This window comes from Schistocerca gregaria, chromosome 5 (genome assembly GCF_023897955.1).
Source record: "Schistocerca gregaria isolate iqSchGreg1 chromosome 5, iqSchGreg1.2, whole genome shotgun sequence".
Classification (NCBI taxonomy): domain Eukaryota; kingdom Metazoa; phylum Arthropoda; class Insecta; order Orthoptera; family Acrididae; genus Schistocerca; species Schistocerca gregaria.
In genome coordinates this window covers 349391937-349464025 of record NC_064924.1, presented here as the reverse complement: position 1 = coordinate 349464025, position 72089 = coordinate 349391937, and the positions used below count along the sequence as shown (strand labels likewise).

The window sequence follows — 72089 nt, the reverse complement described above, 5'->3', positions numbered from 1 at the left end:
GTGGACCTTGCCATTTGTGGGGAGGTTTGTGCGCCTCAGCGATACAGATAGCTGTACCATAGGTGCAACAGAGGCCAGACAAAGGTGTGGTTCCTGAAGAGGGCAACAGTCTGGATGATTGACTGATCTGACTTTGTAACATCAATCAAAACAGCCTTGCTGTGCTGGTACTGTGAGCGGCTGTAAGCAAGGGGAAACTACAGCCGTAATTTTTTCCGAGGGCATGCAGCTTTACTGTATGGTTAAATGATGATGGTGTCCTCTTCGGTAAAATATTCCAGAGGTAAAATAGTCCCCCATTCGGATCTATGGGCGGGGACTACACAGGACGACGTTGTTATCAGGAGAAAGAAAACTGGCATTCTACAATGTGGAGCATGGAATGGCAGATCTCTTAATCGGGTAGGTAGGTTAGAAAATTTAAAAAGGGAAATGGATAGGTTAAAGTTAGATATAGCGGGAATTATTCTTTCTATGTATTCCCAGCACATTACACTTGTCTACATTGAGATTCAATTGCCATTCCCTGCACCATGTGTCAATTCGTTGCAGATACTCCTGCATTTCAGTACAATTTTCCATTGTTACAACCTCTTGATGTACTACAGCATCATCTGCAAAAAGCCTCAGTGAACTTCTGATGTTATCCACTTGGTCATTTATGTATATTGTGAATAGAAGTGGTCCTACGACATTCCCCTGCGGCACACCTGAAATCACTCTTACTTCGGAAGACTTCTCTCCATTGAGAATGACATGCTGCATTCTGTTATCTAGGAACTCTTCAATCCAATCACACAATTGGTCTCATAGTCCATATGCTCTTACTTTGTTCATTAAACGACTGTGGGGAACTGTATCGAACGACTTGCGGAAGTCAAGAAACACTGCATCTACCTGTGAACCCGTGTCTATGGCCCTCTGAGTCTCGTGGACGAATAGCACGAGCTGGGTTTCACACGACCATCTTTTTCAAAACCCATGCTGATTCCTAAAGAGTAGATTTCTAGTCTCCCCAAAAGTCATTATACTCGAACATAATACGTGTTCCAAAATTCTACAACTGATCGACGTTAGAGATATAGGTCTATAGTTCTGCACAAATGTTTCACATCCCTTCTCGAAAACGGGGATGACTTGTGCCCTTTTCCAATCCTTGGGAACACTACGCTATGCTCTTCTGGAGACCTACGGTACATTGCTGCAAGAATGGGGGCAAGTTCCTTCATGTACTCTGTGTAAAATCGAACTGGTATCCCATCAGGACCAGCAGCCTTTCCTCTTTAGAGCAATTTTAATTGTTTTTCTATCCCTCTGTCATCTGTTTCGATATCTACCATTTTGTCATCTGTGCGACAATCTAGAGAAAGAACTACAGTGCAGTCTTCCTCTGTGAAACAGCTTTGGAAAAAGACATTTAGTATTTTGGCCTTTAGTCTGTCATCCTGTGTTTCAGTATCATTTTGGTCACGGAGTGTTTGGACATTTTGTTTTGATCCACCTACCGCTTTGACATAGGACCAAAATTTCTTAGGATTTTCTGCCAAGTCAGTACATAGAACTTTACTTTTGAATCCGTTGAACGCCTCTCACATAGCCCTCCACACACTACATTTTGCTTCATATAATTTGTGTTTGTCTGCAAGGCTTTGGCTATTTTTATGTTTTCTGTGAAGTTCCCTTTGCTTCCGTAGCAGTTTTCTAACATGCTTCCTGTACCACGGTGGCTCTTTTCCATCTAGTACGATCTAGCATGACACATATCTAATGCATATTGTACGATGGTTCTGAACTTTGCCCACTGTGTTGAGGCGTCAAGTACTCTGAAATCTGCTTTTGTCACTTTTGCCAAACAGAAAAAATTTCCTACCTTTTTTTTAATATTTCTATTTAAGGCTGAAATCATCGACGCAGTAACCGCTTTATGATCGGTGATTCCCTGCTCTGCGTTGACTGTCTCAAATAGTTCGGGTCTGTTTGTCACCAGAAGGTCTAATATATTATCGGCACGAGTCGGTTCTCTGTTTCACTGCTCAAGGTAGTTTTCAGATAATGCACTTAAAAATATTTCACTGGATTCTTTGTCCCTGCCACCCGTTATAAATGTTTGAGTCTCCAAGTCTACATCCGGCACATTAAAGTCTCCACCCAAACCTATAAAATGGCTGGGAAATCTATTCAAAATATTTTCCAAATTTTCCTTTAGGTGCTCTTCAGAACAGCTGCTGAGCCAGGGGGCCTATAGAGACATCCAATTACTATGTTTGAGCCTGCTTTAACCGTGAACTTCACCCAAATTATTTCACATTTAGGATCTCCGTCAATTTCCTTCGATACTATAGCACTCCTTATCGCTATAAACACGCCTCCCCCGTCACTGACCAGCCTGTCTCTGCGGTATACATTCCAACCCGAGTTTAGAATTTCATTACTGTTTACATATGGTTTCAGCCAACTTTCTGACCCTAGTGGGCATTGTGACCGTTTATTAATGAGTGCAGTTCTGGGACCTTTCTGTAGACGCTCCTGCAGTTTACTATTAGCACATTAATATTGTTACTCCCCGTTGCATTTTGCCTACTACTACTTCGTTGCGTCTCAGGAGGGAATTCTCTAACCTAAACAACCCACATATGCACTCCACACGTACTCCGCTACCCTTGTAGCCACTTCCTTTATGAAGTGCACGCCTGATCTATTCAGGGGGACCCTACATTTCTCCACTCGATAGCGGAGGTCAAGAAATTTGCACCTCAGATCTCCGCAGAATCGTCTGAGCCTTCCACTCAACTCCAAACCAGAGGACTGTTATTGGTTCTGGGAACGATACTAAAAATAGTTAGCTCAGATTCCACCCCGCAAGTAAGACTTTCCACTTTCATGATCTCTGCCAACAGCCTGTATGAACTGAGGATGACCTTTGAACCCAAACGGCAGGAGTCATTGGTGCCAACATGAGCAACAATTTACAGTCGGGTGCACCCAGTGCTCTCTATCGCCGCCGGCAGAGCTCCTCCATATCTCAGATGAGACCCCTCGGCAAGCAGACAGAGTGAACACGGGCCTTCTTCCCTGATCTTTCCGCTATTTCCCTAAGAGGCTCCATCACCCACCTAACGTTGGAGCTCCCAATCACTAATAAATCCGTCCCCACGTGTGCCTGCTCGGACCTTGCTGAAGGAGCAGCCACATGTCGACTCACAGCAGAGTGGGCAATGCCACAAGGCCAGCCTCCACATTGACCCTCTGCCTCGTGCGTTGTGAACACCGCTGAACCCGCCACTCCCTTTGGGGAGAGGGTGGCACAACCGCACCTGGTACCTGTGAAGATATCTCGACAGCAGGGACCATAGGCGAAGCATGTAACACCTGGGGTGTACTTGCGACGCAGCAGACTCCACACTGCCACTACACTCCAAGGCAGCAGCCTGAAGACGGCTGACCGTGGCCATTAAAATGTTCACCTGTTCACAAACAGTGGCCAGTTCCTCCTGCGTCTGTACACAGCAGTCACACATCCTATCCATCCTAAGAAATCAACAATTTACTGTAGAGAGTTAATCAACTTTTAACTAGACTGCTAATTCACTAAAGGCAACTGACAGCTGACTAAACTGTGGTTACTGGACTGTATTCAAAACAAACACTAGCACTACTGACACTACAGCTGACTAAAGGGACTCTCTCTGATTGTATTCAAGACAAACATGAAATCTACGGAACATTATTACTAGTACTCGAAAATTAAATCTTCCTAAAAGCAAAAACACATGGAAGAAGAAGTGACAAGTAAGAAAAATACAGTTAATACTTGAATTAATGTAGCTTGCTGCACAGCAGATGTGAAGCAGATGGCAGTTACGACAACCTTAAGTCGAAACAAGGCCCCAGGAGTAGACAACATTCCATTAGAACTACTGATAGTCTTGGGCGACCCAGCCCTGACAAAGCTTTACCATCTGGTGAGGAAGATGTATGAGACAGGCGAAATACCCTCAGAGTTCAAGAAGAATATAATAATTCCAATCCCAAAGAAAGCAGATGTTGACAGATGTGAAAATTACCGAACTATCAGTTTAATAAGTCACTGCTGCAAAATACTAATGTGAATTCTTTAGAGACGAATGGAAAAACTAGTAGAAGCCAACCTCGGGGAAGATCAGTTTGGATTCCGTAGAGATGTTGGAACACGTGAGGCAATACTGACCTTACGATTATCTAGAAGAAAGAAGGGCAAAACCTACATTTCTAGCATTTGTAGACTTAGAGAAAGCTTTTGACAATGTTGCCTGGAATACTCCCTTTCAAATTCTGAAGGTGGAAGGGGTAAAATACAGGGAGTGAAAGGCTATATACAATTTGTACAGAAACCAGATGGCAGTTATAAGAGTCGAGGTGCATGAAAGGGAAGCAGTGGTTGCAAAGGGAGTGAGGCAGGGTTGTAGCTTATCCCCGATGTTATTCAATCTGTATATTGAGGAAGCAGTAAAGGAAACAAAAGAAAAATTCGGAGTAGGAATTAAAATCCACGGAGAAGAAATAATAACTTTGAGGTTCGCCGATGACATTGTAATTCTGTCACAGACAGCAAAGGACCTGGTAGAGCAGCTGAACAGAATGGCCAGTGTCTTGAAAGGAGGATATAAGATGAACATCAACAAAAACTAAACGACTATAATTAAATGTAGTGGAATTAAATCGGGTGATGCTGAGGGAATTAGATTAGGAAATGAGATGCTTAAAGTAGTAAATGAGTTTTGCTAATTTGGGAGCAAAATAGCTGATGTTGGTCAAAGTAGAGGGGACATAAAATGTAGACGCAATAGCAAGGAAAGTGTTTCTGAAGAAGAGAAATTTGTTAACATTGAGTATAGATTTAAGTGTCAGGAAGTCGTTTCTGAAAGTATTTGTATGGAGTGTAGCCATGTATGGAAGTGAAACATGGACTATAAATAGTTTGGACAAGAAGATAATAGAAGCTTTCCAAATGTGGTGCTACAGAAGAATGCTGAAGATTAGATGGGAGGATCATGTTACTAATGAGGAAGTATTGAAGAGGATTGGGGAGAAGTTTGTGGCACAACTTGACTAGAAGAAGGGATCGGTTGGTAGGACATGTATTGAGGCATCAAGGGATCACCAATTTAGTATTGGAGGGCAGTGTGGAGGGTAAAAATCGTAGAGGGAGACCAAGATACGAATATACCAAGCAGTTTCAGAAGGATGTAGGTTGCAGTAGGTACTGGGAGATGAAGAAGCTTGCACAGGATAGAGTAGCATGGAGAGCTGCATCAAACCAGTCTCAGGACTGAAGACCACAACAACAACAACATGCAGCATGCCAAAGTGAGCATTTGGACATCTGCAAAAACGTTTGGATCACTATGGTAATGAAGGGGACAACTTCTTAGACAGGATCATTACTGGTGATGAAACATGAATTCATTATCACCAGCCGGAGAGTAAACGGCAGAGTATGGAATGGAAACATCCAAATTCATCTGCAAGAAAAAGTTCAAGACCCAACCATCCGCAGGAAAACTGATGCTTATGGTTTTTTTGGGACGCCCAAGTTCCAGTACTGGAAAATTATGGGGACAGAGACAACAATAAACGGTGTGCATTACAGTGAGATGCTTACTGCCAGGCTAAAGCCTGCAATTCGAAGCAAATGCCAAGGATTGCTGTCAAAAGGTATTGTGTTGTTGCATGACAATGCCCGTCCGCATACTGCAGCCCACACTGCTGTAACACTCCAGAACCCTAAATTTGAAGTACTGGATCATCGTCCATATAGTCCCGATGTTGCCCCTTCTGACTATCACTTGTTTGCTCCACTCAAACAGGCATTAAGGGTCCGTCGATTATCCTTGTATGAAGCAATGAAAGAAGTGGTGCATTCCTGGCTCACAGCTCAACCAAGAACCTTCTTTTATGAAGGCATCAGTAGCTTGTACAACCATGGACCAAGTGCATTGAAACGCAAAGAGACTATGTCGAAAAATGATGTTCTTTTAAGTTTCCTATTCGATTACAGTACAATTTTATAACTACTTTATGGATAATAATTGACTTACCCTCATACATCCTCTTCCTTCCTAGTTGCCTGTAGGTATTGTATTTTGAATTCTATGGCTGCTTTCTCCATTTTTCGAGCCGGAGATACATCTTATCCTCACCACTTATTATCTTCCTCTTAGGTAAATTTTTCATGCTGGGATAAGAATCTTCGTTTGTCTATATGGAAGTTGTATGTTCATCAGAAACTTTTGATCAAACTTGCCCATCTCTCATATCAGACACTTTCAGGTTAAGTGATATAAATTCAACTTCTGATTTGAAGCAATACTGTCAATCTTTTCTTCTGACAGAGAGTAAAACATTGAAGACAGATCTGCAACAAAATATTTTTTGTTGCACTTCTTTAAATGTGGCAATAATAGACCAAATTTATTTTTCTTAAAGGCAAAAACTATACAAATCTCTAATGTTCCTCTATCTATTCTTGCATATTTGCCTCAAAATTCTATTAAGTATAGCTTCTTTTTTTTTTTTTTTTTTTTTTTTAAAAAAAAAAAAGTACATCAATTTAGTTATATTTGTTTCTGGTCCTCTGCTACAAGAGATTGTTACCAATCTGTACTATCTTCCTTCCAAATCTGTATAGGATGTTTCAGTTGAATTGTAGTCATATTGTGCACATTTTTCTACAGACATTTTACTATTTATTTGCCACTTCTTAAAAAGAAAAACACCTTGCAGAACAAGCAAAGAAATTTTCAACTAAATGGCAGATTCCCAACTTTGATGGTGCTGGAACAAAGTGTTCTTGTACATATGATGCTTTAAATCACAAAAGCAGTGATGTTGTGAGACTAACTCACAGAGCATAAGTTCCTGTTGATGACTCACTGATGGTCCTTCCAGTTTCCTTTGGCTAGACATCTTGCAACAATAGTACGTAGATGACGTCATCACACTATTTATGTTGCAGCACTGGTCACTGATGCAGTACTGTGGTCACAGCTGCACAGGCTACTCATTACAAGCCCAAACGCAAACTGCCCATGTGTGTCCATGCAATCATTGTTGCATTGCTGTGTCCTGTTGCAGCCCCAAGGAATGGTTGCAAACTGGACAAGGCACATTAGAGCAGTTGAGAAATGAGACACTGTTGGTTGAAATATCACATTCCCAACAGGCAAAAAAAATTTCAGGCAGCTATGTGCCTAGGGCATGAGTTATAAAAACATAGCTGCTAAACATATAGAACTATAGCTAAGATGTTGTAATTCATTTATTCATCTTCTTTGAGGTGTATTAACGCTTTGAGGGTCAAGAACATTTTTAAAGGAAAATACATGATTTTGTCAAAGTTATAAAACTTATTAACAAACAAAACAGCTTATTTTAGTCCAATTTTACAGTACTTTACTTACTTTTTAATTACAGCCAATTAATTGTGGTTACTTCTGTTAACCACTGCCTGTAATACTCACTAGTTATTTTTTTGTTGACGAATTATGAGAGGTAAAATGAAACATATTTCTTATGGAATTATTTACACAATCAGCTCACAAGTACATTATTATTGAGAATGAAATGTCTGAAAGCAAGTTTTGTCGTTTCTTAGACAAAGAGGCACATTACATGCCGAGCACATCCTCTAGATGTGGCCTGTTTTGTCTGATATGCACTACCTTCGAATCTGAATTGTTTGTCCACATGTCACTTTATTCACCATAGTCTCTGGTGAGCAGTACTTCTGTACACTTTCCTTCAGGAACCTGTATTCGTGAACTGCTCCATTTCAGTTTCTTTGTGTAGGATAAAAGCGTTCACTTCACGTACATCAATAAAGTGTATGACATCATTTTTTAGTTTTTATCACAGCCGTAGTCAAAACTGCCAACAAAATTCATGCTCCTCTTTAATAACTCAGTACACAGGGACGTGCCACTATAGTAGTTGATCTGATTCCTTCCTATTTTCATTTGTGATTTCACTTAGATCATGCACAGACCAGATCAGGTCCACAGCTCATTTGTCAATCTACTTGTAAAATGCTACACCACGTTTGCAGAATCTGCTGTCAAAGTCCCCTAATTTCATCCTTTTATCTTCCCTTAGTTTTGGGAGGAATTCACATGTGGGGTTCAGTGTTTTTTATGGGGTTTTAGTAGGACAAAGAGATTTCTGATAGGACCGATAGCATGCTGCAATCCTTATACCATAAAGTTCATCACATAAATATGTCATTACCTACGCAGTTTCTGGCTTCTTATTAGCTAATTTTCCAGTATAAATTAGGAACTTTAAACCATATGCAAATTCACCACACAGCATCCATATTTTATAGCCTCTTTTCACAGGCTTGTCCCTTGGGAACTGCTTTGTTGAGCTTCTACATTTAAATCTCACCACTGAATCATCAATTGCAGCTTTTTGATAGGGCTGATAGCATACTGAAATCCTTTTATTCAACTTGTCAACAAGTGGCCTTATTCTATAAAGCTTGTCAAAATCGGCTTGTCCTCTTGTAGGCATCTTCGAGTTATCATTTGAATGGTTATGACTCAGGAAGAAACTTAATTCTTTTACAGTCATCAACTCACATACATGATTCATTTAAATCTGGAGATGATGAACAATAATTTTGATAACTTGGAAATACACTTGTAGATAAATTGATAGATAAGAAAACTCTGATCTCACCTTCAGTAGTTGGTATCGAAGATTTTCCTTCTCTGTGATGTATAGTTGGTGTGAAATGTTACAAGTTTTTCCATTTCATCACTAAAAAATTCACAAAATACTTTGTGGTGATGGATTTGACATCTGTAAAAATAGGTGCAGAGCCGCTTCTTTCCAAAACATTAGGCAGTGCTTCAACTCTGTATTTATGGCTCCATTGTGGAGGTTCATTCTGAACAAAAGGTACACTTGCAGTTCCAACAGAGATACCAGAATGATTTGATATGTTTGGTTGTAGTCTGAAGAACTAATTCCCATAGAAAGCTGTTGCTGTAGCCAGTGGTGGTACTGAACTTACAGGCAAGGGCAGAGTAATTGATTCAGAGGCTAAAGAAATATCAGTTGATGGAGTTAGCCATGGAATGTTGTTTATTACTGCACAAGTGATGACTATGCTTCACTAAATTATCACTGGAATCATTTGCTATTTTCTTCTGAACATGGTAATATCATAATATCACAGTCGGGTTTGAATGTAGCGTCACTATCAGAGTCCTGAAACCAATTTATTTCACTATCTGACTCTGATGGAAGGTACTCGAAAAGAAAACACCTCCTAGCCATAGTGGATGAAAGCTGTATCCCAGATATGTGATAATTGGCAGTGCTAACCTATATTAAAGTAACAAAAATATGAAATAAATAAACTTGTTTCACACAAGTACTGCACTGAAGTTCATTAGCAGAAACTAAATTTACTTCAAAATAAAACTAGCTTATATGTGTCAAATTTGATCTTCAAATGTAAACGAACTAAATCATGCAAGACTGCTGCGAGCCAACAAACTAACTGTAATGCACCAACAATAGGAAAGTGAAATGTTTGATATCAAGTGCTCTGCCATCTAGTGAAAACTCTCCTCAACTAACTGTGTGACTCAACAAGAACTGCTGCCCGATTCAGCTACCAGGCATCTTAAAATAAGTGGTTAATATCGATAACCAGTGCCCCTGAAAGAATTGTGCGCTGGGGCCCACCATGACTGGAGCAGAGGCTGCACTGAATATCCAGAAGAAACAAATATACAGGTGGTGAAACCTACAAAGCAGATTACATATGGTGAAGCAATAAGGGTCTACAAAGCTATGGAGTCTCCTACTTAGCTACTTCCTTTTGCTCTAGCTCTTGAAAAACTAATGTGAAAAGCTGCCTCTATATCTCTTCAAACAAACACACACACACACACACACACACACACACACACACAGTGCTAAACACAAACACATGCAATTGCAAAAGTGTTATCAGCTCAAAAGCTGCAGTTCCCTACAGACAATCAGAATTGCCAGCATTCTATGGCTTCCAGCATGGTGACAGGCAGAGTCAATTAAACAGACAATAATATGGTCCATTATAGCAAGTAATGGTAAGGACAATACGTGGCTGTATAGTTATACAAAAGTTTCCCTCACTAGATGTGTGGGAACGACCTTGGAGCACATAGTCAACTGGTACGTTATTTAGATTTTAGAATCCAGGCAGTTTGTAATCACCAGCTCTACAGCAGGCTCCCTTGCCAAGGCACCACCTAATAGATATTTATTTAGCTTTAAGAAGACATATGATATTATATACTTAAATGCATGATATCCTGGACAACTCCACAAATGGCCCAACTGGGGATTTTTACCTATATTCCTAGGTTCCTACCTCCCCCCCCCCCCTTTCTTATTTTAACTACAGTCAGCTATTATGCCCCAGTGTTTCAAATAAGAGAACAATGTCACTCAAGGTAGTACCTTTAGTGTGACAATGTCTGCAATTGCCATTATCAATATTATGTCCATGATAAGAATGGATGACTTCTCTATTTTTATCTCATCTTCCAGCATTGCAGGTAGTATGTGCCAGCTACTGGCTGAATGGGCAGATAAAACCAGTTTTAGATTTTCAACTGAGAAATCTATTATGTACTTACTAACCATTCATGCTCTCTTGTAACATGCACTGGTTGAGTATGAGGAACACCATTTTAAATGATCTGTATTGGTTGTAGGCCTCACTTATGGTGAAAATTTAATTTGGCTGCCACACTTGGATGATTAAATGAATTACGAGACACAATTTATTGTGTGTCTGGATGCAAAGTGTGCTGGCAGGCAAGTTTGCATCATTTACATGGTCTACAGCAGTACTATAGATTTTACATCTTGAAGAGCACAACTGGTTAGAAATACTGTATCATAATTCATTAGTCTTGTCAATTAAATTTTTCTCTGATATGATTAAACACCTGAAGGAGTTGAAGACATGCTTACAAAGCACTATATATTTTTAATGTGTTAGCTGCAGGGTTTGGGGAGCAAACAGAACTTGTCTGCTCCAGTTTTATCAAATCTTTGTATGATCCCTCCTCAAATAAGGATGTATAGTTGTATGGGTCGATGTGGAATGCTTTTCACCGATGCTACTGGGACATTTAAAACCTGTGCTGTGCCATTCCCAGACTATGCAGGGGATGGTCATATGCAACTTGACATTAGGTGGGTTTCTTCCTGGTGCAACAGGCATACAAAATGTGTTCCTATGCCCTCTCTCTCTCTCTCTCTCTCTCTCTCTCTCTCTCTCTCTCTCTCTCTCTCTGTCTCTCTCTCTCTCTCTCTCTCTCTCTCTCTCACACACACACACACACACACACACACACACACACACACACACACACACACCACCATGTTACTTGCCTTCCTTTCGAATTACTCTTTAACACCCACTGTGATAAGTGATAAGACCTTTTTCGATACATACAGAAATTTCCTTTTAAATTTGGGGGGGGGGGGGGGGGACCCTTGGCTTCTGAAGAGTTGACCACACTCAGGGGTGAATGATGAATGCACTCCAGTTTTAATTTTTAAGTCTGATTTTGCAATATTTTAGACAAGCAACACAATTTTTACTGAATTATATACAGATTACTTAGAACAAGGTAATACCCCTGGCTGCTCTGTTTTCAGTAGTATTCCCATCTGTCTTCAGGTACTGATTTCCTAATTAGTCTAATTTTTAGTACTGAGTTACATGCATTTTTTTTGGGCTCTGAAGCAGGTGAGGTGTCTTTAAAGCAATAAGTTTCTCATCTGCTCAGATGCCTTTAGTGTCGTGCAAAAATATCAACGAATGTACCCAGCAGAGAAATTGTCCAAATTAATATAGGAAAACTCTGCAAGCTGTCAGCAAGGGAAGTAGGTATCATTGCGCAAGGTACTACAGCATGTAAGAATTAAGAAAAACGAGCTAGCAGATATAGCAGCCAAGGACTACAGGAAACTTGTTGTGGCTACTGCACCATTCCTCTGCAAGCTGTCAGCTCTCTGTTGAGTCAAAACGTTGTGCAACTATGGGAGGAGGAGTGCCAGGCAATGAGGAACAGTAAACTGCAGTGGGGATCTGCCCTCTGTGTTAGTGAATGAGGCAAGTCTAGCTGAGTTTATAAAAAAAATTGTGTAATGTCTTCACTCCAGCCCAAGCTTTTCGGGTGGAGATTGTAGTGGGCCAATTAATTCCTTTTATTCCAGTATACAGCCAGTCACAGCTGTCTGCTGTACTCAGTCGCTTAACATGTTGACTGACATGTGGCAGTGCCCACAGCAGAGCTGTCTGCTGTGACCCCTGCTGGCATCATGACAGTCAATGTGTTAACTGTGTTAGCTGTATTTATGCTTTTTATCATAGGTTAAAACTGATTAAATATGATTTTTAACAGTATAATGAAAAGATAGATTGCTACTTATCGTAAAGATGGCACATTAAGTTGCAGACAGACACAATGAAAATTAACCTACACATTAGCTTTCGGCCAGAGCCTTCATCAGAAAAGGAAGCGCACACACACACATTCAGTCCGAGATGGCAGTCATGTGTGCTTGCTTGTGTGAAGAAATGTTTTTGTGTTTCCTTTTTTGACGGAGGCTTTGGCTGAAAGCTAATGTGTAAGTGTCTTTTCGTGTGTGTGTGTGTGTGTGTGTGTGTGTGTGTGTGTGTGTGTGTGTGTGTGCGTGTGCGCGTGCACACACACACACACACACACACACACACACACACACACACACACACACACACACACTTTTTAATTTTTGTTAGAGTTTCACTGCTTTGCAACTTTTATCCACAGATGTCTCGAAATTTTTTTAGTACTGGCACTAAAGACCTTGCTGCCATGTGTCCGAACCAACAGATCACCAGCTGACTCAGATTTCATGGGGGAATTTTGGGAAAGTGTGGTGCATCTGTAGAGGAATCCATCTATGACTGCAGTTTGACATTTTACAGAACAGATCCAGTCTTCATAAAGTACAGTGACAGCAAAAATAAAGGAATGCAGACAATTGCTACTATACTTCACTATAACCCATATGAAAGTGTAATAGAAATTATGAGGGAACTGAAATACAGATCTTTGGAAGAAAGACAATGTTGTTCATGTGAAACCCTGCTATGTAAATTTAGGGAATAAGTATTTGAAGTGGAATGTTAAACTATATTATTGCCTCACTTGTACATCTCACTTAGGGATTGATATTAAGGCATACACACTGGTATAAAATCATTCATTTCTCCGTTGCTCCATTTGCACCCTGAATAGGATAAGGAACTGCTTATGTGGGTACAAAATACCCTTTTCCATGTATGTGAGATGTTGCGTTTTTGGAGTAATTCATAGAATATGCCCCAATCTTTTAATTAAGCCTAAAATAATTTAAGAATAAATGTTCTCCCTGTAAATAAATCTGCAAAGTAAGGTGAAAAGGTCACGATTTACTGTATGGAATGTATTTTTTTGCTGTTCTGGTACAGAAAGATCGAGAGAAATGTTTATGTATCAAAAGTAAGTTGAAGGCAGTCGCTATAATTTGTTTTTGAATTATATAAAAGCAGGAACTGTGAGTGCTCTAGCAAATAATCACACTAATTTAAATTCAAAAACTGTGTTTTAATTAAGACTGTACTTTCCCTTTTTCATTAACTCCACATATCAAATTATTATACTACATTTTAGAAATTTTTCAGCCTGCAGCGGAGGAGAGTTGCTAACGAACTGTTTGGTGGCCACAGCCAAACGCCAGTAGTGTTCAATCGACTATTACTTTATAAAACTTTTATTTCAGCATCTCTGAGATTTCTTTTACCGGTCTTCTCTATCAGTATCCGGGCAATGTAATTATTCAAACTGCGTAATTTTTTGATCGGTCACTGGCCTCTAAACATTACCGTCGGTCAACGTTCTTGATGGTCTGATGGGAACCTGATGCTGGTTGGCAGAATATATAATTTCATCAGCCACAAGTAAAAATTTTCTATGCAGCGTTATATCATTTTATAAGCTTGCCACTAGTAAAAGCAATAAATATAATATTACATTATATTTCTTAAAAAATAAAAGTAACATTAAATATGGTACAGTGGTTGTAAAGTATACCTATCAGCCAAGACATGCCACCTCAAATAGATCTGGAAAGGACCGCAGTTTTCACTTACAGTGAATGTAGGGAATTTTCTGACATATGCAAGAAATTTATAATTTTTATAGCTGCCGAAATACGAAACAAACATCTTGTTCCTTGTTGTGTAACTGTACACTTCTTCCTACAGAAATGGAAGGGGTCTTTACAGGGAATTTTGACATAACATGTAAAACTTGATAAAATAGTGACAGTGGTTGAGGAACTTAGCTTTAAGTAACTACAATGACACTGTCAATGTTAAATACTTTCTTGGTGCTTTCTTGGTGATCAGTTTGTGAATAAGAAGTTTTTATATAGTGGAACAGAGATCAATAAAGGTGTCAATGAATCTACTTTAAACACATGAGTGACAATTTGTCTCAATACAAGCTACTGATGACATGGAACTTCACTCATGTAACACTGAGTGACCGACTTCATGAACATTTCTCAAAGAAGCTTTGGCAAGAATGGTATTGTTAATGGGGCCTACTTAAAAATTTGCATAGGAAGGTTTTTATTAAATGTTAAAACACAGAGCAAGTACACCTTCAATAACAATATAAAAGAAAGGAATTGCAAGCACTACTTTTGCAAATTAGATGACAAAGTTATTTTGACTCACCAATTGCGGTATATTCTTTAATCCTTAACTCACAAAGTGTGATCTCTCAGAAAATGCGAAAATTTTTGAACTCAGTTCCCAACTGAGATTAGATCTGGCAGAATACCCCCCCCCCCCCCCCCCCCCCCCATCCCCCAAGTCCTCCCTCTATCACCATCTCTACTATGTTTTGTCATCTGTTGCATTATCACCTTCTATGTTTGTTATTAACATGGGTTACTGACCCATCTTGGGGCTCCTCACACCACGCCTCATGAACTGTGTACCTGTTTTCGTCAAGATGTGTTTGCAGGAAAGTGTCAGTTTCAGTGATCCTAAGTTTCATGAAATAGTTAGCCAGTGGAGGCAGAAAGATGTCTGATATGAGGGGAGGGGGGGGGGGGCAACAACAGTTTTACAATAGCAGTGATCGCAGTTCTGCTAGCAGAGAATCATTCAGAGGAAGAAGCATAGGACAACTGTGATTCGGACTTTTCTGTTTCTCCAATTAAATAATTAAAGTGTTAGTTAAAATAAAATGTGGTCTGAATAGCCATAAAGAAAAATGTAGATCCTACCAATGAATGAAATTTTGCATACTTTTGTATCTACCAAGGGCAATTTTTATGTGGAACTTTAAGCCTGGAATTTAGTTTTATGTGAAAATTTACTTGCTAAGAAGATACTATGATTTTTCAGAATGTTCAACTCAGTTCTTCAACAGCTCACAAAAAAGTACGTGATTTTGTGTGATAAAAGTAAAATACTGCACGCTTTATTTAATGCAATAAAATCAACAAGCAGTATTTCAACAACTGAAAGTAAGTGTTACATAATTTAAATAAAAAGTTTCAAGAGATACGCACCTGAAGACCCCGACTTCTTGTTTACATTACAGAAAAAAACTAACAGATTTTTTAAAATCTAAAGCATACACATTTGGGTAGAGAGATAAAAAACAGTAACATTGGATTTTTGAATAGTTTCCATTCTAAAATTTGAATGATTGTGCAACATTTTTGAGAAAATATAAAATTCATTCTTTTCAGTCTTAGAAACAGGGGTTTCAAATGAAGTTGTCAATCTCAAAACAATTATTACTAGATTCAGATTTTTAACTGCCTTTTGGTAGGGTTGTAGATTCATAGATACAAGACAAACAAATTGCAGAACAGCTTTATTCAGTATATTTTTTATTTCAAGGCTAAACAAGCCTTTTAAATAATTACTTGGTACAAGAAAATCATAAAAGAAACACATGAAACCGCTTGGTGGGAACAGTTTAAATCTTAATTTCCCCATTCGGTTTTTACAGCTGTGGGACAAATGAAGAACCAAGTCTTCAGTTCTAAGATTTTACACTTAAAATAAGTATTACATGAAACAACTGATGAATGTTGTAACTATCTTACATATTTATTACATTATATGTAAATTTACTATAGCATCTTATTTAAAATAGTTCATAAAAGAAGTATTAATTTGGTGTTGAAATCATTTCCCTTATTAGTGAGTTAGGGAGCTTGTTAATCACATATAACCATTTTTACAAGAGCTTTGATATGTTATTTTATAATGTTGTTCTTTCTTAAAAGTAGTTACTTTTTTTTGGGTGATATGTTCTTGTACATCACTGCACGTACATGCTTCCTTTCATTAAATCACAAAACACTTTAAATAGCTACAAAACTATATTGACAAGTATTTAAGCTGCACAAACATTTAATGACAAGATACTCCACAGTCTATGCCATGTACATGCCATTTGCTCTATTCTGTGACAGCAATATTCGGTTTACATATATGTCTGCAGCACAGCACCAAAATTAAATTCCATAGTTGTTAGTTTAAAAAAGTTTAATTTTTGTTATTTAACTTTATGGCAAAACCTGGGGTAAGATTCATCAATGAATGTTACATAAGCGAAAGAGTCATGGAGACAATGGTAGGTTTCATGTCGATTATATAATGGTAAGAGAGAGATTTAGGAACAAAGTATTAGACTGCAAAACTTTTCAGGAGCAGGCATAGAATCTGCTCATAATTACCAATTATCACTTGCAGAGTGAAGATGAGGAAATTGCAAACAGATAGGCTATTAAGGAGTTGTGATCTGCATAAGTGGGAACAACAAGAGATTGATGAGTGTTTAAGAGAGAGCACAGAAAGGTAGAACAACTGCTGATGAATGGGAAGTTTTGAGAAATGAAATATTGTAAGTGTGAGAGGCAAAACTATGAAACACGATAAGAAAGGACACATCCTAGTATAAAACAAGTGATATTAAATTTCATTGATTACTGCAGTCATTAACATGTGTCAGTTACGTGAACAAGAGTATACAGTGTCATTTATAGTACACGTAACAAGATGATGACTGTGCTGTGCACAAGTATGCATAGCACTGATTTTTTGAGGAAATGAGGATGATGAATCCACTTCAGTTACTACACATGCAGTCCAGAATGGTCAGTGCCCAATACTAGTATAGCAAATGAAATAATTTAAAACATAGCCTGGTGGAAGAATGTCCTCCTTCAAATTTACTGAGGTTGTGGGGCTCGACCCAGAAGAAATTACCTGACATTGAGATTGACAGAATGATCAAAGCAATGAAGGAGGAATGGCTAGAGCAGAGATGTAAAGTTTTAGAAGCATGTGTGACTGAATGAAAGATAGTTGCTGCATACAGGAAAATTAAAGAAACCTCTGGAGAATAAAGCAGCTGTATGCGTATCAAGCCAGAATTAAGCAAAGGAGAGAAAGCTGCAAGATAAGAGTGATAAATAGAAGAGTTATATAAAAAAATAAACTAGAAGACAATATCATGGAAAGGGAAGAGGACGTAACTGAAGATACATTACTGCATTAAATATCTTAGAAGAGTACTGACACACTTAAGGCTAAACAAGGCTCCAAAGTAAACTACATTCCTTCAGAATTATTAAAAGACTTGGGAGAACCAAAACTTCTCACCCTGGAGAGAAGGACATATAAGATTGGACATAAAGAACATAATAATTTCAATGTCAAAGAAGGTAGGCAATGACACTTGTGAGTGTTACTGAGCTATGAATGTGGTATGTCATAGTTAATTCAAGAACATCAGTTTTGGTTCTGGAGAAATGCAGGAATACGAAAGAGTTATCTTAGAAGACAGGGTGAAGAAAGACAAAATCTATTTCTATATACTGTAATTTTAGATCTAGAAAAATCTTTGACAATGTTAAGCAAATTCTGTAAAAATTGGCAGTTATAGGGATATAATACAGGTAGTGACTGGTTATCTACAACTTGTATAAAAATCAGACTACAGTTACAACAGCAGATTGGTATTTTACGGCAGCAGTAGTTGAGAAGAGAAGGAAACAGTGTTATAGCTTATCCCTCATTTAGTTCAATCTGTGCATACAGCAACCAGTAAAGGAAACCAAAATGAAAACTGATAAAGGAATTAAATTTCATAGAGAAGAAATCAAAGCTTTATGATTTGCTTTGACTAGGATTTCTATCAGAGATGGCAAACATCTTGAAAGATCAGTTGATGGAAATGGAGGGAGTCTCACAACCAGTTTATAAGATGAACATAAAAAAGTAAAACAATGGTAAGGGAATGTGGCTCAGGTGAAGAAATTAGCTTTTTTAAAAAGAAAAAAAAGGAGAGAGAGAGAGAGAGAGAGAGAGAGAGAGAGAGAGAGAGAGAGAGAGAGAGAGAGAGACATCTATGAAGAAGAAAAATATTTTTCTGAAAGTATTTTTATACATCACAGTTTATATGAAAGTGAAACATTCACAATAAACTATACAGACAAGAAGAGAATGCAAGTTTTTGAAACATCACATTACAGAAGAATGTTGAAGATTATAGACAGATTACTAATTATCAAATCAAAAAGGAAAGAGCATTATGGCACAAATAGGCTGAAAGTCTTGTTGAAGTTATCCTGGCAGTCTGAAATAGTTCAAACATGCACCTTCCAGTGAACAGAAATCCACTCAGTTTATGTTTTCTGAAGGCACAACACCCACTGACGATACTATATTCACTGATGATATGCGATTTGAAGAAAATAGCTGCACAGTTTTGTTCTCGCTTTTTTATTCACTAGCCACACTTATTTGAAAAAAATCTTTGCTATTTAGAAAGACCCTGTTTCAATAAATATTCTTGATCTCTGACCCATAGCCTCTCACAGATTATGTTCAATATGGGTGCAACCTCATGAACCTCACCTCGATCACCTGCCCATCTGTTATCAATTCGAAGTACAGGTACTTGCCACTTCTGTTCAAAGTCTTTTATTTCAGTACTTAACGTTTCACCTCTTTCTTGTACACTGTACCTACAACACAACCCACAAATGCTGTTACTGTACAACTTTTCATACAATTCTTGGGCTATAAACGATACAGCAAAAAGTGCAATTTGCTTATGTGTACAATAAAATTAGTTCACTAACCTTGTACCAATTGCAATACATGCAGGATTTTCCCCCTGCGAAGCAGTTCTGGCCATCTGCTGTGGAAGCTCAGCCAAACTGTTTGGATCCGTAAAGGAAAAAATGTATATAATGGCATCTGCTTTATCCCTACATGCCTGAAATTTCAAGTGCCAAATCTGGTGTAACAGTTCACCAACTAGACAGAGCATACTAGCATCAATGTTACACTTTTGCACAGTGACACAACATGGTTACTTCATGTTAAAAGGCAGACTTGCCATTTAATTATTTCATCTTACAAACTTTTCCCTGAACAACAATCCCATTTAGGATGAATGTGAACACTTGCCTTTTGCAAGCAGTGAGCTTCAACTATGCATGCTTGGGTTTCACAGACATACCTGAAGATATATTTTCTGGCAGCTAAGAGAAATGAAGAGCTAAATAAGAAGAGAAACTGAAACTGCAACTGAAATGGCCGATTGAAAGGGAATAGGAAGTAACCTGAATAGTGAGAGAATTTTTGTATCACAATTAACTACTCTGACATATTTTCACCTCCAGTAGTGGGTGTGTTATCAACAATGAATTAAGAAAAGATGATTGTGAGAGACTGCGTATGGCTGTGGAATCCCAAGTAATAATTGTACAAATATGAGCAGTGTACTAAAAAGATAGAAACTATATTTCTATTTATATCATTTGTGTGAAACACCACAATAGTGTTTAGAATTGCATAGCATAAGCAAACATATCATCATCACAATAGAATGAGATTTTCACTCTGCAGCAGAGTGTGCACTGATATGAAACTTCCTGGCAGATTAAAACTGTGTGCCGGACCGAGACTCGAACTTGGAACCTTTGCCTTTCGCGGGCAAGTGCTCTACCAGCTGAGCAACTCAACACGACTCACGCCCCGTCCTCACAGCTTTACTTCTGCCAGTACCTCGTCTCCTACTTTCCAAACTTTACAGGAGCTCTCCTGTGAACCTGCAGAACTAGCACACCTCTTCCTAACTATCCATTTGTAGTTCGTCATTACATGGGTCACTCTATATACACAGCAGTTAACGCTGTTACGAGGGAGTAAAGCACATCCTCAGACAACTGCTTTGTATCAGGCTTCTTCTGTAGTTTGAAATTAGAACAACATACAGAAGCAGTGTGTAAAAATTTTTTCTCTCTTTAGTAGTGTATTCCTTGGCTCATTACATACCACCCGTTTCTTGTTCCTGTTGGGGCCAGTGACACCTAAGTAAAAAAAAAGTTAAAAGTCTAAAATCTTATAAAATTTTAGATAATTATAATTATAACTACAGTGACGCTTTCAAATTGATGATAACCAGGAAAGAAATTGGCCATGGCCTGTTTGGGGAAAACACCCATGAATTTACATGAAGTGATTTAGGGAAACAGCAGAAAACTTAATCAAAATGGCCAGGTATGCAAGTGATTGCTTGGTATGTTATGTTTTGCAATTATGGAGTTTAATAGTGATTAAAACATCTAATTATACATCCATCTCTCCACTTCTCCTGGTGTCAACATTTTTTGAGGTGGTAGCATAGAACAGAATATTGAATCACCTTTTTGAGAAGCCAATAAAGCCTTCTCTATTGAGAAAGCATAATATGATTTCACAAACTCGGTTCTAATAGAACTAAACAAAAAATGACCATTTTGCCATTTTCTGTGATCTCACCAAGGCTTCCAAATGTGTAAACCATACAATTATAACAGGGAACCTATGGAATAATATGGTGTTAAATGGGTCTGGTTTTGCATGTATGGAATCATACGCTAACACTAGAAGAAAAGCAGAATATATATAAAAAAAGGTTACACAGGAATAACACTGTTAAAAATACATGGCGTACATAAATGATATACCTGTGATGTTTGTCAGTTATAACTAGTATGCCGATAAAGGACCCAAATGCATTAATATCAGACAGACAGGATAATAGCGAAACAGCTAACACCAGAACAAAGCAAACAACTCTGTCTTTAATCTTAAAAACAAATATAACTCGCATACAGACATACAGGTACAGGAACTAGAGATCAACTGGTACACACATGATGAGGCTCCCTATACATCCAGATGGATAACAAACTGAGGTAGCATTAGCAAATTCACCGGTTAGCCAAAAAGCTTAGTTCTGCCCACTTTGCATTTAGAAAACTATTATTGTGTTACCTGTAGGTGGATTGGTAGCATACTTTCACTCAGTACTGCCCTATGAAGTAATCTTCTATGGTAAGATAACTAAAATAAAATAAAAAACAAACAATAATATGAAAAGGATAGTTGCTACTCACCACATAGCAGAGAAGCCGAGTCGCAGACGGCACAAAAAATGAGATTTAGGCCCACAAAATGAGACAAAACACACACACACACAGACACGGGGAGGAGAGAGAGAGAGAGAGAGAGAGAGAGAGAGAGAGAGAGAGAGAGAGAGAGAGAGAGAGAGTCATGTGCGCACACCACCAAGACTGTGGCCATGCAAGTGCAAGTTGTGTGTGTGTGTGTGTGTGTGTGTGTGTGTGTGTGTGTGTGTGTGTGTGTGTGATAAAGGCGCTTTGTTGGCCATAAGCTCACTTTCTGGCAGTCTTTTTGTTGTGCCCACCTGTGACTCAGCATCTCCACTATATGGTGGGTTGCAACTATCCTTTTCATAATAATGTTACATTCCATCATGGATTTTCCATTGTTTAAGCTAAAAAAAATCATTTAATTCTGTGAAAGCAATTATTTCGGATACTGCATAAAATTGATTACCAAAGATCTTGTAGAATCTTCTTCACACACACAGTGACTCTTACACATGCCAATACATATTCTCCATGAAGGTATATGTGATTCCCTCTCTCCTATGGTTACTTTATTAAACTCACTGATTAGCATACAATACTTAAAACTGGCAGCACTGAAACAATAGTGAAATATATTACTAAGATAAAAAAATGAAACTCCTGAACAACTGGCCACTAACCAAAAAGAATGAGTCAGCCACCTTGAAAAGATATGAGAATTTAGACACAAGGCAAAATTTTAAACTTGTACTGCCTTTATCACGATATTAGGCATGATAAGAGAATAACTGACAAAACAGAATCACCTTTCTGTTCCAAAAAATATACATCTGATGTACAAAACTCTGCACATATAAACTTCCACACACAGTGGATGCTCCTGCTATAGAAGGACTGAATGTGTAATTAAGATATATCATATCCATAAGGGCAGCAAAATTTTCACACCTCAACTTTTTCACTGGAAGGGGTAACAGCATTGCTCGGATGTGCAACCTGTCAATTTTCAACTGTAGCCAATCTTCTTCCCATTGACTTGTGCTAAGGTGATCTTTTTGTGTGTTTCTATTTCTGACACTGAAGCTTCCCTGATAGCCTGAGCTATTTGTGTGTCAACATTATGCTCAATAATGATAAATATTCTACATTTGAATGATCCATACAAAATTAGTGTATGATTCAGTCTGCCTTTGAGGAGCTATATGTGTCCAAGTCTCATACCCAGCCCCAAAAGTGATTAACAACGTTTTTGTCTATACAAACACTTTTTAACAAAGAATTCACAAGAAAGTTTTCTGCCATCTACTTGAGCCACATAGCTTACATAAAAGCTGTTCTCTCTGGAATGAACAATGTTCCACCATTGTGCCTAACAGTGATTAGAACTGCTGCCAGCCCTAAGTTTGGGAATTTGTATGAGGGTCGGTCAAAAAGTAATGCCTCCCATTTTTTTTCTACTTAAAAAAATCAAGTTAAGTGAAAAATTTGAATTTGGCGCCATTCCTCAAACCTTCTTCTGCAATCCACTGCAGTAGTAACTTTCTGTGTCAACAGGTGGCAGCACAGCAGAAGTTTGTAAGATGGCCGACATCGATGTTCGTTTGAGACAGCGTTGTGTGATTGAATTCTTGAATGCAGAAGGTGAAACGCCCATACGCATTCATCAAAGACTGAAGAAGGTGTATGGTGTTGTGACAGTGGATGTCAGCACTGTTAGACGATGGGTTCGTCGTTGTAAGGAAGCTGAAGGGCAAACACCGTTGACTGACGAAAAGCGGAGCGGCAGGCCGGTGAGTGCAGTGACTCCACACAACATTCAGCAAGTTGATGACATCATTCGTGGTGACTATCGGGTGACTGCAGATGAAGTGTGTCGCATTATTTCTCTTAGTAAAGGCAGTGTGATCACGATTATTAAACAATTGGGGTACTCAAAAGTTTGTGCACGGTGGGTTCCAAGAATGTTAACCGATCAGAATAAAGAGGCAAGGAAAACAATAGCCTCCCAACACTTGCAGTGCTTCCGTTTGGAAGGAGATGAGTTTCTGAAAAAAATTGTGACCGGGGACGAAACATGGGTGCATTTTTTTGAACCCGAATCAAAGAGGCAGTCAATGGAGTGGCGTCACACAAGCTCGCCGAGGAAGAAAAAATTCAAAACTGTGCGATCGGCAGGGAAAGTTATGGCAACAGTTTTCTGGGATACAGAGGGTGTGATTCTGGTTGATTTTTTGGAGTAGGGATGCACAATAAATTCTGTTCAATACGTCACAACCCTCAAAAAACTTAAAGCACGTCTTCAGCGAGTTCACCCAACAAAATCAATGGCAGATGTTCTTCTTTTGCATGACAATGCAAGACCACACACCAGTTGTCACACCTCTGACGAGATTGTCAAAATTGGATGGGAAGTTTTGCCTCATCCCCCATACAGCCCTGACCTGGCACCATCAGATTCCCATCTGTTCGGGCCACTAAAAGAAGCTCATCATGGGATTCATTTTGAAGATGAGGAGGCCGTCAAAACATCCGTGCGTCAATGGCTTAGGAAGCAGAGCTGTGATTTTTACCGTGCTGGGATACATGCCCTTGTTCAAAGATGGACCAAATCTGTAGAGATGGGCGGAGATTACATTGAAAAATGACAAAATGATCCTCAATGTTGTGGTTTTCAACCTATGTAATTGCATTTAAATTTCCTGACAATTAAACGTAGAAAAAAAAATAGGAGGCATTACTTTTTGACTGACCCTCGTATTAGACAAATTTGCACCTATCCACTACTATCTATTCCCGCCTGAGCTCATGTATGTGGTCGCCAAATAGCAGCATTCAGGGAATATTTATACCTTACGATGGTTCACAATAAAACACCTTGCTGCTCAACTAGATGTATCTGTGGGTAAAGCTGACACACTCATCCACCAGTTGGAGTACTCAAAATATGTGCACCCAATGGGTTCCTCAATGCTGAACAAAGACTATAAAGAGCAACGAAGGACCATCTGTGCGGAACTGCTTGTACATTATGATGCTAATGGTGACAATTTTTTTCGAACATCAACATAGGCAATGAAACATGGATTCATCAGTTCACACCAGAAATTAAACAGCAATCCATGGAGTGACACCACACCACCTCTCCTCCAAGGAAAAAGTTGAAAGCTGCACCCTCAGCTGAAAGTCATAGGGACATTCCTCTGGGATTCTGAAGGGGTTATTCTGTTTGACATCTTCCCTCACGGTTCAACGAACAACTCTGAAGTATTGTGCTACCCTCAGCAAATTGAAGAAAATTCACTGCTTTCATTGCCACAAAAATGAAAAAGAACTACTTCTCCTCCACAATGCAAGACTTCACACAAATCTGCACACTTGTGAGCACATCACAAAACTTCACTGCACTGTTCTTCCTCATCCACCCAACAGCCCAGATCTCACACCTTCTGACTTCCATCTGTTTGGCCCAACGAAGCAGTAAGTGGATGTTGAGGAGGTTATTGATGCAGCATGATGTTGGCTCTGACATTGATTAGGGCATACAGGTCCTCCCAGAAATGTGGCATAAGGTCATCACAATGAACAGAAATTATGATGAAAACTTGGGTTTTGCAACCAAAAGAGTGGGGAGTAGCAAGGTGTATTGGAATTGGAAATAAAACAAGCCTCCTTTAGGGGAACAAATGCATTGCATTGCTTATTGAACACTCCTCATATATTGATCTTTCTGTGTAAACCAATGACCCTCCTGGGAACGTCACATTTCATGTGCAGAGATCAAGTATGAAGCTATAACAATGCTGCTCTTGGTCTCAGTCCAGCAACCAGTTCTGCCTCGTCCACATGTCAAATACCAACAGCTTTCACAGAGCATGCTCAACCCATTACAAGTCCCAGGAAAGTAGGGGTGAATGCTTCCAAGTCATGTTGTCTGTACTCAACAATCTAGTCTGTGGCATGTACATTAAACATGTGTAGTCCTGGGAGAGGGCATATTCTGAAACAATCAGCAAAGCAGTGTTAGAGGAACTGTGATTCATCTGAGAAGGTTAATAATTTCAGTCCTCCAGTGTTTAGTTATGATATTCGTGTGTGTTCAGTTATGAGATTTGTATGTCCAAAACAGATGAAACTAACATAAGTGTACAGCCAACTAGACCATGCATATGGTTGTGGAACACTATTTGCAGCAACACCTGATGAACTGTGTGCTCTAAAACACTTGCGCTTTATCCAGGATAGTATTTTACTGTCAGTTTTTCGACAGGTTGTTCTTTAGTCTGCTTTAAAGCTTCACTATTCATATTCTTGGATGATGTACAGATATCCATTACAATGGGATCTTAACATTACTTATCCATGATATATAGCAATGGTAGCATCTGAACGTTTAATATTCATTTCTACTGATTGATCCATCACAATCAGTCCCATGTCAAATTCAATCCAGTACGTAGTTTTTTCCATTATCTCCATACAAGCATGACCTTCCATGCATGAAATGAACTTCTGGAAGAATGCGCATATACAACTTCCATAAATTCTTCACTAGACTCAGAACTTTTTGACTCACAAATTTCTTTTGTTGTAGGGGGAGGTGGGAGTGAATGGGAGCAAAATTTGGTGATATAGGTGGATGTCGCAACAATTTGTTCTCCAAATCCATAATTTTTCTCATTCTTCGCTATGTGGGCAAGACTGTGGCCACAATAAAATGTGATGTTATGCTTTCATATAATGGAAAGAATAAAGGCACCTAACCCGAGGGCGGAAAGGGGGGGGGAGAGAGAGAGAGAGAGAGAGAGAGAGAGAGAGAGAGAGAGAGAGAGAAGTCTGCTGCTCAGCAGGCATAAACTCTCCTGCAGTTTCAACTGAGACATGAATCTTAAATATTCAGTTCATTGAAATCTTAGTTCCAATAATAAAAAGTCAATAAACAACATACCGGAAAAATATGTGCATACTTCTTAATAGCATTTTCACCTGCATCCCAAATTTGTAGTTTAAACAATATGATTTTGTCCCATATTTTAACAGGCCAGAATATATTTGATTTCTGTATGCCATGAGTTTCGGTATGAGGTATGCGACATCTGCTTCCTGCCAAACGAGCAACTGTTGCAGTTTTCCCAATTCCACTTTTGCCAGTAACAAATAGTTTGTATGACACCTCCTCAACATTTGATGCTATGCTTGGACGTTCAAGAATTCCTGAAAATGAGAAAATATTGTAAGCCAGAAACATATATGAGTTAAAGGGGAAAGTAACCAAACATTTATTTCCGCATGAGAATTATCTAATTATTAAAAAGCTCTTATGGGTATATCTTCATTGACATCTATACTCTGCAAACTACCATGAGGTGCATGGCAGAAGGAACGTCTCGCTGTTCCAGTTATTAGGGTATCCCTGTTCCATTCATGAATGGAGAATGGGAAGAATGATTATTTGAATGCCTCTGTGCATGCATAATTATTCTAATCTTATCTTCAAGACCCCTATGTGAGTGATACATAGAGGGTTTCAGTATATTCTTAGGGAAATCATACAAAGCTAACTCTTGAAACGTTGTTAACAAACTTTCTCAGGATAGTTTATGTCTACCTTCAAGAGTTTTCCAGTTCACTTCCTTTGGTATCTCTGTGACTCTCTCTCCCAAGGTCGACCATTCGTGCTGCCCTTCTCTGTATACATTCAATACCCCCATTAGTTCTATTTGGTACTAGTCCCACAGACTTGGGCAATATTCTAGAACCGGTCACACAATTGATTTGTAAGCAGTCTCCTTTGTAGATTGATTTAAACCGAAGTCTACCACCTGCTTTACCCATAACTGGACCTGTGTGATCATTCCATTTCATATCCCTACAAAATTACACACAAGTATTTGTACAACTTGGATGATTCCAACAGTGACTCACTGATATTATAGTCATAGCATACTACTTTTTTTTTCATTTCATGAAGTGAAAATCTTTACATTTCTGAACATTTAAGGCAAGCTGACAATATCTTCTTCAATGTGAAATCTTATCAAGATCTGACTGACTGTTTAGCAACTTCTTTCAGATAGATAACTGCATCACCTGCAAAAAGCCTGATTTTACTATTAATATTGTCAGCAAGGTCATTAATATACAACATGAACAGTAAGGGTTCCTATACACTTCTCTGGGGCACACTAGAAGTTACTTCTACCTCTGATGACCACTCTCCATCCAAGATAACATGATGTGTCCACCCCAACAAAAAGTTCTCAATCCAGTCACAAATTTCACTTGACTCCTCATGTGACTGAACATTTGACAATAAGCGTAGGAGTGGCACTGTGTCAAATGCTTTTCAGGCATCAAGAAATACAGCAACTACCTCACTGCCTTGTTCCAAAGCTTTTAGTGAGAAAAGTTCACATGATCGATGTTTTCGAAATAAATACTGGTTGGCACTGAGGAGGTCATTCTGTTCAAGATACTTCATTATGTTTAAGCTCAGAATATGCTCTAAGATTCTACAAAAAAAAAACTGATGTCAAGGACACTGGATGGTAGTTTTGTGGACCACTTCTTGTACCCTTATTGTAAACAGGCGTGACCTGCGCCTTTTTCCAAGAACTGGGCACAGATTTTTGTTTGATGGATAATAGTTAGAAGAGGAGCAACTCAGCCACAATTTCAGTGCAAAATCTGACAGATTCCATCGGGCTCTAGAACTTTGGTCAATTTTAATGATTTCAGCTGGTTCTTAACACCACTGACACTAATACTTACTTCAGTCATCTTTTCAGTGGTACGAGGAGTATGTTGGGATAATTCTCATAGGATTTCATTTGTAAAGTAACATTTGAAAATGGAGTTAAGCATCTCAGCTTTCATTTTGCTATCTCAGTTTCAGTTCCTGTCTCATTCACGAGGAACAGGACACTAACTTTGCCACTAATGGTCTTTACATAGAACTAGATTTTCTTTGGATTCTGTGAAAGAGCACTTGACAATACTCTGCTACAGTAGTCACTGAAGGCATCATGCATTGCTCTCTTGACAGCCAAACACATTTCATTCAGCATATCTCTACCTGTGGCCCTATGCTTTGTTTTACAAGTGCTATGCAGTAACCTCTCTTTCTTAATTTCATTCGTTATATTAGATGTTTTGGGAAAGCCTGCAACTGTGTCATTCATGGTTTAAATAATGAATATATATTTCTTTCGAAGTTTCTTTACAGTGACTGTAAACCATGGAGATTCCCTCCCATTATGAAGCATTTTACTAGGTACATATTTATCCAATGCGTGGTTAACTATTCTTTTAAACTTGAGCCTGAGTTCCTCCACATGTCCCTGCCTTGTGCTGAAAGTTTCAATTTCCTCACCGAGATGTGACACTACTCATTTATTATCTAGTTTACTGAATATATATATCTTCCTGTTTGTTTTAATTGTCCTTTGTATTTTGGTAATCATTTCTGCCACAACATTATTTTACGTAATAATATTCTGCAGTTTGTGTGTTAACCCAAGAGCACAGTACAAATCAGATGGAAATCATCCTAAAAACTTGTCTGCCTTCTGGCATATGAGTGAACTTAGCTATTCTGTCTGGCAGACAGCTCTTTTGTTTAACAATCTGCTTGTGTTGCTGGATCATGGAATGCGTTACACACCAACAAATATACCCCCATAATTAAAGGCTACAAGCTATGACTACTAATCTGAATGAGTCGCAGTATTATGGACACTTATTCGTAGTGTGTGAACTATTTGAGAATCTGAGAGCTTGTCAGAAGAATGTAGCCACCTCAACTTTGCATTTGTTCAGAATGCTTTGAAGCAAGTCTGTTTTGGATTTCAACTAACACAGATTAAACAAAGTGAACTGCCAAATGAGCTGATAAAGCTAACAATTGTGTTCTTGTAGTTACAGTGGCAGTTTTTTTCAAAATTGTCAGCCTCCTCAAGAAGCAATGAATCAAATGTCTGTTGTTTCTTGGAATGAGTATAATAATTGCTGGCTCCAATAAAATATGATCTTGGCATAAGGAAACAAGGAATATACAAGATTCTTTGTTGGTATTAGAAATCTTCCATTGCTCAGATGTGTTTCACAATTAAAGATAGGTGAAGTGAACAACAAGATTAGGTCAGTGAGAAAACCATTATTGTGGTCCTCCATATAGATACAGGACGTGGCAGAGAGTACAAAGAAATCGGAGATTTTCTCAGCTGTCTTGGCCTACTGTGACTTCATCATTAATAAAGCTACTTGGAAAACATACAGGTAACAAATTTAACAAGACAGATAAGGCTATCAGCTCCATAAAATATGTAAACCAGCACTCGTATGCTAACACACCGCTATCTACAGAAGGAATTTTGTACGAATGTACCAATGGGTAGCCAAAGCCAAATCAGACACAAACAACTTGCCCCAATTCACTTATCTATATCTGTACCTGTAGGTAGGTGAATTTCCTGCCTTGCACAGCTGGGTCCTTATTTTTCTTTTCCATGTGTCTAGATGCCAATTTCTTCCACATTGCACTTGTAGCAAGTTACTATCAAAAATTGATTAGTCACAGAAATTCTTTCTAATCATGCCAGCATCTGAAGACTGCTAAAAGCTGCATCATAGGGGAAGAAAGGTACAGTTTCCACAATAGCACCTATCATCATGCCCGAGAGTTACCAGTATAAAATTATCATTAATTAAACCTTCACAAGATTATAATAACTTTTCAATAAAATGTTATATAGCAATACCTCAATGACCAAGACCAATCTACATTCATTCTCTGCAAACCACCAGGCATTATTATCACAAAAGCTGAGGGGGTGCCATCCTTTTATTCCACCATTTGTGAGGCTTCAGTTTTTGTGGGTAATACAATGGGCCAGTAGTGCAGTTCAAACATTGTCAATGGTTTTATGTAGAGTATAAAGGAACTGTGTGTTGCTGACAATGTTTTTGGACTGTCAAGAAAACTGACTAGTAGATCTACACCTACATTCTGCTAAGCACCATGAAGTTCATGGTAGATGGTATGGTCAACTGTACCATTTTTATAGGGCTTCTTCCTAGTCTATTCACATGTGAAGCATGGGAATAATGATTGTCTGAATGTCTCTGTAAGCTATTTAATTAGTCAATCTTCTCATTCCTTACTTAAAACATATCCTTTAAACTATGTAAGTGGGTGCCGTGGGACGGTAGTTGTCTTCAGGTATCTCTCAGTTTGGGTTTCTCAGCATCTCTGTGACAGTCATCCAGAGGCCGAACAAACCTGTGGCCATTTGTGCTTATCTTTGAGGAGGATGACAAATTTACTCATATTGCTTAATGAAGTTTAGCTGCAGCACTATCTCAAGCTCTTCCATTCTACTGCACGGAAGTCACAAAAGGTCAGTTTTTCTTCTTTTTATTTATTGGTCCTCTAATCATTCTTGTACAAAACATGCATGGGGTGTACAAAAGGTGTATTATGTAATTGGACACGGCACAATAAGATTTGATGGTTGGTGAACTGAAGTGGTGTAATGGTGTGTTGGAACAATACTAAGTAAATCATTTTCCTCACTACACATTATAGGATACATTAGTAATGCATTTTATTGAGCTAAGGAATCACAATATAGTGATAATAGAATAGTAGTGAATAGATATGAGGGTGGTCTTACAATTGCTTTCAGTTCTAACAAACAATGTTTATTCAACATAGTACAATCCCTAGAAATAATAGTTTCACGACATTCTACAAATTATTCTTCTGTGTACACAGGTTTACAAATTACAGACTAAAGATCTGTGTGTAATAATAAATTTTACATTTGTTAATATGGAAATAACAGAGTTACAAATATTTGTATTGTCATTACATCACTTTTACATTAAGTAAACTATTTGTTTGACACATATACAAAGCACTTTTCATGAAGAAATCATTTACGAAATAAAACTCATTTTCATTTAAATTCTTTTAATTTGTTAGCAGGGAAGGCTGAGAGACTTTTTGGTAGGGTAACGTCTAGCTTCTGCCCAATATTTGCTAACCACATTTATAGCAAAAATGTTTCCAGACAGTTTACAGGTTAAAGAATCTATATGCATGTCCCAATTGAGATTGTCCTGAATGTGATTGCTAAGGATTTTGTCCATTTTTCACAATGTCATTTCTCATGGATAATTTCAAATTCATATAAAATTCTATTTGTCTCTATGTTTGAGTTTCCAAAGCACTTACATTTAGATGGCTTTCATTGAAATACTTGGCTATTTCATTGGTTACACTGTTGCGCAGCACCTCCCTACTGTCATAAGCTTTTATGTTTGCATACAATTGATATACAGTCTGCATACAATAGTCTTTTAGAGTTAGCAAAACAGCACTGTGTATCATTAACGTAAATCACGAAAGGAAGTGGTCCCAAGATGGGACATTGAGGTGCACTATATTTGGTGTCAGTAATTTTGTATTTGAAAGATCCACTGTTTGTTTTAAGCAAAACACTTATTTTCTGTTGCTCATATATGTTTTTATTAAGTCACAGCCAACTCTTCTAATACCCAGGTTCCACTACTTATCAAGTAAAACTGTGATATTAACACAATCAAATGGTTTTTGTACATCACAAAACACTCCAGTAACACTCCTTGTTCTCTGTTGCGGTTATATTCTGATTTTAAAATATTAGATTGTGTTGACTCAAGAACGTCATTACTCTTTAGTCTAGTCATGCAGGACAAACTGGAAATTTGAGCTGGATACAATGTGTTGAACATTCCAAGAAATATCCTTATAGTGTTATTACATATTGCAGTGCTTTTATTTATTAACCCATTAACTGCCATGATCCCCATTTGGGGACCAGATAGTTTTTGTCCCATCAGTTGGCAGCAGTGTCTTTGTTTTAATGCTGATCAGCTTATAATATTTGACAACAGTCTAACTGGAGTGAGTGACAGAGCGGAAACAAAATATTGCATTTGGTTTCTCTTGTAAAGTTGAATACACCATAAATCGGATGGTAAGTCATGTAATATGTATATAATAGATTTTCAATTGTGTTATTTTTGTATTATTTTTATTGTTCCATCAAATGATGCGATCATATTGTAAATTTGTAGGTTACAGTAGATCACAAATGTTTCTTTGTTCATTTGTTATTAGTAAATATTGTTTTATTACATGTGTTAATGCGATACCCATTTGGGGATCGTGGCCAATACGAAGTACTTTCATACAATCACAATCATTGTATTTTTTTTTTTTTTTTTTTTTTTTTTGCATATGGGAAACAGAATGTTCCTCACACTAGCTGAAGTAGAAGATATGATAAATGATCCTAACTTTCTCACCAAAGATAATTATGATGGTGTGATACGATATTGTAGTAGGACTTCCCCCTGACAATGTGGATTGTGATTCCAATGCTGAAGAATTTGATGATGACATTTTGGAAGACACTTATCCTAACGATGTTCCTCGTAGGCTGGAAATTCATTCAAGTGTAATTGCAGTTGCCAATACCTATACAGAACCTCTGTCCAAATAAGACCCTAGTACTTCATGGCCCACATAGTCAAAGAAGTGCGACTTTGAAATGGTTAAAATAGTTTCCGATTGGTGAAAAGTTCGGCCGGATTACAAAAAGACATTTGGGCATAACAACAATATAAACGGAGCTATGGAAAACGTAACTTCTCTCAAAGGAAAATCAGCAATCAAACTTTTACGTTTTCAGTAGACTGCCTCTGAAAATTTGTAGGCTTTTTACACGTTACCATTCTTTGCCTCAGGAGCAAACGTATTGGTGCAAAGATGAAGACTCAACATTAGAAGTTTCAGAAAACGTTTCTCCAGAAACAGGCATTTAGAAATAAAGAAAATTTGCACTTCAGTGACAATTCTAAACTGACAGATAATAATTTGGCAACTGCAGATTTCAAGATATGCCCCTTCATTGACAAAATGGATCAAAATTATATGAAATTTGGTGTTTTTCCAAAAAATATAATCATTGATCAGTAGATGGTCAGATATCATGGGCATCATCATCATTTCAAAAAATTTATTCACGGTAAACCCATACGCTTTGTTTTCAAACAGGTGCAGAAACAGGATACTACTTTCATACAGATTTGTACACTGGGAAAAGGAACGATGCCAATGAGGTGCAAGGTTTGGGTGCATCAGTTATAATAAGCAAAATATCTATGGTGAACAATCACTCTAGCCACATTTTCTTTTTAGATAATTTTTCACTAGTTTTGATCTAATGAAAACTACAACAGACCAAAATGTAGCAGCAACAGGAACAGTTCGATCAAACCGGATAAATAAATGCCCTCTCTAGTCAGATAATAAATTCAGAGAGGAACCTTGTGGAGCTATGGATTACAGATTTGATGTCAAAAACAAAATACTCTGTGCTGTCTGGAAAGATAATAAATTAGTCAGAGTCTTGTTAAACCATCAAGGAATATATCCACAGAAGAAAGTAAATAGATGGTCCACATTGGAGAAAAAAGATATCAAAATACCCCAGCCTCTCTGCATATACATCTCTACAATAAATTCATGTGTGGAATGGATGAACTTGACTGGTATATAAATAAATATAGAATAAAAATATGTGGAAGGAAATGGTATTTTTCAATATTCACAAACATAATTGATACTGCAGTAGTGAATGCTTATGTATTGTACTGTCATGCTAACAGCAATATATCCTTTTTAGATTTTAGAGGCAGAGGCTACCTACACACACACACACACACACACACACACACACACACACACACACACACACACACACAGGGACATTATCTAGAATGAAACTGCAGAGGAAAACAAAGGAAATGTGTGATATGCAAGAGGAACGTAAGAAAACAATGTAGAAAATGTAATGGAGGCTTACATATGGACTGTGTGGAACAGTGGTTGGTTGGTGGCTGGGTCCCTTGTTGCCAGTGAAATAATTACACAAGGAGGGGGGGGGGGGGGGGAGACGTACAGCACATTAACAGGAGAAAGGAAGAACCAGAAGAACAACAAAAGGACAACCAATACTACTATGGACAAAACATGAAAAGAAAACCCCAGAGAGAAGCAAGAAACAGGTAAATGGGATAAAAACAAGAGAACAGATGACCATGACTGGCTGAACACGAGAATAAAAAGGAAAAGCCAGCCACTCTGCAACACATCAAAACATCCACCCTAAAAGCATTAGAGTGGAGAACACAAAGGGACAAAGGACATGCGCTAAAACTTATATAGAACAATAAAACCCTCCATCACATACAAACGTAAAACTAAATTAGACAATGGGGCATTGTCAGCTACAATTAATGGCAATGAGTCCGGTAACTGAAGAGTCCGTTGCAGGACAGCCAAAGGAGAAGAGCTCACCACGATGTGGACCACTGTCAGCCGGGCACTGCACCGACACTGAGGTGGGACATCATGACGCAGGAGGTAGCCGTGTGTCATCCAAGCATGGCCAATGCGGAGCTGGCAGAGAACCACAGTGTCCCTGCAAGAGGCCAGCATGGAGGACTGCCACACATTCTTCATCTCCTTAATGGCACGCAGTTTGTTGTGCATGCTGACATTATGCCATTTTGTCTCCCAAAGCCACAAAACCTTGCGGTGTAGTACTGAATGCAGGTCAGTTGTAGAGAAGCCGATCTCCATAAGCGGTTTCCGCATAGTCAGTCTGGCCAACCTGTCAGCAATTTCATTGCCGGGGACTCCAAAATTTCATTGCCTGGGATTCCAACGTGACCTGAGGTCCAGACAAACACCACTGAATGACTGGACCATTCCAGGGCATAGATGAACTCCTGGATGGTCACTACCAAAGGATTACAAGTGTAGCACTGGTCGATAGCTTGTAGGCTACTCAAGGAGTAAGTACACAGAAGAAATGACTCCTCAAGGCACGAGTGGATGTGCACAAGAGCACGAGATATAGCCACCAGCCCAACAGTGAAAATACTGCAATCAGTGGGCAAGGAAAGCTGTTCAATATGTCCTCCATGGACATAAGCGAAGCCGACGTTAGCATCAGCTATCGAGCTATCAGTGTAAACCACTTCGCGGGCTCAGTACATGTCAAGAATCGAGAGGAAGTGGCAGTGGAGAGCCGTGGGGTTAACCGAGTCCTTAGGGCCACGTGAAAGGTCCAGGCAAAACCATGGTCTAGATGTACACAATGGAGGTGTACGTGTTTGAACTTCAAGTATAGTTGATAAAGGCAAGGACTCCAGTTCGAAAAGAAGGGATCAGATACGAACTGCAATTGGAAGCCCAGACCCGGGTTGCCAATGGAGGAGATGAACTGCAGTGGGTGATATAAGGACACGGTGATTCGGATGCTCAAGAGAACTACAAACGCGTGCAACGTAATTGGCCAGCAGCTGTGCACACGTAACCTGCATTGGAGGGACTACGGCCTCCAAAAGGACAATAGTCACCAGGCTCATCCTAAAAGCTCCTGTCGCTAGGCAAAGGCCACAATGGTGTGCTGGGTCGAGTAAACGCAACACTGAGGTTGCCGCCGAACCAAGAACCAGCCTCCCATAGTTGAGGCAGGATTGAACACAAGGGCTCTGTAGAGCCGCAGCAGTGTAGAGTGATCTGCACCCCAGTTGGTGTTGCTCAGGCAGCAAAGGGCATTGAGCTGCTGCCACCACTTCCGCTTAAGCTGACAAAGGTGAAGAAGCCAAGTTAATCGGGCGTCAAAAACCAGTCCTAAGAATCAATATGTCTCCACTACAGTGAGTGGATTGTCATTAAGTTCTGGTTTTGGACGAACGGTATGATACCGACAGAAGTGCATAACACACAACTTTGCGGCTGAAAACTGGAAGCTGTGGGCTAGAGCCCATAATTGCGCCTTGTGGATGGCTCTCTGTAGTAGGCACCACTCAGCAACACCAGTACTGGTGGAGCAGTGCAAAATGCAGAAGTCGTCTGCATGCAGAGAAGGTGAGACGGACAGTCCTACAGCTGCTGCTAGACCATTAATAGCCACTAAAAATAGAGATACACTCAATACAGGGCCCTGTGGGACCCCATTTCTCCTATATATGGGGTGAACTATGGGAGGCACCAACTTGGACATGGAAAGTACGAAACGACAGGAAATTTTGGATAAAAGACAGGAGTGGGCCTTGGAGACCCCACTCGTATAATGTGGGAAGGATATGATGTCAGGTTGTGTCATACGCTTTTCGTAAATCAAAAAAACCCGCAACCAGTTGTTGGCATCTGGAAAAGGCTGTTCAGATGGCAGATTCGAGAGACACAAGATTATCAGTGGTAGAGCGACCTTGGTGGAAGCCGCCCTGACATGGAGCTAGTAGGCCACTTGACTTCAGGACCCAACCCAACAACTGACATACTGTATGTTCCAGCATCTTACAAAGAACGTTGGTGAGGCTGATGGGCCAATGGCTGTCCACATTAAGCGGGTTTTTATGGTTTGAGGACCAGAATGATGGTGCTCTCCTGCCATTGTGATGGAAAGACGCCATCACACTGGATCCGATTGAAGATCACATGGAGATGTTGCTTGTAGTCAGATGACATATGTTTAATCATCTGACTGTGGATCTGATTTGGCCCAGGAGCTGTGTCGGGGTATTTGTGCAAGGGCACTGAGGAGCTCCCACTCTGTAAATAGGGTGTTACAGGATTCATTGTGGCATGTAGTGAACGAGAGGACTTCCTCTTCCAGCCACCGTTTGAGAGTGTGAAACGCCGGGGGGTAATTCTCAGACACAGAGGCTCGAGCATAGTGCTCAGCAATTGCGTTTGCGTCGGTAGAAAACATCCCGTTTTACATTAACACTGGGAACACCTATTGGGGTCTGGTACCTGAAAGCACGTTTGATCTTAGCCCAGACTTGGGAAGGCGATGTATGGCACCCAATGATCAAGACATATCTCTCCCAACACTCCTGCTTCCATTGTTTGATAAGTTGGCGAATGCGGTCACGGAGCTGTTTAAAGGCTATGAGGTGCCCCAGAGTAGGGTGCCGCTTATGCTGCTTTAGAGCTCACAGGTGCTCCTTAATCACTTCAGCAAATTCCGGCGACCACCAAGGGACTGCCTTTCACCGGGGGCACCCTAAAGAGTGAGGGTCATGTTTGCTTCCACAGTAATGATTGTTGTAGTCACCTGCTCAACCATCACATTGATGTTACCATTTGGGGGAGATTCAAAGGTGACAGCTGAGGTCGAAGTTTCCTAGTCCGCCTTGTTTAAAGCCCACCTGGGCAGGTGTCTGTGGGCCTGATGCCGGGGCAGTGGCAGGAAAATAGGGAAGTGGTCACTACGACACAGGTCTTCATGTGCTCTCCAGTGGATAGACGGGAGAAGTCCTGGGCTGCAAATTGATAAATCGATGGCTGAGTAACTACCATGAGTCACACTGAAATGTGTGGCGGCCCCAGTACATAAGAGGCAGAGGTCGAAGTGAGACAGTAAAGTTTCGACATCTCTGCCTTGGCCAGTAAGCTCGGTGCCACCTCATCATGGGCATTAAAATCTCCCAAAAGTAGGAAAGGTTTAGGGAGTTGATCAATCAGTGCAGTTAATACATTCAGGGATACTGCACCATCTGGAGGAAGATATACATTGCAGACAGTTATTTCCTGTGTTGTCCTTACTCTGGCAGCCACAACTTCAAGAGGGGTTCGAAGGGGCACAGGTTCACTAAAGACTGAGTTAAGGACACAAACGTAAACTCCATCTGACACTTTATTATAGTTGCTACGGTTCCTGCAATATCCCTTATAGCCGGTGAGGGCAGGGGCCCGCACTGCTGGGAACTAGGTTTCCTGGAGGGCAATGGAGAAAGCAGGTGTAAGGCTTAACAGTCGCCATAGGTCAGCCAGGCGGTGGAGAAAACCGCCACAATTGGACTGGAGGATGACGTCATCGTTAGACTGGGAAGGCATGGAACATTCAATAAGGCAGTTTACGCCTCTGGGTCACCTGCTGCCACAGACTTTTTGCCTGAGCAGTGTATATCCATTGTGCCTGAGGGTCCAGTGAGATCTAGGTCTTCATCGGACGCCAGCATCTCCACCTCATTCGCAGACACAGAGCTTGTAGGGAGTGGTGGTGTCGGTGCCACCACAATTCCCTTAGTCTTGGGGACATTCTTTTTGGAATTCTCTTGCTGCTCCTTGGTTTTCCCTGGCTGGGAGGCCTTCATTGATTCAGTCTCCGGGACTGAGGGTGAGCATGAAGCCCTATGACCGGCTGCTTTTGGGCTCTTCAGTCACTGGTGGGAGTCATCATTCCCTCTAGCAGAAACCTGGGAAGTGAGTGACCCAAGGGACCACTTCCTAGCAAGAGGAGCCAAAGAAGACTTATGCTTCTCCAGCTCAGAAGTAGGGGACTGATATCCCAGGTGGTTGAAAGGGGGGTCCCAAATTAGGTGGTGCGAGAGCAACAGGGAGGGAAGTGCCTCCCCCCCCCCCTTCCCACCATCAAGGGGGCATGTGTAGTCTTCTGGTTCTTAGAGGTGACAGGAATGCAAGGAACTGATGGGGCGACAACCGTTATAGCAGCGGCATAGGAGAAGCTCATAGCCACAGAATGTAGGCACTCAAATTTCCCCTTAGCCTCAGTGTAGGTCAGTCGGTCCAGGGTCTTATATGCCATGATTTTCCTCTCTTTCTGTAAAACCCCATACTCTGGCGAGCAAGGTGAATGATGCTCTCTGCACTTGACGCAGATGGGAGGCAGAGCACATGGAGTACTGGAATGTGATGGATGTCCACAATCTCGATATGTGACACTGGAAGTACAGCAGGAAGACATATGGCTGCACTTCCAGCATTGCATTGGGGGAGGTATATATGGCTTGATGTCAGAGCCGTAGACTATCACTTTGACCTTCTCGGGCAATGTGTCATCCTCGAAGACCAAGATGAAGGCACGAGTGGCAACCTCATTATCCCTTAGACCTTGATGGACGCGCTGGACGAAATGAACACCTCGCTGCTCTAAATTGGCGCGCAGCTCGTCATCAAACTATAAAAGGAGATCCCTGTGCAATATAATACCCTGGACCACATTTAAGCTCTTATGGGGTTTGATGGTAACAGAAACATCCCCCCCACTTGTCACAAGCGAGCAATGCCCATGACTGGGCAGAGGATGCTGTTTTTATCAGAACTGACCCAGAGCACATTTTGGACAAGCCCTCCACTTCCCCAAACTTGTTCTCCAAATGCTCCACAAAAAACTGAGGCCTCATGGACATGAAAGATTCCCCAACTCTCGTACATATGAGGTACCAGGGCGAATAAGCTTCACTGCCATCCTTAGCCTGGCTTTCCTCCCATGGTGTGACGAGGGAGGGAAACAATTTGGGGTCATATTTCTTAGCATTGCAGTTAGACTTTGCCCACTTAGAGACTGCTGGCAGCAGACCACCAGCAAGAGATGATGTACTACGCTTCATGGCGTGTCATCCGCCCTGATGCCACCCACTTTGACCAGGGGACCTCCCCACAGGTGCCACTCAGCTGCAGCAAAGGCCACCTAGCATGATGGCCATTGCCAGAAGTTCCGATGCCCCAGGCTGACAGGCATCTACTCCTTGGCATACGTGGGGAGTTAATAGTGCAGGCATCCATAGAGTGATCCCTGTGTAATCAGGGGGCTACAACCAACAGGGTACATGGCGGCCCCACCACAAAGGACTGGCTATCGGGCTGGATATGAGGTGCAAAGAATTCCATGGTCATTGTCGGCACAGAAAATGACACTGCATAGCAGATGGAAGAAAACACACCCAGGAAGGTGTCCTCGCCCGAGAGATGGAAGATAAGCGTGACTGCAATGCCTTGACGAGAAAGTGGGCTAAAGACCTCAATGCACGATGGACATGATGCACCATGTAAGGCACCCTTCTCCAACTGGCTCGCTCTTCAGGAAAATTTTGAAAAATGGAGGTCAAATGCTACATGGGACCATCACATAAAGGCCAAAATGTGTGAGACTCCTTTTAGTAGCCTCTTACGACAGGCAGGAATACTTCAGGCCTATTCTAGCCCCCAGGTCCGCAGGGGTGTATGGATCAGTGGCATCAATAAGTTTTCTACCTACACAAATGTAAAAAATGAGTTCATATGAAATGTTACTTTTATTTATGTCCAAATAATTACAAATAAACAGAACTGTAAAATATTATCGCAAATAAAATTTGTTTCCAATTATCCCTTTTTTTCCATGTCATCTGCCATGATCCCCATTTGGGGCTTTCTGGAAGGGGAAAAAAAGCTACTATACTTTTGAAAACTGTATTATGTACATAAAAGTGTCATGTCAGGTTCAAATCTCTTACACAAAAAAACAGAATTTATCAGAAAATTAAAAAAAATGGCAGTTAATGTGAAAATCATTGTAACTGTATGATAAATTTTTGACATGTCCCCTGTAAGCAAACCAAATGGATTGCAAACATACGCCATGAGATGAATAAAACACATTTCACAATTATTGTAAACATAACTTTTCAAACTAACTTAGTAAATGCAGATGAGACTGAGATGGGGCTGTAGTTTTCAATTCTAAATTTATCACCTTTCTTGTTAATTGGGGTACTTGTGCTATCTTTAGTCTACCCGGGTAACTACCTGATGCAGTTACATCAAATTTGCTGCTGTGGCCACAGCATCAGATATATTACATGTGCACCTTTTTAATGTGTCAACAAACAATTCATCATAGCCTGCTGATTTTTTATTTACCTGTGTTTTTTAATTCCTTGCTAGTAGTTGCGGCCAAATATAAGCTTTGTTTGACTAGGATGCCCTTGTATCTATATAGGAGATTTTTGAAATGTTCACTGATGGATTTTCCAACAGAAGAAAAGTACTCATTAAAAACATGCAACCCAATATTGGCTTCTGACAATACTCTGTTGTTTATGGTAAGATCAAAAGTCAATTTGTTCCCATAGTTCAAAAAGTTATTTATTACTCTCGAAACAGCTAAGCTTCTGTTAGTAGAGTTCCCTAACAATTTGGGTACATATTTACTTTTACATTCTAATGGCAAATCTTTGTAATACTCATGATAGTTCTTACATTCCACCTTTAGACTATTATCATTGCTATTCTCTAGCATTGCACATTGGAAACGTCTGATTTCTTTTCTTGCCGTTTACACTCCATGACTTAGCAATCATTACTTTGATTATTTTTTGCCAATATTTACTGGCAAGATCATTTCTTGACATGAGACATAGAAGCAATAATATAAAGCTGATGCAAATTCACTGAAAGTAATGCAGTTCTTTTCACACCATAGTAAACTTTGTAGCATACTGTTGCGATCTTTATGTCTGCCATCATGAACGGTTCTTTTTGTCACATATTGTCTGTTTTTGTTACTGGGATGGAGATTTTCAGCTTCTATCAGTACCTGTACAGCATCATGATCGGAAATGGCAAGCCTCACAACTGATGCACTGCACACAAAATGATAGACATTGTCAATGCAAGACCATCTGTAGTGGATAAGGTTAAATTGATCTAGTAGTATCACTACTTATTTCGACCCAGCGTCAATAGACAGCAAGTCAATGTTTATATCTTAAGTTTGTATTATGTTAATACAACCATTTTTATTGCAGTGTTCACTGTGTCCGCACTTTTCTGCTGAAGGCAGAGCAGAAGATCAAAAAGTGGCTGACATACAATAATAAGTTAATCTGAGTATGAATGTTCATTTTAACAAAAACATCAGCATTATCAATCCCTACAGTTATATCCAATTCAGTGGGCTTATTTCTGACACTTTGAAAGTTCTGTTGAATTAATTTGAATGTAAGTTTGGATTGGTAAACACTGGCTGTAGTTGTCACTCTACTGGATTGTTTGTTCTTAAGGCTGTGTAAATTCCTCTGTATGATATTAGGGTCGAGTTTCTACAGCTGGTTTCGGGATTACAGGTTGTCTAGCAAAGTTTACAATTTTCCTGGCTTGCTTACAGTGGCTGTTTGTGTGGCAGATGCTGTTTGGAGGGTTTTGCCATTCCAAGACAACGCACTTATTTACGACACCTGGTGTAAACTTTTGTCCGATTTCATTTTTAATTAATTTACTGACAATCATTTTACTCTTTTATTCATGTGCATACCATTATCTTGATTTAAAAAAAAAAAAAAAAAAAAAAAAAAAAAAAAAAAAAAAAAAAAAAGCATAATCACTCCGTTATACGAGTCCTGACCGCTACTTAATAAGGTTTGGTATAATTTACAAGCAAGAACGCAATTCGCAAGCTTCTATTCTAAATTAAGAGTTCTTCGGAAATAGCATTGTAATAATAATAATACGCGTATGATTCATTCACTAGACAGGTGCGGTAACCAAAATTATTACCAAATGTTTTCCTGCCCGTGGTTTGCGGGTTGTAAAAATGTTGAAGCATTGTCTCTCCTTCTGCCGAGCTGTGCCAGTCTAGTGATATAATATTTCCAACGCTGAGATTCATTCCTTAAAAGTAAAAAGTTTTCGTTTAGCAAACCACTTGACACATGCGCAACAGCTACACGAGCATGCAATACACAACGCTTCTTCAGTCGCGCACTGAGCCACTGACGCACTCGTTAGACGTAAACATAGAACACCTATATTGCATTTGCAATAGCAATAGCTCGTAAAGTCGTAATCTAGTATCTGCATTTACTGCGATAGTCGATACTTTCTTGTCACATAAACAACGGCGAGGGTCATTTGTCGTCCAGGCTTGTGGAAAGAGGGTCGATATTTGGGAACTGAGGGAAAGTAAAAGAAAATGTCGTAAGAAAGAATACTGAGTTCACGCCCTTTGGAGTGACAAAATCATGAGTGAAAAGTTTTACAACTTCAACAACATCGAAAGATACGTTTTTCAATATTTTAGAATGCACGTTGAAAGTTTCGATGAACTACTTCGCTTTGTACCTTCATTAACTCACAAGAAATACTAACACGTAATGGTTTGTTCCACTTGAAGGAAGGCTCGCTGTAACTTCAGGGGAAATAAAGTAATTTTAATTGATTTAATTTCTGTTAATAATAAATTAGATGCAAATTTACAAATTAGCATAGTGTATAAGTAATGATGCCCGCACCACCGCCCACTAAATAAGTGCTCACTACCTCCAGTAACACTGTAAGTTAGTTGTAATTATTATGAAGATCAAATAATGAAAGTAAGTTTAATGAAAATAAACTTAATTATATCCTACTGATGTTTTATGATGAAACACTGTTAAGGATCATCATCTACATCTATACTCCGCAAACCACCGTGAAGTGCATGTCTGAGGGTGCGTCCCACTGTACCAATTATTGGAGTTTCTTCGTCTTTCATTTACGTATTCAGCCTGGGGAGAATGATTGTTTGAATGCCTCTGTGCGCGCAGTAATTATTGTAATCTTATCTTCACGACCCGCATGTAAGCGATGCGAAGGGTTTTGTAGTACATTCCGAGAGTAATCATATATAGCTGGTTCTTGAAACTTTGTTAATACACTTTCTCGGGATAGTTTATCTTCAAGAGTCTTCCAGTTCAATTCCTTCAGTATCTCTGTGACACTCTCCCACGAATTACACAAACCTTTTACCATTCGTGCTGCCTTTCTCTGTCAATGTTCAATATCTCCTGCTAGCCCTGTCTGGTACTGGTCCCACATACTTTAGCAATATTCTAGAATCAGTCGCACCAGTGATCTGTGAGCTATCTCCTTTGTAGATTTATTGCATTTCCCCAGTATTCTACCAATAAACCGAAGTCTGCCACCTGCTTTACCCACGACTGAACTTATGTGATCATTCCCTTCCATATCCCTACAAAGTGTTTCACCCAGGTGTTTGTATGAGTTGGACGATTCCAACAGTGACTCACTGAACATTTAAAGCAAGTTGCCAATTTATGCACCAATCTGAAATTTTATCAAGATCTGACTGAATATTTATGCAGCTTCTTTTAGATAGTGCTTCATTATAGATAACAGCATCATCTGCAAAAAAACCTGATTTTACTATTAATATTGTCTTCAACGCCATTAATATACAACATGAACAGCAAGGGTCCCAACACACTTCTCCAGGGCACACTGGAAGTTATTTCTACACTTGATGACGACTCTCCATCTGTAGTTATTTCTACTACTGATTATGACTCTCCATCTGAGATGACACATTGAGTTGCCTCTAACAAAAGTCATCAATCCAGTCACAAATTTTACTTGATAGCCCATAAGATCGTACTTTTGACAGTAAGTGCAGGTGTGATGCTAAGTCAAATGCTTTTCAGACATCAAGAAATACAGCATCTATCTCACTGCCTTGGTCCAAAGCCTTCAGTATGTCATCGATAAAAGTTCACATGATCGATGTTTTCTAAAGCCATGCTAGTTGGCACTGAGGAGATCATTCTGTTCAAGATACCTCATTATTTTTGACCTCAGAACATGAAGTTTCTACAACAAATAGATGCCAAGGATATTGGATGTTAGTTTTGTCAATCACTTCTTGTACCCTTCTTGTAAACAGGCGTGACCTGTGCCTTTATCCAAGAAATGAGCACGGATTTTTGTTCAACAGATCTACAATAGATTATAGTTAGAAGAGGGGTTAACTCAGCTCCAGATTCAGAATAGAATCTGACAGGGATTCCATTGGACCCTGGAGATTTGTTCAATTTTAACGATTTCAGCTGTTCCTCAACACCACTGACACTATACATCTTTCAGTCATCCTTTAAGTGGTATGAGGATAAAATTGGGGTAGTTCACCTGGGTTTCCTTTTGTATAGAAATATTTGAAAATGGAGTTAAGCATTTCAGCTTTCACTTTGTTGCCCTCAGTTTCAGTTCTGTCTCATTCACTACGGATGAGACACTAGGTTTGGTGGCACTAACAATATTTGGATACAACCAGAATTTCTTTGGGTTCTATTAAAGATCATTTGACAATATTGTGCTATGGTAGTCATTGAAAACATCACGCATTCCTATTTTGAGAGGCGAACATGTTTCTTTCAGCACCTCTCTGTCTATAGCCCTATATTTCGTTTTACATCTATTGTGCAGTAATCTGTTTCTTCAGAAGTTTCTTTATAGTGGCTGTATACCATGGAGGTTTCCTCCCATTATGAACTGTCCCACGGGGTACATATCTGTACAACGCATGGTTAACTATTGTTTTACACTTGAAGCAGAGTTCTGCTACATGCTCCTGCCCTTTGCTGAAAGTTTCAAATTCCTCATTGAAATATGACACTACTGACGTTTTTGGTCCACTTTACTCAACATACCTGTATATACCTTTCTGCTCGGTTTAGCTGTTATTTGTACTTTGGTAATCATTATTGCCACAACCATGTCATGACCACTTATACCAGTTTCGATGTGGGCATCCTCAAATCGGTCAGGCCTATTTGTCGCATTAGATCGAATATACTTTCATCATGAGTGGGGTGTCTAACTACATGTCCTAAGTAGAGTTGAGAGAAGTCATTTAGTAATGATTCACAGGATGTCTTATCACACCCACCACTAACAAAACTGTAATTTTCGCAATTAATTGTTCGATGATAAAATCTCCACCAATGATTACACTATGATTGGGAAACTTACGTAGAAGTGAACTGAGGTTTCTTCTAAAGTTTTCGGTTACATCAAGAGTCATGAGTCTTGAGGTCAAGAAAAGGGTCCAATTATCATTTTATGCCCACCCCTTCAATTGCTACCTTGGTGGATTTGAGTTTTAGCCGACTGCAACAAATATACCACCTCCACTTCTCGTTTGCTGTCTTTTAGATGTGCACTGCCCCTAAAAGTCTCACTGCTATCAATTTTAGCTTTCAACCAGCTTTCTGAATGTAGTATTATGTGAACTTCACTGTTTTTCATGAGCGCTTCAGACTCTAGCACTTTGTGATTGTTTCAGCAGTTTACCATTAAGATTTTAATACTCTGATCTGTGGGAGACATTCCTTTCAATCATACGCTGATACTTGTAAGTTTTCTACAGTTATCGTTATCGTGATTGGCTGGAGAGTCACCTAATCTAAAAAACCCTTGTGTGCACCCCACATACAATCAGCTAACTGACTAGTAGTTTCTGATGTGTACTGCACACATGACCAATTTAGAGGGACCCTATTGTTCTCAATCCTGTGGTGCAAGTCCAGGAAGTCACAGCATATCTTGTCACAGAACCTTCGAAGTCTTTGGTTCAGTCCTTCCACTAGACTCAGAACTAAAGGGCCATGCTCGGTTCTGGGAACAGTGCCACAAATTGTGAGATTCGTTGAAACTCTATGCCTAATCTTCTCTGCCAGTCTCAATCTTCTCTGCCAGTCTCTGCAAAAACCCAAAAATGACCTCAGAGGCCAGACACCAGGCATCATTTGTTCAACATGCACCACAATCTGCAGCTGGTTGCAACCTGTTCCATCAATGGCTGCAGGAATAGCATCTTCAATGTGTTGAATGAAGACTCATAGGCATACACACTGAGTGCACCCATGCCTTCCTGTCCCTTGCTGCCATTTCCCTAAGGGGTGCCATCACTTGCTGTACGTATGAACTGCTCACGATTAATAGACCCCCTACCTTTTGCGTTTGCCTCCTCCTGACACTGGACAAAGCTGATTTCCCCAAAACAGATGATGTGAGTTGGTTATGAGGATCGGTACAACACCGTGAGCCCTCCCTGTCCCCACCAATGCTGTACATGGCATTTAGATGTACCATTAACACGTCTCTCCCAGTCACATGGGCGAGTAATGACAGATCCTGTACTTTCTGCACAGGAGACAGGATCCACAGGAGAGGATGGTACTTGAGGTGACTCTGGTACAGCTAACACAGGTACACAATTCTCAGGAGCTCTTCCAACAAACTGATTTGTAGCAGCTGCCATCCTTAGACAGTAGTCAGAGCGATTTGCAGCTGCTTATGAATGTGAACCAACTCATCCCATGTTCGAGGACAACATTCACAGTAGGGCTGCATTTTGGCTGGTGCAATGTATTGTGAGGCAGTGAATAAACGATAAGGTACGAGTTTATTGCGGTACTCGCATATGTTCGAAATTTCACAATATATCACAATACAAATGAAAGATTTTGTGGAATGAATGCAAACAGTAACATATGCGAATCTAGAACTTTAAATCGACTCACGATCATGTACACATGGTCTTGCAGGAAGGAAAATTCCTAAATCGGATTTCATATATAAAGACACATGCATATTGCATCTATTTTTCAGTTAGCTGATTCTGTACACACTTCTACAGATATCGTCTGCAGATATAGTCTACTTTGAAATCTTCATTTGAGTAAAAAGAAAACTGTGAAACATAGGACTGAATAATATTCGATGTATTGTGTGTCCACAACACAGATCGCTTAAATATCAGTAGCGCAAGCTGAAACATCAATATAAACAACGTTTGCCATCTGGTCAAATTTTCTATTAATCAAAATTTCTCTCAAACATGACATATGAGCTGTAAGTAAGACAGCATATCAAACATAACCCTACAAGGTCAAATATTTGCAAACATAATACAATTTGAAAACTTTTTGATCCTTTATGTTTGTAGGACTCCCCTAAACCATCAACCACTTTATCAAACTTTACTATGTGTGCCAAATATTTGAGATTGCATGGTACTGTTCGACATGGTTGTCAAACTTAGAGCACATTTGACGCATTTGAGAGAAATATTGACTGCAGATTGACAGACGTTATTTGCATTGATGTTTCGCCGCTTATGTTTCGTGAAAAATGGTTTTATTACAGTTTGCCTCAATGTATCATGAATTTGCACTGCTATGGTAACTATGATCAAGGATAAAATAAAATAGCACTGGCAAGCACCAAAATAGTAAAGTTGTTATGTCTTTCTCTGCCATATATTATGCAGGAAGAGGTTACAAAGAAAATCTAATTCTACACACAAAATACAAATGGGAGTAAAAATATCTTGAAGTGGAATGTATTGAGGGAGATATGACTATTGCACAAAAATTTTCACAGCTGTGTCTTAAATTTTGCCTTAGCAAATTAAAGTTTCAAGATCTATTACTTGTTAGTCATAAATGCTACTACTGCAGTAGTTTTAGTCATTGGCTAAGGAGAGAAATCTATGATAATGTGAAAGTGTTTATTTAAGTTGTAGTTGGTGTCAACATCTAGGAGTTGTGATAGCTTAAAAAAATTAGTAACTGGGTTTTACAATATAATAGGCTGAAGTATTTTGCTTAATTTTTCTGTATCAGACATTTATTTTCAATTCTTGCTGGTCAATAAGCACAAAGTCACAAGAATGTTTCACAGCTACTGAAGTTCATAAAACTGTTACAAGACATAATGTGTAGTTGTTCATTGATAATTAGCAAAGAGCTTCATGCACTGCTCATCAGCACTGAAAGGATAAAAATGACGATTTTGATGTCAGATCAAGAATGCATATCAATTACACTTTGTTCCAGAAGCTTCTAGAACAATTGATGACTCAAATTAATATTTTATAAACTTCCATTTTTTATTATGTAACATAATTCCAAATCAGTAGTAATTTTTACATGTAGAGCCTTTGGAATTATCGTGAAAATGAAAGATGTATGTAAGTATGTCATAATAGATTGAATATTTCTAAAGTTGCGTATTTTATGCCATATCATTAATTTGACATAGTATCAATGAGGAAATTAGTAAAAAAAATTAGTGGCATTTATCCTGAATAATGTTAGACTTACTTTTCAACATAGGAATACATAATAAAGTTTGTTTTACATATTTTAATGTAATTTATAGGAGAACTAATTTTCATGGCATAATCTGGTAGTTTATGAAGCTATCGATATATAATCACTAAAATAAGCCAAAGTTTTGCCTGAGTGCTAATGAACATAATGTCTAAAAACCTGAATTAGATACTTTACAACCGAAAATAGGCGTAGAATAGTTTGAGACCAAGTGGTAACATAGAATTCCATAATTAAAAGAAATTCCATAAGATCACAGCTTACTACAACTGGCAACTAAATTTAACCTCGAACAAACTAGTTTTTAAGGGGTGTGATGGCATCTGGTAACACTCTGTTCCTTATATTAATTCCAAAGTTTTTCTTGCGTGATTTTGCATGTAATTTTACTTTCTATATTTGAACATATCACCTTGATTGTCGAAAGTACCAAGCATGTTTGATTTGATTGCATCTTATGTATCATATCAGCTTACCAGAAGGGACAGTGCTGGGAGAATAGGGACAAGAGTCTGAGCAGTTGTACCAGGCACAACCAATGAGGACTGTAAAAACTGTTGTCCACCTCTATGGTGGCACTGTTGCGAAATAGCTTCTTCCATTACTGTGTCACTTGCATGAATACCGTCATGCACGATCGACAGCAACTTGGCAAAACAAGGCACATCCATTCTGATGAGGTTCCTAAATTCTTGTGGGTCTTTGGGCCTCAACCCCATCATTAACAGAGTGTATGTGTCACCATCTTTATCCCCTCTTCCCAGCGAGGATCAACCAAAATTCCGACATCTGGCATTACATCCTCATTCTGCTCTTCTCCCAGCAACTAAGGCAGACACTGCCCTAGCAAATTCTGCACACATAATCATATCCTCCATACCCAAAATGCCATGAAACGTAAACATAGACAATCATTTGCTTTTACTAGCATGACTTAAAAGGAACATTTTTGTCCATAATTCTGTATAATTGTCATGTAATTTCATTCTAGCTGCACAAGATAGCGATAACTGGTTAATAAATATAAACCTAGACATCTTATAATTTGACTATGAGTAAATAGCGGCTTTTGTAAAAATCAGCTTTCACACTCAACATGTAATCAGCCATGCAGTGCTGCTGTGGACTTATGTGAGGAAACGGTAGTGACAGTCTTCTGACTGGAATGAGTCCTGCCCATTCAAAACCTCTCCACAGCAACCGAGTGCTCGCTCCTCGACCAAACCCATAGGTTTGCTAAATTCATTGGTATATGTCGTAAGTCAACAGCGTGCAGTCTTTCGTTATCACTGGGTAGTGCACGTGTTTTAACTCGTTTGCTTGTCTGTAGGTTTTGTACTAAAAATCATACCTGCAGTTAGAAATCGAGCATCGTTATGTGAATTACTTTCAAAATTGAAATATTGGTTTGTAGACTACAAATAGTAGGTCTAGGTTAGGTTGGAAGGTGATAACATGGTTGCGAATTAACGAATGAGAATGGAAAATAAATACTGTGGTAACAGATTTATTTGTAGCATAGCCTGTCTACCCTCGCACTGTATTTAATATACATCTCGTTATAAAAAGAAACTTTAAATTCTGTAAAAACGTACATTAGCTGATGAAGATTCTCTGGGCAAGCATTTTGATGTGTATTGTGTATATACATGCCAAGTGGGGATTCAACTACATAAATTTTACCAGACTGATAACATTGTCAGTCTCATGGTGATTTGGCAAAACTTTCACATGAAAAATTCTACATCTTCATTTGTTATCACTTGATAAACTTACACAATGCTGCGAGAAATTGAAGCTGTAAAGTGAACTTAAAATTATAAGAATTGTTAAACATGCAGGGAAGCAAAGCTGAAAAATTCTTTGCATGAGAGGTGTGGATCTCACGAGAGAGAGAGAAACAGAGAGAGAGAGAGAGAGAGAGAGAGAGAGATTGTAATTTCTGTGATTTCTAATGGGTCACACAACCTTTTGTGCAACGATACCAGTTCTATTCTCTATATATGTTTAGCAGTGTAGTGAATCAGTGTAGATGACTCAGGTATTATATGGATAGTTAATGGAGAGATGTTATGACGTGGAACAAATAATCGAGCTTTTACACTGTAATAATGGAAAATTCCTGAGGCTGTTAGAGCAGTGAAAGACAGTTAAGCAGTTGTATGTCATGCAGAATGAGATGTTCACTCTGCAGCAGAGTGTGCGCTGATATGAAACTTCCTGGCAGATTAAAACTGTGAGCCCGACCGACACTCGAACTCAGGACCTTTGCCTTTTGCGGGCAAGTGCTCTACCATCTGAGCTACCGAAGCACGACTCACCCCCGGTACTCACAGCTTTACTTCTGCCAGTACCTCGTCTCCTACCTTCCAAGCTTTACAGAAGCTCTCCTGCGAACCTTGCAGAACTAGCACTCCTGAAAGAAAGGATATTGCGGAGACATGGCTGAGCCACAGCCTGGGTGATGTTTCCAGAATGAGATTTTCACTCTGCAGCGGAGTGTGCGCTGATGGTAGAGCATTTGCCCGCGAAAGGCAAAGGTCCCGAGTTCGAGTCTCGGTCGGGCACACAGTTTTAATCTGCCAGGAAGTTTCATATCAGCGCACACTCCGCTGCAGAGTGAAAATCTCATTCTGGAAACATCCCCCAGGCTGTGGCTAAGCCATGTCTCTGCAATATCCTCGCTTTCAGGAGTGCTAGTTCTGCAAGGTTCGCAGGAGAGCTTCTGTAAAGTTTGGAAGGTAAGAGATGAGGTACTGGCAGAAGTAAAGCTGTGAGTACCGGGCGTGAGTCGTGCTTCGGTAGCTCAGATAGTAGAGCACTTGCCCGGGAAAGGCAAAGGTCCCGAGTTCGAGTCTCGGTCGAGCACACAGTTTTAATCTGCCAGGAAGTTTCAGTTGTATGTCATGCATAAAAAAAAATATTTGTGTCTGACATTTACAATAAAATTCAGGTACATTGTGAGATACATCATGATGAAATACAAGTTACTTCCTAAGTATACACAGATGACAGGGTTGTGTTTCTATTGTGCCACAATAGTCTTCCAGCACATATAAAAATAAGAACTTTAAACCCTATACATTTATATCCAGGCCAAAGACGTAGCTTATTAGGCAAACTTGAAAGTTATCTGTAGAACATTATGTGTGAACCCCTAGTTACAACATACATAATTGGAGGAAGAGTATGTAAATTCTTTTTGCATGTATCCACTTGTGCATTTACAGCTATACATACAGCATCCTAGAGTGCTTAGAATAAAACGTTAACATCACCTTAAGTAAGATACCTGAAAAGTCAGCAACTGTATGCAAAGTGCTAGCTTCAAAATGAGCAATGGATGACATTCAATTATATTAGCTTTTTGCATATTTTTGATCAGATGGGGAGGGGGGTATATGCTCATTTCTGTGACGAATGCAATGGACAGGGACATTAATGGGTGCTATGTCCGCGGACCTAACCGAATCATGCACATCCTGCCGTAGCTCAGCCCAGTCGCACACGTGTGGTGGTCAGCCTTAGCTTCACTTCACGGCCGCCGGCGGTTCATGGCGTTATCTCCGGCTGAAGACGTCGCGCCATTCAATAGTGCTTGCCTGCAGCTCCCTCTATGGCCACAAAATATAACAAGGGCACAGACCTGACGCCACGGCCACTCGCTCTTGCCCGCTAGCTGTGTCAATATGAAAGTGTTATTGTATAGATCTTATATTACAACCTTGGGCTTAGAACTTAGTTACAGTTTGGACTGCACTGTGGATTTGTGAATTCTATTGTGAACTTAATTATATAGCTACTGGCTATGAGAGCAATAGACGGTGCCTGCTTTAGTGTGGAGGATAAAGATAAGTAATCTTCCTGATCGCTGGCGCATTACTTTGAGACTAATCTTTTCTCGGTCATCACATCTTGCGTCACACTCCAGTCACGTCCTGCTACAAATTCCAACTTCTGTTTGCCACTCCAGAAGACATAAAAGTGGGTCATTCTATGTAAAGAACACAAAAGAAACCTTTCAGGTTAAACATCTCTGATTTCTGACATGTTTTCTACATTCAGTCATCCCAACAAAAGATGACAAACTACCAGTCTGTAAAGGCTTATGGGAAACCTGTGGAAATTGCAGGTATGCAAAGAATGGGGACTGAAATTGATATGCAAGTTTCAAGATAAATGACTAGAATTGTGGCTCTAATCTAGCTACTGCAATGGAACCACTACCATTGGAAAATGAACTATTAGACCTTTACATTAATATGCAACGAGGCCTCACCTGCTCCAGCTAACCGTTTCTTCCCTATTCCAAACGGTCACTGGCCAGTAGTCAAGGTAAGTTTGCCTGGGATGCAGTGGAACCTTTATTATTTTCAGTGTGTTGTCCTCTGGTGACTTCCATAGAATAACATGTATATGTCCAACATCAATTTTCATCTTCATGGTAAATATGTATACATGAAATTATTTTCTCAAATACAGCAATCCATTCATATGACTGCAATGTTTCATTTACTTATTTATTCTTAGGATCATCTTACAATGGTATTGGATTTGTCATTGCAATACAGTGAAACAAGAAGGTTATGATTCCATACGGAAGAGATGTGCTCAGCAATTATGTTAGTTTCAAGTAGTAAAGGTTCTTCCTCGTTCCTTTACAATGGTCTAGACTACTCTTTTTATTTTTATTTTGTTCTGAAACTATAGGATGTTAACCTTGTTTACAGGCCTGTTGTTTGTCTGGACATTGCCTCAAATGAAATTCGGGATTACCCCAATCCAGAAGTTACAGATTTTCAACAAATTTAGCTTGATGACAGCGATGAAGAGGCCGAACGTGCTGCACACAGGGCTCCTACTGTCGATATGGGAGATGAAGAGAGCATTATTGATGCTTCAGAAAACCATAGAAGAAAGGGACGATTCAGAGACCGAACACAGTGAAACAGACGTAAGTTCAGGTGAGGAAGATGGCGATGTGTATCGTTGTTATAGGAAGAGAGGACAGAAAACAATCGAATCATTCGACTGGAAAAAGACACCATATACAAACCTCAGGAAAACCCAAAACCACAATATGCTCTGCATAAGGCTTCCTGTTGTCACTGGGAAATTAAAAAAAAAATTAAGGAATTTCAAAAACATGGGAATGCTTATTTAACCAGGAAATGCTGGAAATTATTGTAAAGAACACGAACCAATACAGTGAAATTATCCGAAGCAATTACCAGCGTGAACGAAGTGCTCACCCAATGGACACAGTCGAGATAAAAGCCTTAATTATACTTCTGTACATAGCTGGAATGCACAAGGCGGGATGGAAGATTCTTCAAGATTTGTGGGATTCCAAAGGGTTCGGAATCGAGATATTTCTGTTGACCTTGAGTGAGTACAGGTTTCATTTTCTGTTACAAGCTCTGTGATTTGATGATAGACAATCACATACTGAACGCAGAGTAGTGGACTGCCTGGCACCAATTCGAAATTGCTTTCAAAAGTTTGTGAAGAACTGCCAATCTTGTTTCGTTGTAGGCCAAAACGTCACCATTGGCGAGAAACTCGAGGCCTTCAGAGGACGTTGCTCTTTCGTCCAATACATACTGTCGAAACCAGAAAAATATGGAATAAAATTATTTGCTACAGTTGATTCCAAACTGTTTTACACCTGCAACATGTAGATCTATGCTGGCAGATAGCCAGATGGCCCTTTTCAGGTTAGTGGTTGAACGTTTGATGGTCCCTCTCTCTAATTCAGGGCGCTATATCTGTGCTGACAACTGGTTCAGCGAAGTAAATCTGCTCCGTGATTTCTCAGAGAAGCACCAGCTGCCATGTATGGAACCCTGAAAAAAATGGCAGATCCCAAAAGAAACGAAGGATGTGAAAACCAGGGCTGCAAATTCTAGCATATTTGCTTACAGAAATAAAGGTACAAATATTTCTTATGTCCCATAAAATAAAAATAGCAAAAAAAAAATATTTTATTGATCTCAAGTAAGCATTAAGGGGACACAAATTGACGAAAACACAGGACATAAAAGACAACCTATTATGATAACTTACTATAACATACACAATATTGGAGTTGATATTGTAGACAAATTGTGCTCTGCCTACAACTTTTAGAGGAGTACACGACGATGGCCCATGATCGTGTTTTATTCGATGCTGAATGTTGCTGATATAAATTGCTAGATAATTTATATGGGGAATGGCAACGAAAGTCTCCGCCGACGGCTGCTTCTCTGTCAGCTCGGATGGGAACTCTTGGAAGATCGATTGGTAAAACGAAGCCTGCTTTCCAACCTACCTTGGATCCTGACTACAGACATTATTGAAATTCTGCCGCAAAATCGCTGACCTTTGGGAATTGTTAATGAGAGAGTCGACAATGCTGACACCAATCAAGAAAGAAGGAAGCATTGCAAACACTGCTGCACAACTAGTACAAGACGACTGATGAAATGGTCGTGTAAATCGTGCACATGATATCCGTGTCTTTAACACTGTGATTTTGTTTGCTGTGAAGTATGTGACTTGGGTGCTCGTGCAGAAGAAACATGAAAAGTCTCTTATTTGTTATATTTTCAGTTGTAAGTTACTTTTTAGGACTTTAAATGTCGTACATACCATGTAAAACATTTCCTGAACGTTATATTTTTCCAAGTGCAGTTCCTATTTCCATGTTGTATGTTTATGAAATAATTCTATAATAAAATTATTAAAAATAACGCTGGAGCTCATCTATACGTGATATTTCTAAAGTATTGTTAATCTGAGTGAATGGATCTCACAGAAATGGCACCAGTATCGATGTGAGTTTAGGGGCGTCAGCATTGGAGTGTTAATAAATATCAGATTTTTAAGAAACCGCAGAAGGAAGGCACAAAACAAAAAAGGCAATATGGGTCACAATTTTATTTCAATTTGATTTTTGTTTTTTATTCGTGATGATGTTTGAATTCCTATATTCACTATGAATATTTTTATTTCTTTAATAATACACTATTTTAAGACTGGTATCTGGAAAAACGGAAATTCATACTGATATTATATTTTTGTATTACTAGTTTTTATGACTGACAGATCTGTGATAAAACAATTTTCATATTGGAACTTGGCAGACCATGGTGAGTATCTAGCATATGGATATGTGTGAAGGGAGATGAATGGGCAGGACTTATGCCGGGTCCAGGGGCTGTCACTAACTTTATGTCTTAAGCGTATCATCTAAAAACCAGTTCACACTTGCAGTCGTGTCACATCACATCATAACGTTCCACAACACATTGGAAATGGCAGCATCCATGCTGGCCATCATGTCATATTATGCCACTGTCCAGGTTTGTAGGAATCACTTTTTTATGGGTGGTGCCATCCATCTGTTGTTAAACACGTGATCCCCAAGCTCGTTGCCTATCAATACGCAGCTATAGTGTCATCCAGCATGCTTTGTTCCACTGTGCTTGCATTAATTCATGGATATATTAGTTGCCATTGTTCTTTTTACTCACTATTTTTGTTACAAATTGGTTTGTTTAGTGGTTTTTTTCTTAAAATTTACAATTTTATGATGAATAGCAAAAGATTAATTGAAGCAGTGATGTAGTAGTCTGAACTATATGACATGACGGATAGGAGGTACTCAAACTCTTTTTAGGAAAGAACAATAATATTTTGGGGTATGCAGTTAGAGTAAATAGAATATTATTACTCAAAAAACTGTCATTGGAAATGTATGTAATAAGCCTAGGGATTCATGCCAGTCTTTATTTATAGGTCTAAATATTTTTGCTATTTCATATATTTACATTATGAACTATATATGTTAGCTTGTAACAAACCAGAATTACTTTTATAAAACCATTTTCGACTTAATTGTGATACTAGAACGAAAGATAATTTCATGTTACCATCTCACAGATTAAAACTGTACTCCCAGATTCTTCAATACATGGCTATGAAAGTTTAGTAATTCTGGGTGCAACTTGATGTAACAAATGAAAAAATTGGTGCTTCGACGTTCCAAAATATTTATAAAATGCATATTCCTCTTCCTCAAGCTCGTTGTAGGGTGTGTGAAACTCCCTTTCTGTGTCACATAATGACATACTTTTTGGGACATATATTATTCTTTTGCGTTCTTTCTCCTCTAATGTGCTAGCTATTACTGCAAGGTGCAAACCACTGAGTTCGATAAATGTCATTTTCGTACAAATGTGGACTCCAGCACCTACGTATATAAGGTAACACGTTCTGTATGTGCGCTTTGCACTTAAAAACAGTTTTGAATCATCTCGCGAAGTCTACAGTTACCACAAAAAACAAGTTGAAGACAGCCACGCAAGCTGAGATCATGTTACCTGAATTGAGCATGACGTCATGGACAGTGTTCATATACCCTGACGTGATGGAACTGTGACAGTCGAAGGTGCATAGACACGAAAGGTAGGCAATTCCGGCGAGAATGCTTTCATTGGTGGTTTGTGGGTGGTTTGTGAGATTGAAAGGATCAGACTGCTATGCCCATCGTTGATTTCATTGAGCAGTGATGTGTTACATCACTTGGCAGCCAGTGCTGGAGCAGTCGCACACTCGGTAATAGAAAACTCTCACAATAAAATAATTTGATTCGACTTTGAACATCTCAATAATGGGGTTCAAGATGATTTGCAAGAAATAGTATTTGAACTATTCGAAAGTAAATGTTAAGCGGTAAAAACATTGATGACAACACATTTCAGTATCCAAAGCTAGCTGTAGATGCTTGTCAGTTATACTTCCAGTTTAATAACGTAACTTTGCTGAATATTTTATAATTTCACATGCTACTGCAGTTCAAACATATTTAGTGCATGCTACGATAGAGATGACGAAACTTACCTTATGATGTTGGTGCAGCAAATGTAACTCTCAGTTGTTGTAGGTGACACAGTCCAAAGAACATTTCTTTTCATCAAAGCCCAGTTCATTGCATTCTATTTGAATCTTTTATTCAAAAATCTAATTCACATGAAAGTTCTCATTCTTACATATAAATCAATGATTTTCTTTTTGACTTCGGAAAATCTAGCTGGAATAGTTCTTCTACTGATTCCATCATGGATTTGCAGAATGAAATACTTGCTCATGAAAAGGTGTAAAAATAATTTCGAAATTTGATATTGTAGAAAATCACTCAAGAGATTCCACCTTTCGAAAGTGCGCTTATCCACTCTTGTTGAGCTGTTGATTTTGCATCGACAGGGCAATTTGCTGTTGTAACTCCTTATGAACTGTCGATGTTTCTGCACTAGAATGCGATGTATTCTGCAAATATTAAAAAAAACGAAATTAACGTGTTCACTGAAGCTTGCTGAATCACTAAGATCGCAATCTCCAAGCAACTCGTTTTCATCTGAAGTATCGCAATGTAACAGGTTGGCTAGTTTGTTGCACAGATCTGTCCCCCATTGAGCATGTTTGGGACTGGATGAAGCGTCGTCTCACGAGGTCTGCACGTCCAGCACGAACGCTGGTCCAACTGAGGCGCCAGGTGGAAATGGCATGGCAAGCCGTTCCACAGGACTACATCCAGTATCTCTACGATCGTCTCCATGGGAGAATAGCAGCCTGCATTGCTGCAAAAGGTGGATATACACTGTACTAGTGCCGACATTGTGCATGCTCTGTTGCCTGTGTCTATGTACCTGTGGTTCTGTCAGTGTGATCATGTGATGTATCTGACCCCAGGAATGTGTCAATAAAGTTTCCCCTTCCTGGGACAATGAATTAACGGTGTTCTTATTTCAATTTCCAGGAGTGTATAAAAGAGCAGTTATTTGTATTTGCAGAACCCCAAAATTAGAGACAACAAGAAATATTTCTCAAAATATTTGAAACATCATGAAGTACATATTTTTAATGAAAGTGAATATACTTATAATGGCTAATTTTAATACTGATTTCAGCATGAGTAACTGAATAATTTAGACCTAAATATCCTAATAAAAAGCTATGGTGGGAATAGTATGCTCAAAAATGTTATCACTAGACCTAACCATATAAATGGTTTAACTTGTATAGATAACATTATTTCTACATTTCATCCCTCAAAATATTATATACACATTATCGACACCCTGCGCTTTGATCATTATGCAATCATTATATATGTAAATATAGGAACAGTTCTCAGCAAAAATTCCAAGCCGTCTGTGACATATAAGGCTCAGCAAAGTATTAGTGATTAAAATATGTGTGTATTTTTAGGCTATCTCAGACAAATAAACTGGCTATTTGTATCTGGTAAAGATGGAGCAGAAGAGCATTTTGGTAGATTGTTTGAAATATTTATGTGAGCAGTTGATTTAGGCTTACCACTAAAGAACAATTACAACAAATAGGGAATCAGTTACTAAGAAGATGAATAAGTGGCACACACCAAATTACGAAAACTTAAAGGCGAGTGCCTCAAATATTGCTCCACAACAAAGAACTTCTCGTTTGATAATCCGAGCAAGGTACAATCAACTAAAACTCAAATACAGGATGGGCATCACAAAATATAAATGAGAATGTAATTGCCAACTGATGACATAAGCTATTAATAAACCTAGACAAATGTACAAGAATAATGTACATAATTTAATTAATAATTTTGTAAATAGTGTAACCACCATTGCAAATAATATACCAAATAGCAAATATGAATCAAACTATTATTTAGATATGGCCTATAAAATGAAAAGTGTTACACAAAATATATTTCATCTTCAAAGTGTTTCAGTAGAAGACGTGCACTCAGCCATTTTTTCACTTTATAACAGTGATTGAATTGGTATCTACACTATTAATTCCAATATATTGAACCTTAGTAGTTATACTCTAGGAGAGGTCCTTTGTTACATAATTGCTACCAAAGTAGCAATGCCAGAAGAATTTTCGGAACGACCTGGAGAGAACTGATGACTGGTGGCTCTGGCGGTTGACCCTGAACATTAATAAATGTAACATATTGAGCATACATAGGAAAAAAATCCACTAGGGTAAAGCTACACTATTGATGACAAACAGTTGGACACAGCATCTGCTGTAAAATATCTAGGGGTAACTATCCATAGCAAACTTAAGTAGAATAACCACACACAACAGAAAGTGGGAAAAGCAGACATGAGACTCAGATTCAGCAGAAGAATCTTAAGGCCATGTAACTCATCCACGAAAGAAGTGGCTTATAAGCCGCTTGTTCGTCCGATTCTTGAGTATTGTTCATCTATCTGGGATCCCTATCAGGTAGGCTGATAGAGGAGATAGAGAAGAGCGGCGTGTTTCTTCACGGGATCGTTGATCTGTGGAGAGATCATTACGGAGATGCTAAACAAACTCCACTGGAAAACGTTACAAGAGAGGCGTTCTGCCTCACAGAGAGATTTACTATTAAAATTTTGGAACAGCACTTTTCAGGAATCGGACAACATAATACTTCTGGCATATCGACCACAAGGAGAAAATTTGAGAAATTCTAGCCAAAACAGAGGCTTACTGACAATCATTCTACCCACACTCTATTCGCAAGTGGAATAGGGTTGGAGGGATCAGATAGTGGTATTGAAAGTACCCTCCGCTACACACCATTAGATGGCTTGCGGAGTATGATGTAAATGTAGATAATTAATAAGTGCTTTGATGAAGGCTGTGGAAAATAATCAACTACTCTCCAGAAACCAATTCGAATTTAGGAAAAGTTTCTTCACTTAAAATTTCCGGGCTGATAGGCCGTGGTCGAAGTATAAAACTCTCCCCTGACATTACGTCTCCGACTGCGGGAGACATCCTCGGAGGTAAAGCAGCGAACTGCGAAGAGAACTCAAGGAAGCGCTGATTATATAGGCAGTACAGAGGGCGCCACTGTCGATCACGTGGCGTCGGCTATGAGATTCTCTCTGGTAATGCCAACATTCTGGAATGAAAGTAATCGATCATCACGCTTGCGGTGCAACGCTGACATCCAAATTCTATCCAGTTTAACACCTTCGTCTTTCCTGTTAAAATTATTACGATGTTTATCAATCTCGATAGCCTCTCTATACAAGTCTGCATAATAATGCGAGGTTTTTGATATGACGCTCGTCTTGTTGAATTTTATTTCATGATCACCTTCCTGGTAAACATGTTCCGCTACGGCTGATTTATCTGTGTGACCCAGGTGGAAATTCCTCTTATGTTCAACAAGATGGGTGTTCACACTTATCTTTGTGGTACCGATATATACCTGTCCACAACTGCAAGGAATTTTATATACCCCTGGTTTAGCCAAAGGGTGTCGTGCATCTTTTGCCGACCTTAAAAATTCTTTTATTTTTCTGGTGGGTCTGAAAATAGTTTCCACCCCATACTTGCCTAAAACTTTCCCAATGCGGTCTGTGACCTTACTAATGAATGGAAGAAAAACTTTGCCCTTGGACGACTGTTGTTCGTCGTTACTCCTGATTCTCTGCCTAGAGCGAAGTGCTCGATCTATATCCTTGCTAGAAAAGCCATTCTTCGCGAAAGCTGACTGTAGATGTTCAGTCTCATCTTTTAAATAAAGAGGTTCACAAAGTTTGTACGCCCTGTCCACCAAAGTTTTCATTACACCTCTTTTTTGTCTAGGGTGGTAGTTTGATTCTTTGTGTAGATAACGATCAGTATGTGTGGGCTTTCTATGCACCTTATGGTCCAACGTTCCATTCCGTCGTTTAATCACATACACATCCAGGAAGTTCAATTGCCCATTTCTTTCCGTCTCCATAGTGAATTGGATTTTCGGATTAATGCTGTTTAAATGTGTCAGGAAGGCATCCAACTCCTCTGCTCCGTGTGTCCATACTACAAACGTGTCATCGTCACCGCGATACCATCTGGCTGGTCTCTTACTGGCAGTCTGCAACGACCGTTGTTCAAAAGTCTCCAAAAATAGGTTAGCCACAGCAGGACTGAGTGGACTGCCCATAGCTACCCCGTCAATCTGTTCATAAAAGTTATTATTGTATTGAAAATAGGTTGTGGTGAGGCAGTGTCGGAATAATGCCACAATAATGAAACGGATAAATCGGCCGTAGCGGAACATGTTTACCAGGAAGGTGATCATAAAATAAAATTCAGCAAGACGAGCGTCATATCAAAAACCTCGCATTATTATGCAGGCTTGTATAGAGAGGCTATCGAGATTGATAAATATCGTAATAATTTTAACAGGAAAGACGAAGGTGTTAAACTGGATAGAATTTGGATGTCAGCGTTGCACCGCAAGCGTGATGATCGATTACTTTCATTTGAGAATGTTGGCATTACCAGAGAGAATCTCATAGCCGACGCCACGTGATCGACAGTGGCGCCCTCTGTACTGCCTATATAATCAGCGCTTTCTCGAGTTCTCTTCGCAGTTCGCCGCTTTATCTCCGAGGATGTCTCCTGCAGTCGGAGACGAAATGTCAGGGGAGAGCTTTATACTTCGACCATGGCTTATCAGCCCGGAAGTTTTAAGTGAAGACAATCCCGGTCGTGAAAGCTTACATTGTATGATTACGAAAAATTTATTAACAAATGTTGCTGTTATGAACTACATACCTAATTGTCTTGAGGCAAGGGAAGGAGAATTTAATGTAAATACAAAGTTTTTTGATTTAACAAAGGCCTTTGGCACTGTCTCTTGGAATGCTCTACTGCTAAGAGTAGAAGCTGTAAGTTTCCCTTACCTGGCTGCTGAAATTATCAAGTGATACTTATGCAATAGAACTCAAACTGTTTTCTTCAACAATACTTATTTCCATTTCTTATCTATCAATCAAGGTGTCCACAAAGGTTCAGTCTTGGGCCCCCTTCTATTCATATTGTACATGAATAACATTCCAAGCAATACAACATATGATTTTTCAACATGCTATTTATATGCAAATGATATCTGTTTAAGCATGCCAACCAGTTCTCTTAACAAAAACATTGATGACTCTGTCTTACTCAAAAGAAATATACATCTGATTGGTGTAATCCAATGAACTATTTATGATTATAAAAAAACGCAAGAGCAGAATATTGCCTACAAAAATAGAACCTGCGAGAATGGAGAGCTACCCATTAAATTACTTGGCATTGTGTTACTGACTAACCTCAGCTGACAGAATCATATTAATTACCTGATGCCAAAAATTTCTAAGGATCATTTTGGTATCAGAAAGTTGCAAAAGTTCCAGACGAAAAAACTCTGGTATCTGTATAAGGCCTATATTCATTCCCATCTGACCTATGGGACTATCCTATGGGGTAACAACTCTTACTCCAATTGCCTCTTTATAGACAAAAAAGGTGGACTAATCTGCAAAGTCTACCTAAAAGACATTGTACAAATTTATTCATCAGGCACAGTGTTATACTTAATTATTGAATTGGAGCTGAAGAAATTTAAGGATCCTGCCAAGAATTTATGAATTCAAAATTGTTTCCATACTCTGAAGGAATTCTGTGAATGTAAATTCTAAATGTAACTATTTATAATTTCATCATAATTTAAATTACCAACTCTTGTATGTAATTACATCTCGACATTGGTCATAGTCTTCACATGTGTAATTGTGTAGTTCATTGACAATAAAAATAAAATAAAATGAATTGCAACAAATCCTTTTGGAAATGGGAAAAGACTGTTTCTACCAGCATATTCAAGCAAATTTCCAAAAACCCCTTCAATGAAATTTCTTGTCTTCTGATGTTGAAACTATAATGACTTCGAAGAGATGCTTTCTTGTCATGGGTGTACCTCATGTTTAGCCCATCAAGAACGTTGGTTACCAATTCGATGAAGCTCACTTGATGTCCTTTATGGAGAAAGTGCATTGCGACACGCAAATAGCTATGCAGCCATTCTGACATTTCGATGTGCATGTCCACTCACATCAATGTGAGCTTCTGATATGTGATATGTGATGTGACTGGTGCTCCAGTAGATCTTCCATTATAGTGATTGTAAATACAGTACCCTAAGGCAAGGTGATTCTGTTATCAACAAAGGGATTTCTTAGTTAATTTAGCAAGTACGTCATTTTAAAAAAATATTATTTCCCTTGAATTGTACATGGCGTTAAAATACATATTATTTGTTGATACACCAAGTTGTTTCCACATTTCTGAATTTTTTGCTCTCATATCACATGTAACTGCTACAACATAGACCCCAGCTGTGAGGATTGCCTCCAACAAATTGCTTGTCATTATCACATAAAATCGTAATATACACAGGTGATGTAATTCATGTAATAGCGATATGCACATTTACAGATGGCAGTAGTATTGCGTACATAAGGTGTGAAAGGGCACTGCACTGCTGAAGCTATCATTTGTAGTCAGGTAATTCACGTGAAGAGGTTATGGGCACACAATGGGAATTAAGAGATATTGAACGTGAAATGGTAGTAGCAGCTAAACACATGGGGGAATTCCATTTTTGCAGTCGTTAGAGAATTCAATATTCCGAGATTCACAGCGTCAAGAGTGCGCTGAGAATACCAAATTCCAGATATTATCTCTCACTGCGAACAACGAAGTGGCTGATGGCCTTCAGTCGAGCGAAGTGACGTTGGTGTAGAGTTTTCAGTGCTAACAGACATGCAGCACTATATGAAATACATACATAAATCAATGTGGGCTGTACGACAAACGTGTCCATTAGGACAGTGTGGTGAAATTTGGTGTCAATTGGCTATGGGAGCAGGCGATCAACATGAGTGATTTTGCTAACAACACGATATTGCCTGCAGCGCCTTTCATGGACTCATGATCATATCAGTTGTACCTTGGATGACCAGAAAACAGTTGCGTGGTAAGATGAGCCCCAATTTCAGTTGGTAAGAGCTGATGATAAGGTTAGAGTGTGCCGCAGACCCTACAAAGTCTTGACCTAAGTTGTCAACAACTCACTGTGCAATCTGGTGTGGCTCCATAATAATGTAGGCTGTGTTTACATTGATCATAGACTGGAAATGTTTATGCTCATTTTCTTGGAGACCATTTACACCCATTCATAGACTTCATGTTCCAAAACAACAATGGAATTTTTGTGCATGTCAATGTGCCTTGTCACCGGACAACAGTTTTTTTACAATTGGTTTGGAGAACATTGTGGCCAATTTGAGTGAATGATTGGCCACCCACATCCCCCAGACGTGAATCCTATTGAACATTTACGGGACATAGCAGAGAAGCCAGATTGTGTGCAAAATCCTGCACCAGAAACACTACCACTATTATGGATGGCTATTGAGGCACTTCCAACAACTTGTTGGGTCCTTTTCACAGCGAGTTGCTGCACTACACCAGGCGACAGGAGTACGACACAGTAGTAGGAGGTATCTCATGATTTTTGTCACCTCAGTTTATTGGTTCCTTACAGTTTGAAAATAAACTTGTTATCATTGCTACTCGAACGTTCTTTTATAGTCCAAAAATAACATTGCCTGATGAACTGTAACTCACACAACTGTCAGTTTTCATTTCGTCAAAGCTTATGACAGCCATGACCTGAAATGGCGTAAACACTGCTGATCTAGCCTTAATTAAACCTAGTACTTCCTTCAAATGCCTGGCTGACACTTGATCTGCTTTGCCCATTTTTAGAGTGTTGATTGAAAGGACAAGTGATAGTTCTTTCTTCTTAAGTAAGCATATGTTTTGAAGACAAAGCTATCAAAGTAACGGAATTTGTCATATCCTTTGAAACTCCACTTCTAACTTTTTTTTCTTTAGGCAACTAATTTGTTCTTGGGTGAAATACTGAGACTGTTTTGTCCTAGTCCCCTTATTACTTATTCTTCCTGTATGCTGCCAACAGGAACAAATGTTTTGAGAGGTGCATTTTGTTTCTTATCTTTCTTCAAAGCTGATCTGCTCTAGTAAGGCGTTTCTACTACTTATGATAGCCAGATCTTCCTTCAATTCATTCATTCCCTGCTCTTTGCTTATTACGATTGAGTCAAGAGAAAATTCTCTTTTAATTGATTTCTCAAGTTTTGTTTTCTTGGGAGACAAAGCTTCCAACATTTTGAGAGCTCTCTTCTGTATTGCACTGGTGTTACTATGAAGTTCTTTTTCTATTGGGTCGTCTTCTATGTGGGCAGAACCTTCACCAAGAGGTCCATTACGAAGCTGGTTAGGTATTTGATGGAATGGAATTATATCTGACCTCAGCAACTTTCTTGTAGGTAAACCAAACATATCATTTTGGATGCGCTGTTTGTTATCCTGTACATGAAAATGTTCCGAACATATCATTGAATATTTAATATTTAGCTCGTTCTTATATTTACAATGAGACAACCACTTATGTTGCAGTTCTAACTCTTTTCGAAACTGACAGTAAGGAACACCCGCTATTCTACACCAAGAGTTACTACACTCAGTAAGTGCACAGTAGTACATGTTTTTGCTCATTTCACTCGGAAAATATTGCGAACACTTATAAGATTACAGAAGGTATCTCCTTGTGCCAGAGTGCACCACAGGTCACGAACTACCAACAGTGGTAGTACAGTTGGTAGTACCAGATTTGTACTGGGTGATCAAAAAGTCAGTATAAATTTGAAAACTTAATAAACCAAGAAATAATGTAGGTAGAGAGGTAAAAATTGACACACATGCTTAGAATGACATGGGGTTTTATTAGAACAAAAAAAAACAAAGTTCACAAAATGTCCGACGGATGGCGCTGGACAGCAAAACGTCAGTGACTGCGCATGACAATCGTGTATAAAAGGAGCTGTAATGAGAGAGAGAACCAGATGCGCCAGCAGTTGCAGCATGTTGACGTTACCTGAAAAGGCGCTTTTAGTGAAGCTGTATTATCAGAATGGGGAATGTGCTAGTTCAGTGTTACAATCCTATCGCCAGTGGAAGGGGATTGGAACAGGTAAAGGTCCATTGACAAATGCAGCTGTGGCGAGAATGATTTCGAAGTTCGAAGCCACGGGTTGTTTAGACGATAGACCCTGTAGTGGCCGACCGAGCACAAGGCGTAATGCTGCTGAGACAGTTCAGGAAGAAATGGAGGCTATAGCGGGTTCGTTTATGCACGGGGAAGTCAGCGCTCGTGCAGTCGCACGTCGCACTGACATTCCATACACTACTGTTTTGTTTGCATTTAGGCTCACCATCCGAAGCTATCCGTATAAAATCCATCGGCGATTTAGTGAAACGGAGGGCATTTGCGGTGTGGGCATTTCAAAAGATGGCGGAAGATGACGATTGCTTGAGTAACGTGTTGTGGACCGACGAAGCTCATTTCACTCTCCGAGGGTCTGTCAACGTCCACAACTGCAGAATTTGGACTACCGAAAATCCTATAACTGTCCTGGAAACTCTATTGTACGACGAGAAAGTCACCACGTCTACTGCTTTGGGGTTACCTGAAGTCGCAAGTGTATCGTGATCGACCGACATCTCTAGGGATGCTGAATGACAACATCCGACGCCAATGCCTCACCATAACTCCGGACATGCTTTACAGTGCTGTTCACAACATTATTGCTCGACTACAGCTTTTGTTGAGGAATGATAGTGGACATATTGAGCATTTCCGGTAAAGAACATCATCTTTGCTTTGTCTTAAATGGTTCAAATGGCTCTGAGCACTATGCGAATTAAATTCTGAGGTCATCAGTCGCCTAGAACTTAGAACTAATTATACCTAATTAACCTAAGGACATCACACACACCCATGCCCAAGGCAGGATTCGAACCTGCGACCGCAGCGGTCGCTCGGTTCCAGGCAGTAGCGCCTAGAACCGCACGGCCACAGATGAAGCGCCATCTGTCGGACATTTTTTGAACTGTTATATTTTTTTGGTTCTAAAAAACCTCGTGTCAGTCCAAGCATGTATGTCAATTAGTACCTCTCTATCTAAATTATTCTGTGAGTTATTCAGTTTTGAAATTTATACTGACTTTTTGATCACCCAGTACTTTTAGGGCGCTTGTGCAGACTTGTATGCGATAGGTATGTCACATACTTCCAGCCTGTATGTAGGCTCACTAAGTCTGATAAACTTGCAGTGTTGCAGCTGGCTTGGCAGCAAAGCAATGACATGTTACCGAATGTCTCTTATGATCCACAATAACATTTCACTAGTGCATTCATAAGCAGAGAAAATCGACACTGGGTGAAAGACATTCACTTGTCTCGAATTCTTCTAACAAGGCTGCCCTAGACGTGAAGTATTACTGTACACATTGTTAAGGATAATGGTGCCAACATTGAGTGAAGCAGCCAACGTTGCCTTCCCTTGAAGGCTCCTCATTGTCTGCAGCCGGGATGCAGAAGTGCAAGTAAGAAAATAATGTGGGATCTAGCAATATGCCCACTGTGATGTCTTGAGCTCTAACCAAGACCAATGATAATTCGGGACCAGAAAACTAATCGAAATGCGCTATGTTTCACCCATGTCCAGGTATAAATTTGTAAACTTAGTTATACATGCTTCATATTCTCGCTTTGTTTTTGCAATCTTGAAGCTAGCCTCAAATTCAGTTCAAGGGTATGGCCAAAGAACACCAAATTATAAGAACTTCAGTACTGAACAACAGCAGGGTTTCTAATGGGCTGGCAGTGAACTGCGAACGCTGGAAACTATGGCGCAAAAATCGGTATTCTCGCTTTGCGAACTACTTAATGAGTATTCGATAATAATATATTTCACTTATAGTTTCTGGGTGGGCACGGGAGTCTGGTGGTAAAGTGTCTGCATGGAAGTGATTTTGTTACCTTACAAAGAAATACATTAAAGAAACCTCAATCAAAAATTAAAATTAATTTCTCTTAACTAGGATCACAGTCATGCACAATCTTGTAGATGGCATTGTTGTCGCCTTTTGACTGTATAATCATCTATTTTTACAACCAAATAATGCAATTTCAACCATGTGGGCGCTATCTTGTGGAAATAATTATGCTTTAGCAAATGTCAAAATTTTAAAAAATCATCTGACTTTATGTGGCACAGTGGGTGGTTCCATGAACTTTGTTCATTATTACTACCTCCTTGTATGTACTGTAATATGTACTGTAATGTTAAACTGCATTGTTAATATATTGCTCATATTCCGCTTAATTTTTGCTCATGTCCGCAATATTGGATGGACTAAACTGTTCCAAATTTGTTTTTGTTTCAAATAAAACAGAAACTGGTTCCCTCACATCATATCCTGTGGACTTGTGCTTATTTGTTACTGCTTACGAATCCATGTGTGAACTCCTTGATTTAAATGCATTGTAAGTACCAGTCTATTGCTTGTATTCAACATTACTGTTTTCATATTTTTTTTGTACATTAACGAATTTGAATTTTTCATGAAAGATACCAGTGCATTGAATTCTCCATTGTTTGTAGTAGCTGTCAATAATGCATGAACACATTTGTGATACTACTGTTGCATTTTTAGCATTTGCAAGAAAGAATGGTGTAGTCACTATGATTACAAAGCCTACTCATCAACAAAACAGTTAACGTACTGTACACACCTCAGTTAGACATTTCAGAATAATAAATAATGAATTCACCAATGTGTTTAGAATTAGCCTACAACAGGAACTATAGGGAAAAATCTACAATGAAGAAACTATGGACAAAATATTTAACTCAAATTTGAAGCTATTTCTCAAACACTTTGACGCCAGGCTCCTCAACTGACTAATCTAAACTAAGTTAAATATAAGCAGGTAGAAATAATGGATAACGTCTGGGATTAGGTTCAAATTTCTGTGAGCACTACGGGACTTAACTGCTGTGGTCATCAGTCCCCTAGAACTTAGAACTACTTAAACCTAACTAACCTAAGGACATCACAAACATCCATGCCTGAGGCAGGTTTCGAGCCTGTGACCATAGTGCTCGCGCAGTTCCAGGCTGTAGCGCCTAGAACCGCTCGGCCATTCTGACCGGCGTCTGGGATTAGGATATCATGTGCCTATAACAGAGGAATATTGCTGTTATTACCATTTATTACCAAGTCTGCGTCTTTCACCAGCCATGGATGGATAGACTGCGTCAGAAATTAGAAACTCGATATATACTAATAACATACAATAACATAAAAATATTTGACAGATTAAGAATTGTACTACATATAGCTTTTAATCTGCTACTGACATTTGAATGCTCTGAAAGATTCACTAGTTTTGGAGAAAGTTCAGGAACTCCATTTACTTTCTTGACAGTTAAAAAATTCGCAGATGGAGTAGAGTGGCTGTAGTTTCAAGTCATTCACAGAGCAATATTCAGAAAGCTTCTCTTGTTTCTGGTAATCAACATCCTGGTATATTTTTGTTCTCTATGTTGTGGATGTTGTGTCCATGTATGACGTGCCTCCTGCTGAAGGAATCTTTTTCTTAGAGTGAATATGGCACAAAACATATAATGACTATAAACAGTAATTGCTCCTAATTTAGTGAATAATGGTCTACAGTGTGTCAGTCTCCTACTGGAGGTTATAATCGTTACTGCTTTTTTGAAGTAATAACACATTCCTGCAGCCTGTAGAATGACCCCATGGTAACTGGCCATAGTCTATATGGCTGTGAAATAATGAATCACATATTATTAGGAGATACTAATCAGTAATCCCATGTTCCAATTTTCTCAGGAGATATATGGCTCACGATAATTTGTCACACACATGTGCAGTGTGGTCTTGACAATTGAGCTTGCTGTCCACCATGAGCCTCAGAAGTTTTGCAACTCCTACACTGTTAATGTATCCTTTTTCACCGAGGCTACATACCAGTTTTTGCCATTTCCTTCAATGGTTTTCATTTTGGTTATACCAAATCATTCTTTTGTCAAATCAAACAAGGCCTACGTATTCTTGACCCTTGTTGGCGTTGAATCGTTTTGAGTACAAAATTGTGTCATTTGCAAATTGCAAGAACTGTCCATGAGAGTTTAAGTCATTTACAAAAATTAGTAACAGGAGGGAGCCCATTACAGATCCCTATGGCATGCCATATTCCAACTTCTGTTCACATGATAGTTCTTCTTGAACTGATATGATTTGTTATCTGTTTTCCTCATATGATTTGAGGGTCGCCAAAACAGTGCTTCCAACTCCATACTGACTGAGCTTATTTAGAAGGACCTTATGAGGAATGCAGTCAAAAGCCTTACTGAGGTCACTGCTAAATATATGTCTTCTTCAGAGCTGTGCTTTATCCTAGTAACCAGTTCTACTTATGATGTTGTTGTAGATTTGTCTTTCAGGAAACCATGCTGTGCATCTGAGATTTGGTTTTACATTTTAGTCTCAATAACTTCAGCAACTGGAATTATTGAGATTGGGCTGATGCTTGCTACCACGGCTGGGTTATCATTTTTATAAACTGTTACTGTCCTTGCAAGTTTCTGAAAGTTCAGAAATATACCAGCAGAGAGATATTTATTAACTACCATAGTTAATGGTTCAGCAATATCACAGATAATTTTCTTGAGGGCATTTGTGGATATCCCGTATACAGCCTGACTGTCAGAAGGCTTATATGATTTTTATAATCTTTATTATTTCATTTTTTGTAATTTCCTCCAGTTCATCATGGTACACATTTTTCATTTCTTACAGCAGCTAAAGGATTTTTATTCAACTCATGGGTTTCACTTACAGTGTTCGTCAAAATGTCAATAAAATAACTGTCAAGTTAATCTGGACTATATAAGCTTATGAAGAGATGGTTT

The 72089-nt window shown here is 39.2% G+C and overlaps 1 protein-coding gene across 1 annotated transcript; it reads right to left on the bottom strand.

Moving 5' to 3' along the window:
- Positions 1 to 15957: 15957 nt before the first annotated feature.
- Positions 15958 to 43284, bottom strand: LOC126273451 (ciliogenesis and planar polarity effector 2-like). The gene is made up of 4 exons (XM_049977006.1): positions 42968 to 43284; positions 26507 to 26772; positions 19258 to 19394; positions 15958 to 19140 (listed from the first exon to the last, which is right to left on the bottom strand). Exons 1-4 carry the CDS (start codon positions 43077 to 43079, stop codon positions 18933 to 18935), a joined length of 723 nt encoding a protein of 240 aa, XP_049832963.1. The 5' UTR covers positions 43080 to 43284; the 3' UTR covers positions 15958 to 18932.
- Positions 43285 to 72089: the final 28805 nt, after the last annotated feature.

Coding starts and splice junctions, on each gene's coding strand:
- LOC126273451 (XM_049977006.1), bottom strand. CDS start 43,079: ATGAATCTCAGCGTTGGAAATATTATATCACTAGACTGGCACAGCTCG. Junction 26,773..42,967: donor CACGGGCAGGAAAACATTTG/GTAATAATTTTG, acceptor TCTCATTTTCAG/GAATTCTTGAACGTCCAAGC. Junction 19,395..26,506: donor AGTATGCACATATTTTTCCG/GTATGTTGTTTA, acceptor TTGAAATTTCAG/GCATGTAGGGATAAAGCAGA.